The sequence below is a fragment of the Hylobates moloch genome, unplaced genomic scaffold, assembly GCF_009828535.3.
Source record: "Hylobates moloch isolate HMO894 unplaced genomic scaffold, HMol_V3 SCAFFOLD_6, whole genome shotgun sequence".
Taxonomy (NCBI): Eukaryota; Metazoa; Chordata; class Mammalia; order Primates; family Hylobatidae; genus Hylobates; species Hylobates moloch.
In genome coordinates this window covers 51,070,370-51,142,458 of record NW_026652281.1, presented here as the reverse complement: position 1 = coordinate 51,142,458, position 72,089 = coordinate 51,070,370, and the positions used below count along the sequence as shown (strand labels likewise).

General features: G+C 40.1%; 1 protein-coding gene across 1 annotated transcript; it reads right to left on the bottom strand.

Annotated features, from left to right (window-relative positions):
* Nucleotides 1–18,857: 18,857 nt before the first annotated feature.
* LIX1 (limb and CNS expressed 1) lies at nucleotides 18,858–69,623 on the bottom strand. Its single transcript, XM_032156762.2, has 6 exons — nucleotides 69,509–69,623; nucleotides 51,379–51,542; nucleotides 34,257–34,397; nucleotides 32,080–32,175; nucleotides 22,242–22,319; nucleotides 18,858–20,483 (listed from the first exon to the last, which is right to left on the bottom strand). Exons 1-6 carry the CDS (start codon nucleotides 69,588–69,590, stop codon nucleotides 20,196–20,198), a joined length of 849 nt encoding a protein of 282 aa, XP_032012653.1. The 5' UTR covers nucleotides 69,591–69,623; the 3' UTR covers nucleotides 18,858–20,195.
* Nucleotides 69,624–72,089: the final 2,466 nt, after the last annotated feature.

Below are 72,089 nucleotides of genomic sequence, written 5' to 3'. Positions count from 1 at the left end.
GACTCCCATTTTGTAGAGCAGAGATTCATGAGCCAGCACCCCTGAAATATTTGTTATTTCCTGAAGCTCCATGCTCTCTTCCAACTCCATGTCTTTGCACAGTTGTTCCCATTGGTACACTTTTCTTAACCTGCCCCACCCAACAGTCTATCTTGAAAGTTCCTGTTTATCTTTCAAGACTGGGCTCAGATATTACTTCCTTCCCTAATCCTTCCTAGACACGCCTTTTCTGCGTTTATATTGAAAAACTAAGCCTTAGAAAATTTAAACAACTTGCCCAAGGTTATATAACCATTAAGTTTAAGAGCAGGAATGCAATCCCAGGTAAGTATGGCTTTACCTTGGCTCCTGTGTAGACTAACATAACATCGGAGTTATACAATGGAGAGAACACACTGGGCTGGGAGGAAAATGCCAGATCTATTTAATGTCATTTATGTGACATTGGGTAAGTCATGTAAAATTCTCAAGCCTCAGTTTTTTTTAATCTATAAAACAGGAATGAGAAAGTTATCTCACAGGATAGTTGTGAGAATTAAAATATGACATTTAATTAGAAATCATATAGCACAGTGCTTAAATCAATGAATATTTATTAGGAAAAGATATTTTAGTCTCCTTAGGCCTGATCATATAGGCCCATGAAGCTCTTGTGTTTGTGTAAAACGCTTTCTTTCTCTTGTGTGCGTGCTTCAAATGCTCACTTGTTAGTCAACAGCAGCTCCTGGGTAATTGTCTTGAGGATCTGAGGTTAGATCAGTAGCTTTCTAGCTAAAAATGTCTCCCAGAGGAGCAGAAGCGTATTTCCATATCGGCTTCTAAGTCTCCTATGTTTTTGATTATAGCTGAGTGAAATGAATGGAAAAAGACTGAAATGATTAAGTAGCTCTGCTGCTCTCCAATGGTGATGGGGAGTGAATTTGACAGGAGAGGAGCAGACGAAGTCCTAGGATTCCAAAGAATTTTAATGGGCAACTGAATGTTAATAACTGTCAGAGCAAGCCTCAGATGATCACATCGAATCCTCACAGTCATCTTATGTTATTTCCTCTACATCTTACACATGTGTGAGACAACTAATAACATGGCCCGTGTACCACGATGCAGCCCAGAACTATGAATTTGACGAGGACATTGTTGACGATATTCCTTCTCTAAATACGATCCTCAGACCAGAAGCATCAGTGTCGCTTGGGAAGTTGTTAGAAATACATTTTCGGGGCCCCACTCCAGACCTACTGCATCACAGGCTGTGTTTCTAAAAGATCCCCAGGTGATTCTCAGCTTCATTAAAGTCCAAAAAGTACTGAATTAACCATTGATGACAAAGCATTTGTGCTCAGATCTACACAATGGCAACAGATAGTTTAACTTCCTTGCTGTGTGTCTCTGGGCAAGCTACTTAACCTCTCTGACTCTATTTTCTCAGTTATAAACTAGAGATAATAATAGTTCCTACCTTACAGGGTTTTTCAAAGTAAGTGTGCCATAAATATATGTAAAGCCCTTAGGACAGTACTTGCTGCATAGGAAGACAGCAAAGTATTCTTGTTTTACAAGTGATAATAATAGTAATAATAGATCTTAATAGACTCATCCAAGTCACACAGTTAAAGTAGAAACAGAAAATTATAAGCCTCAAAATAATTGAAGACAGAGGCCACCAATTTTGGTTCCTGTCAATGAAGAACTTCAAAGGAGGGGAAATATTGATACAGTGGCTTTGAGTAGATCATCTCTGGGGCAGCCATGACTGACATCTTATCAGGTAGATCAGAAAAGGTCAACAAATATCTGACATACCTATTGCATACCAAAACTTAAGTTAAATTATTATTTCTTCTATCTCTTATCATCATAAACCTGAGTTTTTTCCAAGTCTGTTTGCTAGGAAAGGCTGGCAGACTCCCAGTAAAATGGAAAGGTCTGTATTAATAATTCTAGTGACTGTTACCTTACAACTTTGGGAGTAGAATAAGTTTATGATAACAACGTTTACAAGAATATTTGCCATAGATAACTCTATTTGTTCACCTATGTTTATTATTGGAGTTTGATTTTATTCTCAAAAACTGTTGATGGCAATCTACTATTACATCTCTGATTTGGCTGTATACAATTGGACAAGTGCAAAATGACTCTGCATATATCTTTAAAATTAGGAATCCAGATAAAAGCATATGCGGGTGAGGTTTTTTTGGTAAAATGTATTTTACAAGTAAAAGAAATTAAACAATTTAAAGTGTACATTGTGGAATATAAATTTGTCACAATTAAGTGATAGAGTGATTACGTCACAATTTAGTTGGGCAGAAGGAGAGGGGCATACCAAGGTTATGTAAAATGATTCACATTAGAACTTCTAATTGTGTGGAATTAAGAAAATTTGGCTAGGTGGAGTGGCTCATGCCTGTAATCCCAGCACTTTAGAAGGCCAAGGTGGGTGGATCGCTTGAGCCCAGGAATTTGAAAACAGCCTGGGCAACATGGTGAAACCTCATCTCTACAAAAATTTGCCAGGTGTTGTGGTGCATGCCTGTAGTTCCAGCTACTCAGGAGGCTGAGGTGGGAGGATTAACTAAGCCTGGGAGGCAGAGTTTGTAGTAAGCCGAAATTGCATCACTGCACTCCAGCCTGGGCCACAGAGTAAGACCCTGTCTCACACACACACACACACACACACACACACACACACACACACACACACACACACGATAAAATAAAATAACGAAGTAAAAGAAAAAGAAAAAATGTAAGTAGACTACGATGAAAGATAGCAAGCATTTATATTATATCATTCAATTAGAGCACCGTCTGAGTTAATGTTTTATGAGATTGCAGTTTTCAACTGGAGAGGATTACTTGATCATATTTGCTGTGTAACTTTCCTCCCTCATTAATCTATGGTTAACTGAAGTAGATTATTTGTTTTCAATTTGATCTAAATATGTCTTTTATAATCTTCTCCATCTTTATAAACATAATTAATTCCTTCAAGTGTCCAGGTGGTAAATTCTTTCCTACATCTACTTGTATATATATAGAGAGAGGGAGAGAGCCGGCGAGGAAAGAAAAGAGACAGTAATGTATTGCTTAATGAAGGGGAGAATTCTGAGATTTTGTCATTTTGCAAACATCGTAGAGTGGACTTACACAAACCTAGATGGTATAGCCTATTGTTCCTAGGCTACAAACCTGTACAGCATGCTGTACTGAATACGATTGGCAATTGTAACACAATGGTTGGTATTTGTGTATGTAAACATAGAAACGGTACAGTAAAAATATGGCATAAAAGATAAAAACTGGTGCACCTGTGTAGAGCATGTAACATGCATGGAGGACTAGAAGATGCTCTGGGGGAGTCAGTGAGTGAGCGGTGAGTGAATGTGAAGGCCTAGGACATTACCCTACTGAATACTTTATGAACACTGTACACTTAGCCTACACTATAAACACAAATTTTTCTTTCTTCAATCATAAATTAACTTCAGCTTACTGTAACTTTATTTACTTTATAAAGTTTATAAGGTAGGTTCGTTTATACCAGCATCACCACAAACATGGGAGTAATGTATTGTGCTATGGTGGTATTATGGCTATGACTTCCGCAGGTGATGGAAGTTTTTCAACTCCATTATATTCTTATGATGCCACTGGCATATATACAGTTTGACAATGACTGGAAGGTCATTGTGCAGTACACGACTGAATATACACATACACATACTAACAATTTGGATATTAAACAGGGGAGATGATATAGATTATTGGGCAGAGAGCATAGTGGCATTGGATCCTTTGCTGATGATATTTGCATAAAGTAATGAAATCTGCCCCTGAGAAATAAACTTCCTCTGCCGATAGGAGGAAAATCTTTCTCATCAGACAGGTTTTCCTGTATCAGGGTTTACTCAGTTTGAACTGCTCAGGTATTATAATGCTGAAGCTTTCTCTTTTAATTACTTGGGCAAACTAGAATAACTTCCTGCGTACAGAAATGTATTTTGTTTTAAATGCTCAAAGTCTAATTAATCAGAATGTCAGTGCTCATTTGTATCAGGGGAAACCAGGGGAGAAAAGGGGGAAGGAAATTATCACAGTTGTCGTTGTTCCTTGGTGCTAACAGATTTAAAATGTCACCTTTGCTGCAAACTCTGTACCTCTGTAATGACAGAGAGGAGGCACAGCTGTGTGCTTTGGTTCTCTTGTGGGACCAAGTGAATTTCGTCAAGCCATCTGTAGCATCTATTGTGAGGGTGAAGGAGCTGATTAATTTAATGACACATTGGTTCGAGACATCATTTGCCAACCCCACTGAGAAAAATAAGAACTTAACCAGCACATGGGCACCATGTGAGCTTTTCTCTTTTTGTGTCCCTTTTCTTTATTGTTCAGTGCCCACCCCTTTCTTGGTAGGCAGAGGGGATATATATAGAGAGAAGGGGTGTGGGACACAAGGGCTGGTGTAGAATGTGGAACATCTGTAGTATATTATTTCAAAGCACAGCATAATGGTTTGGTAGGAATCAAAGAATAGAAACGAAAATATTCAGTGGCATAACCAAATATTATGGTGCAAGGGAAGAAGGCACATAAAAGGAAAAGAGAAACTCTCAGCACTATTTGAATGGGCCGTTTAATGTTTGTGCTTAAGTTCTCCTTCTGCTATAGCTGTTCTACCAGAGGCAGGGTGGCCTTCCACGGGATGACCAGCATGTGCCTATTGTTAAAGCGAACTAAATGTGGCCTGAGAAGGACTCCATACTTGTATATTTGAGTCCTTGTGGACCAATGGCAACCTAACTTAATAGCTAGACAAGATTGAAAATCTAATTTAGGAATATGTGTCTGTAACAATTGCTGAGTCCTGTCCAATCACAGCAGCCATACTTCAACCATTCATACACTGCTGGAGTGTTCAAACTGGTTTAAATGAGGCAAACGCCAACCTGTAACTAATCCAGCTGTTTCTGTGCCTCACTTCCAATTTCTGTACATCACTTGCCTTTTTCTTCTACAAATTTCTTCTGACCACAAGGCATCCCTGGAGTCTCCCTGAATCTGCTGTGATTCTGGAGGCTGTCCGACTTGCAAATCGTTCATTGTTTAAACACCTTTAAATTTAATTCAGCTAAAGTTTTTCTTGTAACACTATTCTAGTGTCTTTCCTCCCCTTTGGTTACAACAAAATCTAGCAATGACGAAGGGATATGAGGGAGACACAGGGACTAGTTTGAATATTTTGAGATAAAGTTGATAAACAGAAAATTTGAATATATTTGTATGAATTCTTCATTTGCAGAAATAGAGATGGGGATTTATTATAACACATTTATATAGAGCCATTTTCTACAAGGACTATGTCTTCTTTGTCTTTGTATAAAGTTGCTAATAATCTTTATTTGTTAATCTGAATGACACACTCTGTTTACTCTTTGTATATTTTTGTGCTTAACATTGATATTAACATTAGTCACTTTGTAAAAACATACACTACTTCTATATAATTGGCTCCTATCTCTAAGCATCTCTAAATATTCTGTGTATCTTTGAGTAACAATTTACTAGTGAAAATAGAAAAACAGAAGGACAAAGAAACAAAGCTTCTTGCTTGCGTAGATCTTTGGTCAGATGACAGGTGTGGTTTTGAAACACTTCTTAAAATTTTTTTTGTGTGTGTGTGTGGTGGAGAGCATTTGTAGATCTTCAAGAAGAAACTTACCTCTTAAAATAACGATAACAATAATTCTAAAACTTAAGAAAGGTGACGTTGTGGGGAAACTGGGCCACATATGTTACAGTCCTCTAATTGGTTTTCTATTTTTGAAGAATTATCTAGTAATATGTATTAAGTATTTATTGTATGTTAAGAATTTTTAAATATTCAAACAACTTGTCAACTTAATTCCACTCCAGAAAATGTTTGCTTATTTGGTATCAAACAAGAAATTGAGGTCATTTATATTAAAAGTATGTCATAGAGCAGGGTGCAGTGATGCCCACCTGTAGTCCCAGCTACTTGGGAGGCTGAGATGGGAGGATTGCTTGAGGTCGGGAGTTCAAGGCTGCCACGCCTGTGCCACTTTACTCTAGCCTGGGCAGCATTTTATTTCATGACATATATATATCATAAACAAAAGAACTCAAAGATTTAAAAAGAGAGTTTGGAACTACCCAGAAGAGCTATCATTGGAGAAAACAAATCAGACAAAAAAAAAAAAAATGGTAAAAAAGTAGTTTCAGCCTTGAGCTCATGGATGCCCCATTTACCCTGATGTGATTATTATACATTGTATGCCTGTATCAAAATATCCCATATACCCCATATATATATATACACCTACTATGTACCCATGAAAATTAAAAATAATTGTTTTGAAAAGCAGGTTCAGAAAAATGCATAAAAATAGTGGCCAAAACTGCAATTACTTTTGCACCAACCTAATATTAAAGATAATGAAAACTGGGAAAAACAAAAATTTCCCTGAAGAGCAAAGAAACTCACTGATGAAATACTATTCAAGACAAGTTTTGGAAACATGGTAACACATAGAAAGAGGTGTGCAAGAAATAATGTTAAATGATTAAAATAGAATACAAAGTAATATGGGCACAAGTCAGAGCTATGTCGATATATATGTAAACATGCTATTAAATGTGAGGTAAAATAGGTTAACGTTTATTAAGCCTACTATAAAAAAACAGCTTCAACATTGTCTTTGGATCTTCCTTTCCTTATAAAGGCTCTTGTGTCAAATTACTCTTTATTCACATTTCAGAATTAGAGCTTTGGAGAAGTAATCAAAGGAAATTGACTTCATAGTAATTAAGGTAAATAAATAAATTTGTGTGTTTTTCTCCTATTGATCTATCTTTATTAGTTTGACTTTTTTTTTTTTCAGAACCAGCTAGGGACCCTAAGATGGTTGAGGAAAACCTTTTCTACCCTTACAATATCATCAGAAGTGATTTCTGTGGCCAGTGAATGCCAAGTCAGTAAAACGCATATTTGGAAATCAACCAACAGGAAATCCTGGAACTATATGTTGGTTTTCACTTTTTTTTTCCTCCCTTGAGTTTGTTTTTAATCATCAGCTTTAATTTAATTTTTTCCTGGTGTACAAAATGGCACAAATATTTGGTATCAATCCAATTTTTATGTGAAAACTGCAAACCCATGTAGGGTACCCCCATCTCAAAAGAGAAGCACAAGACTGCATTTGACTGGTACAACCTTTCTGTGGATCCTCTGGTAGGAAATCTCTTTCCTTTTCACACTTTCCTATTGCCTATGTTGTCCAGCTGGTTATACTACCTCTCCTCTTCACCTGATTATACCTGATTACTGCTGACTCGATGGGCAGGGAGAGTCGCTGACTCCTGACAGAATGACTCTGTCACCCCTTGTAAGTTACTGGGGATACCTCTATGAAGACTGCCTGCTTGTTCTCTGGGGACTAGTCCTTATTTCCCTTCTGTGATACAGAGGGGAAGGTTATTTGTATTAAGCAAACATCTCTGAGAAACAACACTCTCTGCAACATAGAGACCACAAGGAAAAGTGCAACATTGAAAGAATAGGGACTATGAATTGTTTTGAGTAGACAGAAATTTCTGCAAATGTATCTCTATCTTTTGCTCTTAAAAAAAAAATCTACTTAGCGTAGAAAAAGCTTCCTTCTTGACTCCCAATTCCCACCTTCTCAATAATGTTTTGAGTATATTCCTACAAATTTATTTTTTATATGCCTAATTTTTTAAAAAACAAAAAAAACCTGGATTTGTACTTCATGTATTTCTTTTAAAATTCTTTTTCACTTAATCTATAGTGGATATTTTATTTTGGTATCTCTATATAGAGATCTAGTTTCTTTTAGTGACTGCATAGTACAGATCAGTGCTGTCTGAGAGAAATATAGTGCAAGGTTCAAATGCAAGTCACATACGTAATTTTATATATTCTAGTAGCTACATTAAAAAGGTTAAAAAGGTGAAATTAATTCCAGTAATATATTTAGGCCAGTATACCCAGAATATTATTACTGATACATTCAATCAATATAAAAATTAATGACATTTTTTACCTTTTGTTTCATATCTTCAAAATCCAATGTGTACTCAATTCAGACTAGCCTCATTTCAAATGGTTAGTAGCTACTGTACTGGACAGCACAGGAAGAAATGTATCCTGAAACTAGTTTCCTAATGAGGAACATTCCAATGCTTATTAATATGAACAATGAAATAAAAACATTCTTTTGACATATCTTGAGCACTTACGGCAGTGGTTTTCCAGGATGAATTCACAGAGGTGAAAAGTGCTGGGCCAAAGGGACAGAACATATCCAATTTTAATAGAGTTGGCTCCAAAAAAGACTCAAAAAAGATACTCTCAACAACAGTGTTGGAGGATCCATTTCCTCACAGACTCACCAATGATGGATATTCTTTTTTTTTTTTTTTTTTTTTTTGAGATGGAGTCTCACTCCGTCACCCAGGCTGGAGTGCAGTGGTGTGATCTTGGCTCACTGCAAGTTCTGCCTCCTTGGTTCATGCCATTCTCCTGCCTCAGCCTCCTGACTAACTGAGACTACAGGCGCCCACCACCTCACCCGGCTAATTTTCTGTATTTTTAGTAAAGACAGGGTTTCACCCTGTTCGCTAGGATGGCCTCAATCTCCTGACCCCGTGATCTGCCCTCCTGGGCCTCCCAGAGTGCTGGGATTACAGGTGTGCAGTGATGGATATTCTAATTATAGTTTTCCAATCTGATTGGTAAAAATCTTACCATGGTTCGGTAAGTACTGGGATTGAAAACTGGAATTTTCTTCTGTAGAATTCCTGTTGAGCTTGAATTTTTCCCTGGGTTAATTGAACCAGGTACTAACCATTTATTCTGTGCCTAGGTTCTGGAGAATCCCCTCCTGTTACATGAGGGAGCTCCTCACAGTTACATCTGGGGACTGGAATCACAGCCCCTGTTCTTCAGCCCGGGGCAGGGAATGAGAGCAGTCCTCAAACTTTCGGTTCAATATGCAGAACTCGACACTGGCACAGACACTATCATTCCAAATTCCTCATTTTTGTAAAGATTAGCCAGAAACACAAAGTAATCATCTATTTTTTTGTGTGTTCTTTGGATATAAGATACATCTCTGCTACCAAGAAAGAGACTGCAACAAAGCACAGCTTTATTGGGAGTACATGTAAATGAGGAGAACTTAATTACCATAAAATCAATTTCCTTAGATTACTTCCCCAAAGCTCTAATTCTCAAATGTGAATTAAGAGTAACTTGAATAGAATGAATAGAATGTGTAAATAGACAACAACATGAGAAGGAAATTGAAGGTTGAATCTAGGGAAGAAATGGCTCAGGTTAAAAGGAAAAATGAGGAGAGTTAGAGGGGCAGAAACAGGAGCTTCTGTTTCATGATAGGTATTATTAGCCCTCCATGAACTTCCTCTCTTCTTCACAGAGACTCCTTTCCTTAACTAAGTTCCTTCTCTGAACCCTGGTGTGCTCTTCTAACCATGTAACTGTGTCCGGAATTGGTGGATTCTTGGTCTCACTGACTTCAAGAATGAAGCCGTGGACCCTTGTGGTGAGTGTTACAGTTGTTAAAGATGGTGTGTCTGGAGTTTGTTCCTTCTGATGTTTGGACGTGTTCAGAGTTTCTTCTTTCCAGTGGGTTTGTGGTCTCACTGGCTTCAGGAGTGAAGCTGCAGACAGACCTTCGTGGTGTTACAGCTCATAAAGGCAGCGCGGACCCAAAGAGTGAGCAGCAGCAAGATTTATTGCAAAGAGCGAAAGAACAAAGCTTCCACAGTGTGAAAGGGGACCTGAGGGGGTTGCCTGGGCAGCCTGCTTTTATTCCCTCATCTGGCCCTGCCCACATCCTGCTGATTGGTCCATTTTGACAGGGTGCTGATTGGTGCGTTTACAATCCCTGCACTAGACACAGAGTGCTGATTGGTGCATTTATAATCCCTGAGCTAGACACAGAGTGCTGATTGGTGCATTTACAATCCTCTAGCTAGACATAAAAGTTCTCCAAGTCCCCACCAGATTAACTAGACACAGAGCACTGATTGGTGTGTTTACAAACCTTGAGCTAGACACAGAGTGCTGATTGGTGTGTTTACAAACCTTGAGCTAGACACAGAGTGCTGATTGGTGCATATACAATCCTCTGGCTAGACATAAAAGTTCTCCAAGTCCCCACCCAACTCAGGAGCCCAGCTGGCTTCACCTAGTGGGTCCTGCACCAGGGCCAAGGGTGGAGCTGCCCGCCAGTGCCGTCCTGTGGCAGTCCCGTGCCAGGCGCCTGTACTCCTCAGCCCTTGGGCAATCGATGGGATATATAACATATATTATACAAATATATAATATATTATATATATTATATAATAAATAATATAATATATATATATTCAGCCCATCGCTGCACTGTGGGAGACCCTGTCTGGGCTGGCCGAGACTGGAGACGGCTCCCTCTGCTTGCTGGGAGGTATGAAGGGAGAGGCACGGGCAGGAACCAGGGCTGCAGGGTGGCAGTGCTCATGGGACACTGTGAGTTCCTGGTGGGCACGGGCTCCGCGGCCCCGCACTCGGATTGGCTGGCTGGCACCACCGGCCCCAGGCAGTGAGGGGCTTAGCACCCGGGCCATATATATAACATATATATAGATACAATATATATGTTATATATATGTAATATATAATATATAATATTATAATATATATAATTATATATTATATAGATACACAGATATATAGACAGAGAGAGAAATAGATTTTAGAAATTGACAGTTTTGGTTTTTAATTTTCTTGCTTTTTAGGCCATTTATTTTAGATCCTGTGAATCCTACTGTCAATGTGTGTGACACCTGCAATGCCTGGGACGAAGCTGCCCATGTGGTGAGATGCAGCCTGTCGAAGCCTCTTTTCAGTGGAGTGAGAGCCAAGCCCCCTTGGTTTTTCATAGACAATTGGTGAACGGGACAAGGAGACACTCTCCTTGGATGTCTGTGAAAAAAAAGAAAAAGGTTGCAAAACATGTTGCCAATAAGAATGCTCTAGATGAAAGGCAGGATGAAGGAAAGTTGTCTTAATGTAAATTATCTGTTTTACTAAACCTACTCTTTAACAAATATGTTTATGTGAGGCATCAGAAGCAAATGTGTTTTGGCTTTTAAGAGAATTAAAATTGCTTCCCCTATTTTTTTATTTGTTTGCTTTGGTGGCTTTGTGACCAAAAAAAATTGTTTTAATCCAAATAGCCACAATAAATAAATAAGCAAATGAATAAAATTCCCATTTCATTGGAGAGAAAAGATTAACTGACAAGGTAAAGCATCTCCCCCTTTTTAGTTTCAGTTAATTATAGTGTCAGGATGACTTTTTAACTTACCTGGCAATCTGGAACCTCACAGAGTCACTTGCGTTTTCAAAATTTCCATGTGAAAACATGATTGTGCCAAGTACTCCCTATTAACTTTTAGACATCATCTATAAAATCACTACAGGAAAATATGGAAATATCTGAGAGATACACAGTGGATTGCCTCAGAATAAGTCGTTCCCCAAATCATTTTATGACTGCCTGAGTCGCGATTCATGGGTCAGAGTAGAGTCATAGTTAAGGTTTGCAACTGGCTTAGTAGCAAGAGCGGATAAACAAACTATCCAGGCTGTTGAACTGTCCAGTTTCGCTACAACTGTATTTACTTGCTGGGATCAACTGTTTTCTTTCCTATTAAGGTATTAGCAGCCACTGTTAATGGAAGCCAGGGTCCGCTAGAAATAGACCAGAGGAAATTTCCTGACTCACTTGCATAACAACAGTTCATCAGCACTGAAGATATATGAAGTGTGACTGCAGAGTAATGCGAGTGATTAGGTTTCTCTGCACAACAAAACTCTCACATACAAACGAGCACTGTCTCCTTCGGGAGAGTCCTCAGGGAACCCGTATGCTTATTCCAGTGTGTGATTGGTCTGGAAGCATTTTTGGATGCCCTCTGGACAGAAAGTGCTTTTGAACACTGTTAGTGGTGACAAAGTGTGTCCTTTGAGGATCGATTAGATTGTTGGAAATGGTACAATGTATTCATAGTATACATCTGTTGTTTTTGTCTATCCAGAAGCCTCTGTCCCAACTTGTGTTTGGAGAGGCTGTAGTTCTTTTTTTTTTTTTTTTTTTTTTTTTTTGAGACAGAGTCTGGCTCTGTCACCCAGGCTGGAGTGCAGTGGCACGATCTCGGCTCACTGCAAGCTCCGCCTCCCGGGTTCACGCCATTCTCCTGCCTCAGCCTCTCCGAGTAGCTGGGACTACAGGCGCCCGCCACCACGCCCGGCTAATTTTTTTTGTATTTTTAGTAGAGACGGGGTTTCACCGTGGTCTTGATCTCCTGACCTCGTGATCCGCCCGCCTCGGCCTCCCAAAGTGCTGGGATTACAAGCGTGAGCCACCGCGCCCGGCCGAGAGGCTGTATTTCTTCTGTCGTTCATTCTGTCTTTGAAGTCTCTCGAGGAGAAAATAGCTTTTAATATCTCTTGGGAAATGGCCACATTTTCCCCTGGCAATTGAACCCATTTCTTTCTTGAATGACTGCTCCTCAACCAAGTCTAAGTTGTTCAGGTAGGCTGACTTGACCACTAGTTCCAGAGCACAGACATGTGACGAGCCTGGCCATAGTCATTGATTCAGGGATGGACACATGACTGAAACGGCATGCTGGCATTCAGTTCTGGTACATGGATTTTAACTGTTGGGAGGAGAATTTCTCACTCTGCTATGATATAAGCATGCAGCTACTGGCTTCCACTTGCTACTACAAAGAGCCTGCTTAAAAATGGAGCCAACATAAAAGGAAGCAGATTTAAGACCTGAGCGATGAGACCCATGGATGTGCACATGTGTGTATATCCACATAATGAGACTAAGTCTTGATTTCTGCGCCTTGATCCAGATATACTTGGAGCAGAAACAATGCTGGGACTCTTTTGTATCATGAGCCAGTAACCTATTTGCCTAGCAGGTTGATTTGGGCTTCAATCTTGCAACCAAGTGAGTCCTGACTAAACCAGCAGAATAGAGCCAGGTAAGGTTCTTCCTCAAGAAGAGAAGAAGGAAGGTATCAAGACATTTATGACAGATTTCTACTCAACACTGAGCACCTGCTAAATGCTGGGCCTAATAGTCGAGATGCTGAGATGAACTAGTCCATTCAGGATGCTGAGATCGTTCAGCCTAGAAGAGACTGCTTTTCTTCCTTTGCTCACGCAGACTCAAGGGGCCATTCTCAAGGAGGAGTTAGTGACAGGAATGTCTTTGGCAAAGATAGCACTCTTTAGTGTGGCGAGAACATGTTATTTATTTCCCAAGGTGATTAATTTTTGAAGAAGACAACAAATAGTTGAGGCTATGAATTCTATCTCTGTAAAAATAGAGTTATGTTTTCCCCCTGTAGTCAGATCTCCTGTGGAACGTGAGAAAACAGGAATTTCTACGTATGGAGCAAGGACAGTATGGTTAGCATATAATACATGTGTTTATTTCAGAGTTGGGGAGAACGCCTGACCAGCGTGACACCTAACATTGGAGTGAAGGGGCAGTGGGTGAGGAGAAAGTTAACCCTGCACCAGTCCTAACTCTAATTTTCTCAGCAGCATTTCTGTCGCTTGAAGATGGTCCTCCTCGTGTCAGCTTTTTTCTCTTAGGTTGAAAAGACTGGAATAAAAAAATGGGGCTTTGCTCTGAAATGAGTAAGGTGGATGATATGGTTTGGCTCTGTGTCCCCACCCAATGCTCATCTTGTAGCTCCCATAATTCCCAGGTGTTGTGGGAGGGACCCTGTGGGAGATAATTGAATCATGGGAGCGGGTCTTTCCCCTGCTGTTCTTGTGATAGTGAATAAGTCTCCCAAGAGCTGATGGTTTTAAAAATGGAAGTTTCTCTGCGCAAGCTCTTTCTCTTTTCCTGCTGCCATCAGTGTAAGATGTGACTTGTTCCTCCTTGCCTTCCACCATGATTGTGAGGCCTCCCCAGCCACGTGGAACGGTAAGTCCATTAAACCTCTTTCTTTTGTAAATTGCCCAGTTTCAGGTATGTCTTTATCAGCAGTGTGAAAATGGGCTAATACAGTGAGATTTCTTTGGTTGCGAGGTATGTGATCCTTGCAACGGAGGAAAGGTTATTGCAGGGCACATAGGCCAGCGATTCCTCATCATCATCATGCCCTCCTGGGCCTCATCATCTCCTGTCTCTGCCTCTCTCTGCATCTGCTCTCTACACCAAGCAACTTCTCCCCCTTCTACTGATCAGCTTCACTTGCTGACTCATGCTTCCTGCTTCTTCATCCCTTCCACCTGCAGAGACCACAGCTCTCATGGACAGGCTGTTCCCACTTCAGCTGCCAACTCCAACTGGCCAATTCCTTCTGTGTCTTTTAGTTCACATCCCTGAGAGGACAGACTGATCGGTCCAGTTTGTGGTTTTGAGCCAGATTACCCAGAATCACTGGCTGGCCTATGGGGTAGCTAGCTGTAATCAGGACGGGGCAACATCACGTGAAGCCAACAACAGAGAAGCAGGAACCTTAGAGGTCTGGGGGACTGGATCAGGCTCCTTGGCTGGCCAGTTCCACACAGTTTTGCCTTGTATGCTCCTGTCTTTTCCCGCAGGCCCTGGTGAAAATAGGCTCTGAGAAAAGGCTCAGTGGCTGCCATTTTCAGGTCACCTGAATGTTTCTGTTTCTAGTGGTACTAACTCAGACACTTTCAAAGTTTTGTAGGAAACGCAGGAAAAAAAACATCTCTTCCTTAGCAAGTCAAAAGTAGAAGAAGCCATGATCAGAAAAGGCAATAGGTCATGGGAGTGGGTAGGGCGTTGGCAAGCAAATCTATGAGGGGACAAAGAGAAAATAAAGGGAGTGTCTGGAGAACCAGTCTGAAACTGAGAATTACGCTCCAGGGAGGTGTTTCCATATGATGCCCTATACTCACAGCTGCTCCTTATGCTACCTTCCTCTGCCCACTCACAACCCAGAGCTGCATTATGTCCCATAGTCAATGTTTTAGGCACCTTATGGCCTGTATAGGCTGGTCTGGGAAACTTGCCACCATTTATGACCTTGATCCTATAGAAAAATGTATTATCCTCACAGTTGAACTAACTGACTTACAAATGGACTTGTGGAGCCCAGTTGGGGCTAGAATTGGGAAGTGCCTATAAATAGGTGGAAATCTGGGACTTTTGCTTGGGAACCAACAACACTAGAGAATCAATAGCTCTCAAAAGAAGCTTCTGCTTGCCTTTTTCACCACCTACCTTACTCCAAGGAGGAAAGTGTTACTGGGACTTAGTTAGATTTTAAAAAGTGACTTTAACCACGAGCTGATAGATATTTTTATGGTTTCTAGGAAAGGGATTAAAAGTAATACCAGGCCGGGCGCGGTGGCTCACGCTTGTAATCCCAGCACTTTGGGAGGCCGAGGCGGGCGGATCACGAGGTCAGGAGATCGAGACCACGGTGAAACCCCGTCTCTATTAAAAAAATACAAAAAAATTGGCCGGGCGTGGTGGCGGGCGCCTGTAGTCCCAGCTACTCAGAGGCTGAGGCAGGAGAATGGCGTGAACCCGGGAGGCGGAGCTTGCAGTGAGCCGAGATTGCGCCACTGCACTCCAGCCTGGGCGACAGAGCCAGACTCCGTCTCAAAAAAAAAAAAAAAAAAAAAAGTAATACCAAATGCTGGGGCCAAAGTGATCAAAGAGCGCGTGCTGCTCATTTGGGAGGTAAATGCAACACATCCTTTTGCCCCTTCTTTTCTCTAGCTTCCAGGAGGGGTGGAGAGGCAACCTTTCACACACTCCTTTATTCCTTTCTGTGCTCTCTCTGTAGAAGCCAGGGCTCTGCTGCCCAGTAAAGGATGTGTTAGGTAGCTTTATCCCAGAAGATCTCAAGCTGAAGTGTGATCAGAAACACCTGGTGAAGTGGTACATAATCCAGACCCTCTCCTGGAATTTGGTTGCAAGGTCTAAGGTGCAGCCTGGGAAGTTGTATTTTTAAACAAGTAACCTATATGATTCTGGTGCAGATAGATATTTGAGAAAGAGAGCTTGGACCCTGGGGCAGAATCTGGCTCTCCTGCTCAGATGAGGGGTGTTCGTACATGTATGCACATGTGTGTGTACTTGCCCTGGTTTAGTCCTGGGTTCCAGGAGAGACCTCTTATCCAAGCAAAAAAATGTGCTCCTATGCAGCTCAGAAGAGCTCCACATTTAAGTTTGAGGCCAAGGTCAAGTGGAGTAATAGTTCCCACTTGTTAGGCATAGACCTCTGAGCCAGTACCTCTGGAGACAGCGGTGGTTATCAACCTTCTGTGTGCTAGAACTGCCTGGGAAGCTTTAGAAAATACTGATGGCTGCGCTCCATTCCCAGAGTCTGATTTCACTGGTTTGAGTACAGTCTGGACATTTAGGGTTTTTAAAAGTTCCTTGGGTATTTCTAATGTGCAGCCAAAATTGAGAACCACTGTTATAGGGAGAAGGATTTTCATTTTCCTAGTGCCTTGGCTAAAAACAATGTTAGCCTTTAAGGATGGACACTATAGAATAAATCTTGATATTTGCATTTCTGTAAGGCAAAACAAACAAAAAAATCAACAATATATGAGATAACATCTTAACTAATGTTTACCTTTGAATATATTATAAAAATATTCTTAGTCCAGCTTCTTTTGTCCTTTGGATAAAAAGAAAGGCGTGGCATGATAAAACTCAGAATTCTCTAAAGCATCTTGGCTAGAGATAAAATCAACTGCAACAATACCTCTGGCTTTGAAAACCTTCTCTAAAGAAAGAGAAAAGTGTTAAACCTTTATGCTTTTGATTCTCTTTTTCCTGAGACTTAACTGATCAGATTCATAGTTGATATAGGTATAGCATTTCAGGAATATCTATGGTTTAATTCTTTTCCTTTTCTAGAAATAGGTAAATAAATTTAACAGCAAAAATAGGAGTGAACTATAGCTTTTGAACAAATAGACAACCAAATTCTGAACATTAGAGGTACGACTTTATTAAATCTGTACTTTCTGACCCATTCACCCAAGTTTAGTGACAGTTTGCTCTAAACTGCTTTTTTAAAAACAATAATATGGTAAATTTGGATTTTGTGGAAATTAAACTATCTCATGTCAAATACAGTGCAATTTTGGATTTCAGGATTATGACAGTTGTGTTAGAAACAGGCTACCTGGGCTATGTCTGAGTTATGTTGGATCCCTGATGTAAAGTTTGACCGTATATGTTGTGTTCAAAATCAACAGTTCTAAACAAGAATCTAAGGATCCCCTAGGGCAATCCCCGGATTTTGGGGGGTCCATGTACTCTGGAACTGTGTAATGTGAATATATATGTTTTGTTCTATTTTCCTAGGACCCAGAGCTTCATGTGTTTAAATAGGGAATCTTCCACTCTAGACCCCTTTATCACTGTGTGTTGTTCAGAACAAGATATAGAAAAGGAAAAAAAAAAATCTGCTTTGTCTTTTAACCCTCTTTTCTCTAGGCTATAGTTAAAGATATCTATATGATATACTGACAGCCCTTATGTCTTAGCTGAAATTGATTTACTATCAAATGAGCATTAAAGGGACCGGGACCAGCAAAGATTCTGACTTTTATTTATTTTGAAGTTTTCATACCATTCCAGGAAGAATGGGCAGTTTTGGCCAGTCAGGAAAAACTGACAGTGGCCAAGGGAGAAACTCTATATTCCATTTACAGAATGGGTGCAGTTTTTAACTTGTAGGGCACAAAGTAAATTTGATATTGTCCCATCTGATCCCTGTCCCTGCATCTAATTAAGATGGTGTCAGTTTGAGGAAGTCATTGTCAAAGGCTTATGCTAATGCAGTAAAGGTGTGCCTAACTTTAATCGCATCCAATGTGGGAAATTGTGGCTCTTTGGAAATGACAATGTAAACAGTAATGGCTTAGGAAAGAAATTAAATAGAACATTTCCTAAATTTTAAAATTTATTCAACATAAAAATGTTAATTCTGATTTCTTTTCAGGAATATAAGGGAATAAAGTTCTTTCTTAGGTGACATTTAGCCTCATTGTGGAGAGGAATGTAACTTTTGTTAAAATAATATTTTAAAATAAAATGTGTTGAAAATTACTATTACCTTTAAAAGATATTAAAGTATGACAATTACGTAGCTAATTGTTCCCCTGGTGTGAGATATGTGATACATGATAATCTTTTATTATCAAGTCTAATTCCAAAATACATGATCAGTTACAGTAGTTTTCATGTGGATTTAAGGAGTGATGGTTACCTTTGTACATACTTATTAGATATGAGGTTAAAATATCGTATTTTATAAACTTTAATGTAATTATAATGGTTTTGCTTTCAGTGAGGCATGTATGCACTTGCATAAACAAAAGAAAAAGAAGTTATTTTAAATTGAGAAAAATATTTTCTTTAATTTGGACTACTGAATAAAATGCAGAATAATCATTTTCATGTTATAGATATGGAAATACCTATGAGCATTTAAAATTGACATTGCTGACATTCTTAAATTTGAGTGACCAGGAACTATCTAAAAATTAGTTTAGGCCAGGCATGGTGGCTCACATCTGTAATCTCAGCACTTTGGGAAGCAGAGGCAGGCAGATGGCTTGAGCCCAGGAGTTCAAGACCAGCCTGGGCAACATGATGAAATCCCATCTCTACTAAAAAAAAAAAAAAAGTTTGTATTGTTTTTCGATTTTGTTTTTTTTTTTTTTTTTTTTGAGACGGAGTCTCGCTCTGTCGCCCAGGCTGGAGTGCAGTGGCGCAATTTCGGCTCACTGCAAGCTCCGCCTCCCGGGTTCACGCCATTCTCCTGCCTCAGCCTCTCCGAGTAGCTGGGACTACAGGCGCCCGCCACCACGCCCAGCTAATTTTTCGTATTTTTTAGTAGAGACGGGGTTTCATGCGGTGGTCTCGATCTCCTGACCTCCTGATCCGCCCGCCTCGGCCTCCCAAAGTGCTGGGATTACAAGCGTGAGCCACCACGCCCGGCCTGTTTTTTGATTTTCTAATCAGTTGATTGACCCATATAGGTGAGTCAAATAGAGATGGCAATGTCTTATCCCTCCTTTAAAGAAGATTCCAGTGACTTAAACTTAATAATGATACTACATTTGAGCTACCGGTTGCTTATGTTCTTGAACAACAAACAGAGCTAAAGAGTCCTTCTCTCAGATGCTGGTGAAACTAATCATATACAAGCATTCTTTGTTACATGCTAATAATTTTTCAAAATGTTTTAAACTTTAAAATGCCATTAATTTTTCTCTCTGTAGATATATGTTTGCAGTGGCAAAAAACAAGAACAAATTAGTTCAGGTTCTCTATTTGCAAATTAAAAATGAACAAAATTGATTGCAAGACTCGTAAAAATTGGATATTAATTCTTGAGGAATAAGAGTGAGGCTACTTTTCTAGGTGATATTTATCCCCGTATATGGAAGAGAGTGGGTTTTAAAAAATTATTGTTACAAAAACATTTTAAACATTAATTTTATCTAGTATTTTCATACTATTACTATTTCAAGATCTTTGATGGTGGGATGTCCAGATAAAATCCTCACTGTAGCTTTGCAGTGTATCTAGTAGGACATAAACTATTGCTTAGCTTACAAAGCTTAGAAAGGGACTCTGATCCTTGGATATTTTTTAAAACAATCCATATTATTTATTTAATCCTAAGTATTTTTAAAAACTGCTATCATACTACTTCACCTAGTTCTGGCTGCTGTTCTTTTGGGGAATGCTATATTGGACTATTCTTTGAAACAACATATATAATCTAGCAAGGCACATGTCAGTCAGGCTTTAGGTTGGAGCCAGGCCTGGAAAATGTTTTTCAAACAATTTTGTGTCTATCCTTTCATCCTGAGCTGGAACTATTGAGAATGTGATGGAAAAAATGCATCGAGTGGCTTGCTGGGTCTTGTAAGGGTCCTACAACTCTCATACTCTGTAAATGGAATGTGTGGAGAGGGTTAGGAGAGCCTTCAGGTAGTAGCTAGAGATGCTAGAGCCTCTGAGGACCTCTGCACTGAGATTCCTAATGTTAGAGTCTGGCCTCTGCCGTCACTGAGGGCTCCCCGGGGCTTGGCCTTGCTAGTGATAGCCACATAGGGCCGCAAGGCTTAGCTGATCATCACTGGGTGAGGAAGTGTCAGGGTCACTGCAGATCTGAGTCAGGGCTAAGCTCAAGATTTCTTTCTTTTCTTTGTAAAACCGTAGTTCTTGTCCTGCTTTCCTGGCTTCCTCCAACTGCCTCAGGGCCATTCGTAGCTCTTGAGAGACAATTCCTGGTGACTCCCGCTCCTTCATGATCCAGTCCAGGGCCATGTGGCTGCGCATCTTTTCATCTAGAGAATACTGAGAATAGTAGGAGATGACTTCCTGGGGGCCAAGAAACAAAGTCCAGGGTGTCAATAAAGAGCAACAAAGGCACCCATCCACACGCCTCCTCCCGCTTCCCATATCATTAGGGTTTTATCAACAACCCCATCTCTCTCATGTTCAAAAACTGAAACCAAAACTCACTGGTTTACTTCTATAAAGGAAATGAAGGGCTAAGTTGGCCTAGCAAAGCACACAACTCAAAACACACCACCAGGAATGACTCAATAATGTTCACCAAACATAGCTCTGCCATCTCTAGAAATACAAGCCATTCACTGAAAATGCATTCCTACAATTGGTATGAATATGACCTCATTTATTCATTGAACCCTGTTGCCCAGCATTATTTCCTTTGGAAAGATAAAGAGAGGGAAGTAGCTCTACAGAGGGTCTTGGGCAGAATGGGGTTTGGTCAAATCCACTGAAGAAAGCAGGAAGCTCTTAGTTAAGGGCATCTCAGAGTATCATTTAGAAACCAGGAGAATCAGCTGTGGTATTAGCACAAGGGAGACGGGCCAACTCTCTCACAGTAAATACAGAAGGGAGTTTAGATGTATGATGGAAGGTAGACATCTCCATTATTGATATCATAATGATACCTTCATGGTCCATTGTCTTTTACTTTTACAAACAATTAAAAATTAGTTACTGCCTGTCAATTCTTGTGTGAAAAATTTGTCAATACATAATAACATCATATATAGAGTTGATCATGTGGAGTGAATGCATTGCTTATTTTTGTTTTCAAGAACATATGGTATGCATTTATGACCTTAACAAATTAAAAACAATCATGGAAAAGTGTTTATAACCCAACCAGCATATTTCAAAGGCCTTTTGTAAAATCAAAGGAAAAGGAAAAAAAACAAAACCAAAGACATTATCAGCTACTCATTTCTTTTCCATCTTTGACAACTGAAACCTAGACTCTCTAAGCAAAGAACAACTAAAAACTAGGGGGTGCAGTGCATGGAAAGCTCCTTTCATCCACCCTTACCTTGCTGACTCCTAGAGGCTTTCTTCCTCACACAAATTCCTATTAGGAAATTCTCAGAAATAAACTACCGTCTTTCACATTCTAACGGTGGGTAGAGGAAGGATAAATCTTGGAGAACAACAGGTGAAAACCATTAAATACACAGGAGGGGGTTTACATTAGTTATTAAAAAAGGGGGAAGGGTGCTTCTCATAAGTAACAAAGAAATAGTGAGACCTTGTCTCTGAAAAATAAAGAAGAAACTTCTAAACCAAAAAAATGAGTAATTAAATGCCAGCTTGTCAGACTTTATAATCATTTCTGTTGTTTATTGGGGACTTTTGGCAGGAGTGGGAAATACTCTTCTTCTACCACCAACTTGGCCACTCTCCAGTGACGAGGTTTCAGAAGCAGTGCATTTTCAAGTTTCTGCATCAGAAGGTACAAGAGGGCACACATTCCAAGGAGGCAGGGGAGGTGTATGGAGCAGATCCAGGATTTTCTTTAGAAGCTGTCTGCCTTTATGATCCTTTCGGTTTGCATTCAGTACAGGTATCCAAATGAGTCCTGTGCCCACGTTCTTTTTAGTGTGTATATTTGGTTAGTCCCTGACTCAGTGGGGCTGTTCTATATATTTCTTCATATGTCTTCTGCTCTTAATAAATAAGGTACCAAATTTATATTCGGAAAAATTCAAATAAAGGAAATCTCCTAGGAAGATGATGAGCCACCTGCTGAGTTCATATAACACGAACTTAGACTTGATTAGAAAATCTTACCTGTCGGGAACACTTTGTTTCACGAAGGGCTTTTAGGCTTCCATTCCAGTGCAATAGTTGGAAAATGGTCATCAGCTCCTACAAAACCCAAACACCTATCATTGGTCCCAAAGCAGAAATGTGCATTGGTGAGAGCTGAGCAGGGCATAACTCTAATTCCCAAATATATCAGGAAACAGAATACACAATATTGTCACAACACTTTGGGACTTTCCCAAGCCCAGGGTCCCAGGGCTTCTGGAACATTCTTCTCTCCCTCCTTTGCTATATCCATAGCATTACATTACATTACTTGTGTAATGAAATGACTAAATACTTGACAAATGTCTTTCAGCATTAAAAATAATACACTGAAGAGTTCTACACACAAGAAGTTATTTAAATATACCAGGACATCTGAGAAATAGTGTATAGGCAAGGTTTGACATTGTATCATTTTTTTAAAATTGCTCGAGACTGAGAGCATCTTAAATAGTCACTTTTAGAGGAATGGCTAAAGTATGATATATCCATACTACTGAACACTTTGCAGTCATAAAGAAAGGATGAGAACGTTCCATAAGTTTAAATAGAAAGAATTCTATGACGTGTTAAAATAAAAGCAAGGTACACAACAGTGTGTAACATGTGCTACTATTTGATTAAGAAGATTGCTATATACGTGTTTGCTTGTAAATGCCTAGAGGAGTTCTAGTAAGATACAAAAGGATCTGGTAACATTAGCTGTCTCTGGAATGCCAGAGGAATGCCTGGGGGACAGGAGTAAAAGAGGGAGACCTTCTTGTGACATTATTTTGCAAAACTTACTGAGTTTTGAATCATGTGGCCATGTTATATCTTAAAGAAAACCATTTAACTCTAAAAATTTTAAGCCAAAAAATAAATATACAAATATAGTTAAATAGCATTTATAGGAGGCCATTAGTTTGGACGGAGCTACTGCATTAGGCCTAATAGATCAAATCAAAATGGAGTCACTCATGCTGAAGTTCTAGATCTCCATGCTGAAACTAAGCTGTTTATCTGAGCTTCCTAGAAATCAGGACAAAGAGAGAGATAATAGCCAAATCCCCAAACAAGCCAGTTTTAGCCGGCATAATAAAGAAGTCCCCTCTGCTTTAATCTTTACAAGAGAAGTAACTATGAAATGACAAATCCATTTTTGTCCTCTGTTTCTACCTTCTTCAGCCCTTTTCTGCCTAAAGCCAACTTCCTCTGCTCAGCTCATCAGAACATTCATTCTGTTTTACAGAAGGAGGTGTTACCCAATTCTAAAATTGCAAGTAAAAGTCAGCTAGATCGTTAAACTAAATTTATTATAATTTTGTCTTTTGACAATATAAAACATACAATGAACAAACTACAGAAACTGTTCAATACTCCTAAATTTATAAATTCAGTCAAGAAAAATGCCTTGAAATATAGACAATAAGGTTATATTGACATTAAAACTCACCCATGGTTTCCAAATCCAAGGGCCAGGGCTGAGCACAGCATTCAGACTATCAGCACCATAATTTCCTTGCCTTTTGTGATATATCAAGGGCAAGCTAAAGTGTATAAGTATACTGAAGATTTTCATTTTCCTAATGTGGTTACAATTAGAAGTTTCCACTGAAATTATTTGCATTTCATTTACAGGTTTTTTTTGTCAGAGATACATCTATTGTGGATTAATAGCCTGTGGTTATTGAAATTATTGAAAAATAACTCTAGATGATCAAGGAACTTTCATGTCTTAAAAAATAGTTATGAAAACTTAACATAGACAGATGTCCTACTGCCTATTCAAAAAAGCTTTTAGCTGGGCACGGTGGTGTGTGCCTATAGTCCTAGCAACTTGGGAGGCTGAGGCAGGAGAATTGATTGAGCCCAAGAGTTTGAGACCAGCCTGGGCAACATAATATTTTGTCTCTTAAAACAAAAAAGCTGACTTTAATTAACTGTCTTTACATCTGCTTGCTCGGGAAGAGGTTCTCATGAAAATCAGGAGACTCACAGTTAGGTTTTCGGCATCTTAAAATTATTTGGTAAATTTTAAAGCTATCAGATTATTAGAAGAGCAAATAGCACTTCTCTCATGTCTAAAATTGCCGTTAGAATGAAATGTTTTTCTTCTTTTCTGTCAGAGATCCAGTTTGGCATTCTGTCTAAGTTCACTGCACAGTAAGCACTCTGAGAGCCCACAGACACCTCAGTAAAAGCAAAACCACTTGTGTCTGCTAATTAAAACACACATGAATACCAGCTGAGCTGCTCCTTCTGCCCCAGATGGAGACCTCCCTGTCTGCACAGGGTCCTGGGTCCAGTGCCCAGGGATGCTGCCCCCTCCTGGCCCCTCTCCTCCATATCTTCCTGCCCTTGTTCAGATTTTCACTTCATCATGTCACTATGCTAATTTGAAAAAGTGGGAGTGCTTTGTTCTAGAAACCAAATCTCGTCCAATTTGGCTGTCACTGCTGTTCTTCTCAGGCCTTCCATCAAAGTAGCCCCAGTGGCTGAGGAGGGCAAATTTGTGTTGCCCTCCCTACCATACTAACAAACCAGCTCACTGAATACTCTGAAGCCATAAAAATGAATAGGAAGGTTTTTTCAGTATGTGGGAACCAGTCTCTATGACGTAACAGGAGAGCCAATATTTGTAAATAAGAAAAATTTTTTGGTTTTATGTCTTATAAAAATCCACTCAAATTTTGTATTCTATTGTATATGCCCATTTTTAGAAAAGAGAAAATAAATATTGGCCAGGTGTGGTGGCTTGTGCCTATAATCCCAGCACTTGGGAGGCTGGGGCAGGCAGATCACTTGAGGTCAGGAGATGGAGACCAGCCTGGGCAAAATGGTGAAAACCTGTTTCTACTAAAAATACAAAAATTAGCCAGGTGTGGTGATGGGTACCTGTAATCCCAGCTACTCGGGAGGCTGAGGCAGGAGAATTGTTTGAACCTGGGAGGCGGAGATTGAGGTGAGCTGCGATCGCAACACCACACTCCAGCCTGGGCAAGTGAGTGAGACGCCATCTCAAAAAAGAAAATAAATATCACTCCACTCCTCCATTTGACCCCCACAACCCTAAATCTTTATGTAAAGTTGAGAACTCAGACACATATACTGGATTTGTTTTGTGGCTTCCTATAGCTATCTATCTTGACGTTGTTCTTGCATCCTTGTGGCCCAGTTTGAGAAACAGCCTATTGCTAACAAGGCTCTTAATTCCATCCTGTGATAATTGTTGACTTAGAAACATACTCTTCTTCCTCTGGGGTCTTCTGGGCTCTCTTTCTTATCTATACACTAACTGCTCTCCCCGCCCCATAAGCGACTATCATTCCACCCTGAAAATCTCCTAAGACTTTAGAATTCACAACTCTTCTGGGAACAGAACCAAAACCCTTTCTCATGCCCCTTGACAACCTTCATCTTTCAAAAATGTCCCCAAAGAGACTTGAACTGTTTTTGTCTGCAGGATGAAGGTCAACCTCCTCATCACCTCTGGTTTGTCTAAATTTCTATCCCATCACGAAGCAGCTTTTTTTCTCTCCGGTAACACAAATGCCACTTCCTCAGTGTTGCTCTTGTTCTTAAAATTCCCTAGGGAAGCTGACCTCCTTTCCAACTTCTTACGTTATATCCCCATCTAGTTTTTGTCCTCTGTAGAGATGTTCAGCTTGCCATCATTATATAAAGTATATTTAAATATTTTCACATGTTTTCTGTCTCACTTCTTTATTTCCCCTCATAAGACCAAATTCATTCTCTTCAAATTTTCCCAAAACTATTAGCTCTTGGCTCAACTCCAAGAAATCTTTGCATGCCTGTGACTAATTCCATTGGAAATCCTTGCATGATTGCAGAGTGGGAAGGAGAGGGCTGCTGTGGAGTTCTGCTTGCTAGTTTCCCCATGATTCTTTGCTGCCTGGTGTTCGCTGGCTCATATTCTACCTGGAGAAGCTCTGTTATTCTAAAGGAAGTTAGTGTAGCCAGGTGCCGTGGAATGTGCCTGTAGTCCCAGCTACTTGGGAGGCTGAGGCAGGAAGATCATGAGTTTGTGCCCAGCCTGGGCAAAATAGCAAGACCCCTGTCTCAGAAAAAAAAAAAAGAATGTATATAAAAATTTTTTTAAATAACAGAAATTAGTGTTGTCTTTTCCTGTGAGGGTCTGTCATAATCCTCACTGAAGTCTTTTGGGGTGTGGTGTTTTATTTGTGGGGTAATCTGGAAGCCTGAGGGGCCCAGCTAGACCAACAGAAAAACAAGTTAGCCTCATAAGGTGAGGCAGGTGAGGCAAGTTTTAAAGTGAGTGGGGCCAATTATACATGTTCATGGTCTTTTATTTATAATTCTGATATTTTGTTTATCGTGAATTTTTTGCATGAATTTTGAGTTTAAAAAATAATGCATTATACTATTATTTATCTTGATTATGAAGTTTTTAAGCATCCCTTTCAATTTTGTACCTAAGACAAATGCCTCACTTGCCTAGCCCTTGTCTGTCCCCTTCTTGTGGCTCTGTCTCAGGGGCAAGCCCGGCTTCACGGGCATGAGGTCTGTGCAGCTGTACAGGGCCCCTGCTTTGTTTAGTGCTCTGCTGTCTTGAAATTCTTGGTAATTTTTGAACGAGGGCCCCTAGATTTTCATTTTGCACTGGGCCTGGCAAATTATCTAGCTGGTCCTGACCAGCAGAGTAAATTTAATATAGAACAAAGAATCAAGCTGTGTGTTTTCTTTCCTCTTTAGGGAAAATTTCAGTTGCAGCTCTCACTCTACAGCTTTCCTGGTTTATTTTGTCATTCATTTCATTTAAACAGACAACAACGGGGCTCTGTCCTCACAGCCTTTCCTGGGGTTGCCTCTGTTAGAAACAATGTTGGGCTTTTCAGCTACTTGTGGAGAGAAAATGCTCACTGCTTCTCTTTGGAACTCTTTCTAGGAGACGGGTTTGGCTCTGTGATTCATCAGAAATAAGAAAAACAAACACTGTAAATGGAGAACTTGAAAAACAGGTGGGCACCATCTCCCCACCCAAGAGAATGGATTTAAGAGGAAATTTGTTTATGGGATGAAGTTTTAAAAGGCGACCTGGAAAATTTAGCAAAGATGTAAATAAACAAGTCTTCCTTGAATTGCATTAGGCTTCAGAATAAATATATTAACCAGCTTCAGTCAAAGTCTGCCTAGAATCTGACCCTGACAAGACCCAGTGACTAGTGCTGCTCCCAACCTTCCCCACAAACAGCAGGCAATTTTCTTTGTGGCAAAGCTACCTCGAAACAAGCATCCAGGCTTCCCTCCCACGAAGTGAAGGTAAGCAGAGGCCTATCATGTTTCCTCTGAGTGCTGGCTGCAGGATGTCCCCCTCACCCCCCCTACCCCCAAAGCCCAAGGGCAGTCTGGAGACACCAGCCTGTTTTTATATGGTAGAGTCATCCATAGCTAGATACAAACACACATCTATTACCCACCAGGGGTACTGAATTGCTGTGTTGGCTGCAGAAACAGCCCGGGTCTGTGGGCAATTCCCATTATGTGTAGACAGAAGCGGAAGCATTTAAGCCAGGCCACTAAGGAATGTGCCAGGTCCCAGCAGGCAAGCTAGGGCTGGTGGAAGGAAAAGGGATGCGCTCCATAGGCCCTCCTCCTGGGTTGCCAGTATCCCTACTGGGGAAGGGAGTTTGGATTTTCCCTGCCCTCACATCTTCCTCTTCCTTTGTCTCCATCCTGTATTCAGACTCCTTTAGGAGAATTTATGAAGCATGTCCACAGTAGGATTCAAATTATTATTTCACAAATTTAAATACTTTACTACAGACCACACAGAAAACACATAGCCTATAGCAAAGCAATTAAACTATTACTAAAAGAGGGTTGAGTAGAGCCTTTCATAGTACTTGGAAGGAATTTTAAGAATTTTTTTTTTTTAAATCTCACCTTCCCCCGTCTTTGGCAGACTAAACCAATCACATTCAAAATCATTCTTAATTTTTTCCAAAAATAGCACTAAATTACATACAAGCTACTGTGTACTGGGGCAGGCAATATTCATTCCATAATACAAGAACTACAGTATTATTTGGAGGGGGAACAGGAATTAAATGAAATTCCTGCTTGGGGGAAGCATTATGCCAGATGCTTTATAAATGTTACACTACTTAAATCCCACAAAAATTCTACAAAATGGGCATTATTATTCCTATTTTATAGATGAGAAAACTGAGTCTCAGAATGGACAAGCTCACAGATGGCAAGCGGTAGAGCAGACTTCATACATAGGTCTGTATGATTTTTTAAAGTTTATTTTCTTTCTCTTGAAAAAAATACCTCTTTTTAAAAGTATTATTCCTCTGTTTAATTTTAGATTGTTATGAAAAAAAGGACCTTTTACAGGTCGACTCTTTTATCCTACAATAGGGGCCCTGAACCATTTTGTGTAGGTTCAAATAGACCTAGGTTAGACAGAGTTGTCAACGGAATCCATCCAGTAGCCTCTGGCATTTCAAGCAAAGATTCCTTCAGAAATACATGTAATAATGGTTGTTCATCTTCACTGAGCATTCATTATACCCCATGCACTCTTCTGGACTCTACGCATATCATCCCATTTAATCCTCACAATAGCACTGTGAGGAAGGTACTGTTATTCTCTCTGATTTACATACAAACGAGGAAGTAGATTTTGAGGTAAGGAAAAGAGCCAGGCTCAAACTGGCCAGCCCACTGCAGAGTCTGGGTCAGAGCCACTGAGCTGACATGTGCCCCATCCACTAGGCTTAAAGGGTGCTTTGTTGCTTCCTAACCAAGACAGGCTACGTCAAAGGTCAGTAAGACCATGGCCACTTAAGTATAAAACTGGGTGACTAAGGCCGGGCGCAGTGGCTCACGCCTGTAATCCCAGCACTTTGGGAGGCCAAGGCGGGCGGATCATGAGGTCAGGAGATCGAGGCCATCCTGGCTAACACGGTGAAACCCTGTCTCTACTAAAAATGCAAAAAATTAGCCGGGCGTGGTGGCGGGTGCCTGTAATCCCAGCTACTCGGGAGGCTGAGGCAGGAGAATGGCGTGAACCTGGGAGGTGGAGCTTACAGTGAGCCGAGATGGCACCACTGCACTCCAGCCTGGGTAACAGAGCGAGACTCTGTCTCAAAAAAAAAAAAAGAAAGAAAAGAAAGACAAACTAAGATTTAGGATGGGTGAAGAAAGAGCATTTTTGCCACAATCATACAGAAGGCTAATAAAATAATATTTATTTTTAAAAAATGTGCAGGGGGATGTATCCATCTGAGAAGTGGCTATGCCACTGGGGTCAGGAAAGGAGTCTGAAAGGTACCAAAGAAGGTATTTGAAAATTGTGGCTTCAGAAGGGCTCAGCTCACCATTGTAAATTATACCGTGAGGAACATTTTGCCCATGAAACCTTATACCTTTCATTGCTTCTTGGAATACAACCTAAGAAAACAATTTCTAAGGGTGAAGTCTCTTTATTATTTTGCATTCTGATTCCTACTGTGTCCGGATTTGGTGGGTTCTTGGTCTCACTGACTTCAAGAATGAAGCCGTGGACCCTCGCGGTGAGTGTTACAGCTCTTAAGGTGGCGCGTCTGGAGTTTGTTCCTTCTGATGTTCGGATGTGTTCGGAGTTTCTTCCTTCCAGTGGGCTTGTGGTCTCGCTGGCTTCAGGAGTGAAGCTGCAGACCCTCGCGGTGAGAGTTACAGCTCATAAAGGCAGTGTGGACCCAAAGAGTGAGCAGTAGCAAGATTCATTGCAAAGAGCGAAAGAACAAAGCTACCACAGCGTGGAAGGGGACCGGAGCGGGTTGCCACCGCTGGCTCGGGCAGCCTGCTTTTATTCTCTTATCTGGCCCCACCCACGTCCTGCTGATTGGTAGAGCCCAGTGGTCTGTTTTGACAGGGCGCTGATTGGTGCATTTACCATCCCTGAGCTAGACATAAAAGTCCTCCACATCCCCATCAGATCAGTTAGATACAGAGTATCTACACAAAGGTTCTCCAAGGCCCCACCAGAGCAGCCAGACACAGTGTCGATTGGTGCATCCACAAACCTCGAGCTAGACACAGGGTGCTGACTGGTGTGTTTATAAACCTTGAGCTAGATACAGAGTGCAGACTGGTGCATTTACAATCCTTGAGCTAGACATAAAGGTTCTCCAAGGCCCCACCAGAGCAGCTAGATACAGAGTGTCGATTGATGCATTCACAGACCCTGAGCTAGACACAGGGTGCTGATTGGTGTATTTACAATCCCTGAGCTAGACATAAAGTTTCTCCACATCTCCACCAGACTCAGGAGCCCAGCTGGCTTCACCCAGTGGATCCTGCACTGGGGCTGCAGGTGGAGCTGCCTGCTAGTCCCACGCAGTGCGCTCGCACTCCTCAGCCCTTGGGTGGTCAATGGGAGTGGGCGCCGTGGAGCAGGGGATGGCACTCGCCGGGGAGGCTCAGGCTGCACAGGAGCCCATGGAGGGGGTGGGAGGCTCAGGCATGGTGGGCTGCAGGTCCCAAGCCCTGCCCCGCGGGAAGGCAGCTAAGGCCCGGTGAGAAATCGAGCTCAGCGCCAGTGGGCTGGCACTGCTGGGGGACCCAGTACACCCTCTGCAGCCGCTGGCCTGGGTGCTAAGCCCCTCATTGCCTGGGGCCGGCAGGGCCGGCTGCTCCGAGTTGGGATGGCCCGCCAAGCCCATGCCCACCAGGAACTCCAGCCGGCCCGCAAGCCCCGTGCACAGCCCCGGTTCCCGCTCGCGCCTCTCCCTCCACACCTCCCTGCAAGCTGAGGGAGCCGGCTCCTGCCTTGGCCAGCCCAGAAAGGGGCTCCCACAGTGCAGCGGTGGGCTGAAGGGCTCCTCAAGTGCCGCCAAAGTGGGAGCCCAGGCAGAGGAGTCGCCGAGAGCAAGCGAGGGCTGTGAGGACTGCCAGCACACTGTCACCTCTCACTAACAGCATTGCATGTGTATGGATGTTCAACTGCATTGGAGTTAAGTTTTTTAAAGGGAAGCACATTTCATGCCCAATCATTACTAAAATTCTGTCTGTCCAGCCTGATATAGGATAATAGATGTGTGAGCTCAGAGATCAGACTGCCTGATCCTGAATTCAATGATAACATGAGGATAACAATATTATCTACCTCATACAGTTATTGTGAGTGTTCCATTATGACACTATTTGTTAAATGCTAAGCACAGGCCAAAGTAAGCATCCATAAGTGTCAACTGTTATTACTGTTGTTGTTGTTACTAATATAACAATATATTTTAGAAATAATAGGTAATATAGTTCCTCAGCTCTTGTTATCATTTGTTGGAAGTGGGTGAAAAAGAGATACAGATTGTTAATTTTTTTTATTTCATTGATGATAGGAGGTGGCAGAACTTGTGTAATAGAAAACCAGACCAAGTAGGGTATTGTTTAACGTGCACTGCAGGAACTTTCAGAAGTCATAGGACTTCTGAAAATTAAGAAGCAAATGATAACAACCAACATGTCAAACTGTTTTCATTGGTTTAGCGGGGAGCTTTGTACTGAAAAGCTGGTGAAACATTACAGGATCATAAGAATGTGGTGTACCTCACCTATTTCTTAGATTTGCCTTTTACTTTCTTTTATAAAAGCAAAGATTGTTTCCTGATTGCGTGTTTGTTTAGGCCTATGAGATGTGGCTGAGATGGGGCTACCATGCTGGATTCCAGGAGGGTTAGATTAAAATGACCAAAAACACTTAAGACCAAAAGATTATTGGGTCAGGAGATGTTAGTGATAAATGTTGCATTTCTCTTAGGCTTCTGGATTGGATAATCAAATAAATATGTGGTAGGTCGGCAGGTACCTGAAATTCCAGCATGGTCTTCCCCATGTTTGACTCCAGCATGTAGTGATAGGCTCCAACACTGGTGCTGGGGTCATCTGCATCATCTAAGGTGCCCTTGGGAAAGAAAGCAGAAAAAGAAAAATTACTCATATTTCCTCCTCTTCTTTGAATGGTCACAAATTAATTCTGTGACCACACAGCAAGCCTATTTTTGGTCTAACCTGAACAGATGTTCACTTTACAACCAAGTCTCCAGTAGATTTGAGGGTTTTCTAATCAATTTGAATTCAGCGTTTGATTAGAATACTGTTATATACTCGCTGATATAATAATTTTCCAAAAGAAGACATTTCTGTATGATTGCACAGGGTTTTTGGTGGTGGTGGTGTTAACATTTGCATGGCTGAACTCTGAGGCTGCCTTCGTTGGTTATTGAAATTTGAAATGCTGACTTTGCTCTGATTCCAGTGATAACCGGGCAAGATTACATAATTGACATGGAAAGAATTCGTCAGTTGTATGGACCATTCAGATTTTACTGCCATGATTCTTAATAGGAGCTTTTCGTAATATGCTGGTGTTTAGCCTGGAGACATGGATCATGGTTTATATTTTTTCAGTCCTGTACCAGTTAATCTCTAGGAAACGAGGTGGGTGGGTGATGGGTAGAAATGAAATTCCCTTCCAATTTGGGTGTGGGGAGTGGTACTAAGAAGCTAACACAACTCTGGTATGGCTTTTGGGCCAGCCCTTCTGTATCCTATGGACGCGGATTCCTGGGAAGGTGGGCAATGGTGACTTTGTGAGACGGAACAAACAAGTGCCAGCACAGATAGCAGCAAATTTATAGCTTTTGAATGCAATAACATTAACACACTGCTGTTGAAATATTTATGTTGGCTTTTTAAATATCCCAAAGGAAATCCATCTAGAAGCATGCAACCATATATATTGTTTCCTTAGAAATTTCCATTTAAAAAATGATAAATTACTTTTACACTGAGGGCCCTTCCCTGCTCCTGAGTAAATTTCACACTTATATAAATCAGGCATAATTTTCCTAACCTCTCTTCCTCAAAAGCACTTGAAATTTACAGGGCTGGAAAATAAAGGCTTCCTTTCATCCTCAGACCAGATATAGAACAGAACTCCCTGGCATCTCCCAGCCAAGTCAATCGCTCTTCTTCCCCTGCTCCTTCCTTATCTCTCTTTTATGTGATAAGAAGATTTATGAGGGGAAAAGGGTCACATCTAGTCTGATAGTGTTTCCTTCATCATCAGCAGCTTCACCAGAACGACGGAGCCTTCCTAGTTAAGGGAAACAGAGAAGGAAATCTCAGGTGGGATTTATCCGTGCTAAAGGCAAGCCAGAGGTGGCTAATCCCTTTGGTAATGCCAGGTTCCTGCCCTTGAGCACACACAGGGCGATACTTGCCACAGGTGGGGACCCAAGGCTTCTTTCTTGGCTTATAGTTTGGAAGCAATGGGAGTTGGGAGCTCCAAATCATTCATGGGACAAATATCCTGTCCTATATTGCTTAAAAAAAAATCCTATCTAATTTTTAAGACAGGGTGTTTTGCTCTTAAAGCACTTTGCATTTAATTGTGTTAATTACAGAAATTTTCAATGCTCTCTGAAGAGGTAATTGATATTAACCATAGTAATTCTAATAGCTAACACATATTGGGCATATGGTTTTTCTCATATCTAAACAGTCCATGTTTCCTTAAAAATGCAGATTGCAGGGCCCCACACTGGCTGGGGAATTTGCACTTCCAGTAAACACTTCAGATGATTTTCATGATCTTTCAAGTTTGGGGAAAATGGAGCTAGTTTTCCACTAGATTAAAGCAGTATTCCACTGTTTGCATTCTCAGGCCCTAAAAGAATCAACACTCCTCAATAAGCAAACATTCACTTAAACATATCCAGGTGGATCCAATGATCTACCTTGATTTAAAGCATGATTAATTGTGATCCAGGGAGATTAAAAATTAATTGTGATCCAGGGAGATGTGTGATATTATGACTTCTAATTTAAGTACTTTTTTCTGAAAATTAACAATTTAATGGGTAAAAATTGAATCTACAGAATTCTTAAAATAAGAATTTGCTCATGTTAGCATCTCTCAAGATTCAAATGCTTCAGAATTCTCAGTGCAGCCATCTCCTGCCCTCCATGGTGGGTACTCACGCTGGTGGAGGCTACTGCTTCCTGAACACTTTCCATAATGAATTCCTTGGTGATCCTGCGAGAGGGCAGCTCATTGAAGAGGGAGTTGATCAGGGCCACTTTAGCTGCATCCCGCCTGGCCTCGGCTCTACTTAAGCAGCACTTGAGAAGGGAAGGAGAAAAGGAGTCATTTGAGAATTTAGCATTTCACCATTCCACTCCTGCATCAATTGGTCTCTGGACATTTCTATTTATACATTTACTGTCCGCATCTCTTCTGTTCACATACGTTGCTAATTTCCCTGAAGGTCACCCAGATTTTCCTTCAGCTCTAGAGTCCATGCAAATGTCTTGGTTGATCTTCAATTACTTATTGTCTTATTTTATAGCATTGAATGTCTACTACATGTCAGAAGCTTTGCATACTCTATTAATGAGTAATGATAAATTAATAATGGCTATTATTGTGTGCTAGATAATTTAAATTCATTATCAGGGCCTTCCTTGAATCCCTATTTCAGAGAAAAAAATGTAAGGAGAGGAGAAAAGCAAGGAATCTGGAAATACTTGTAACACAATAATTAAGAACACAAATTCTAGAGTCAGACTGCTTTCAGCTCTGGCATTTACTAACTATAAGACCTTGAGTAGGTTCATTAGTCTCTCTGCACTTCAATTTCCTCCTCTATAAAATGGGAATAATAGTAGGGTTGAGGTTAGGATCAATTGGTTAATATAGATGAAGCACTGGAAATACTTGGCACACAGTAGCACTTATGAGAACAGGCCAGCCAGACATTTTTATCTCCAGGTTAGTACAAGGGTGCTGCTGTCAATATCTATTGCTTTTGCATTTCCAACATTTGTCCCCCATCTTCCTTCTAGTAACAGTTCCCTGATTTTCTTGAGGACTAGGCTTTCTCCCTTGGTCTCAATCCATGAGGTTTTGCTGGGACATACTCCATCCAAATCTTCTTGATGTTAGGGCTCTAGGCAGCCTATGATTAGTGACTCATAAAAAAAATTCACTCCTCTCAAATATAATATTGTGCTCCATCCTGCTAGACTGGCTTTCTGTGGCTCATATGGATCTGGTCGATGCATCCATATTCTTTTCTGTCCTCCCTGTCTCTGAACAACTAACAACTCCCATTTTTCAAGTTCTGGTTTGGCATGCTTCCTGGGGTTGCAGATAGAGGGACAAGCCCCATAAGTACTGGACTGTCCCTGGAGCCCACACCTTTTGGAGAGCCCAGGAGTTGATGGCCTCTCTCCTACAGGCTCCTGTGGACCCGGGGATAAGTGTCTAGGATCTTGGACTCCTAGGGGGAAACAAGAGAAGTCCAGGCCTAGGTCCTGGTCAGTGGGGTGGCCAGGCACCCCTGGCTCTGCTTCTCAGAAACCTGGACCACCTGAACTTTGGGAACTAATCTTCTCATTGGACAAATAGGGAGGCTAGGCTCTCTGATCTCCAAGGCTCCTACTACCCAAAATGCATGATTCTCAGAATCAGTAGTTCTTGGTGATTTATGGGAAAGAAAAGGAAAAATAGCAAATACCACGCTTCATTTTACAGTTTCACAGAGCAAGGGTTCTGTGCCACCAAACGAAGAAAGCCAAATCCCTCTCATTTGCTTTCACAACATCCCCGCCTCCATCCTATCTGCCCTATGTTTACTGTCTCTGCTCTGTCTCGGGAATGCTCCAGACTTATGCTCTTGTGTCCTCTAGAGACCTGTCTCTCCTCCCCGTCTCCACAAACCTAGTTGGAGTGCCCTGAAGCCAGGTTCCAAGTCCTCTGTGATTTTCCCTCAAACCTTCTAGAACAGTAGTGCCTATATATTGTAAAGATCTTGTCCTCAACTATGGGTAACTTCTTGCCCACCCCTTCTCCCAGCCTCTGGGCCTGGGAGGAGCCCTCATATACTTTTGTTTTTAAAGACTGATTCTCCTTCTGTCGCCCAGGCTGGAGTGCAGTGGTGCAATCTTAGCTCACTGCAACCTCCACTTCCTGGGCCCAAGCGATCCGCCCACCTCAGCCTCCTGAGTAGCTGGGTCTACAGGCACTTGGCACCGTACCTGGCTAATCTTTGTATTTTTTGTAGAGACAGGGTCTCACTATATTGCCCAGGCTGGTCTCAAACTCCTGGGCTCAAGCGATCCACCTGCCTTGGCCTCCCAAAGTGCTGGGATTACAGGCGTGAGCCACTGGCCCCCTCATATATTTCTTATTTTATTTTATTTTTTATTTCAATAGTTTTTGGGATACAGGTGCTTTTAGGTTATGTGGATAAGTTCTTTTGCGGTGATTTCTGGGAATTTGGTGCACTTGTCACCCGAACAGTATACTCTGTATCCAATATGTAGTCTTTTATCCCTCACCCCCCTCCCAACCTTCTCCCCCAAGTGCCCAAAGTCCATTATGTTATTCTTATGCCTTTGCATCCTCATAGCTTAGCTCCCACTTATATGTGAAAACACAATATTTGGTTTTCCGTTCCTGAGTTACTCCACTTAGAATAATGGCCTCCAGCTCCACCCAAGTTGCTGCAAAAGACATTATTTTGTTCATTTATATGGCTAAGCAGTATTCCATGGTGTACCCCATCTTCGTTATTCGCTCATTGGTTGATAGGCACTTAGGTTGGTTCCATATTTTTGCAATTGCAAATTGTGCTGCTATAAACATGAGTGTGCACGTGTCTTTTTCATATAGTGACATTTTTTTCTTTGGGTAAATTCCCAGTAGTGGAATTGCTGGATCAAATGGTAGTTCTACTATTAGTTCTTTAAGGAATCTCCATACCATTTTTGTATATTACTTGAGCATCCTCCACAGGCTGAGCCAGGCTCAGCGCTTGGAGATGCTTGTACATGGTGAGTGTGTTGATGAAATAATTACAAGACTTTTGAAATGGCAAGAACATGACACTGAGGAGAATTAAAACAAACACAAATTAAAAAATAACAAAAACCAACCAAACAAACAACATTTGCCAGGAGACTAACAAAGCAGAACAATTAAGGGCAGGCAGAAGAAGATACTATAATTTACAATAAAGAGTGATTTATTTATTTTTTATTTTTTTATTTTTTTTGTGAGACGGAGTTTCACTCTTGTTGCCCAGGCTGGAGTGCAATGGCGTGATCTTGGCTCGCCGCAACCTACGCCTCCTGGGTTCAAGCAAGTCTCCTGCCTCAGCCTCCTGAGTAGTTGGGATTACAGGCATGTGCCACTACGCCCAGCTGATTTTGTATGTTTAGTAGAGATGGGGTTTCTCCATGTTGGTCAGGCTGGTCTTGAACTCCTGACCTCAGGTGATCCGCCCGCCTCAGCCTCCCAAAGTGCTGAAATTGCAGGCATGAGCCACAGTGCTGGGCCCAAAGAGTGATTTTCTATATAGCCGTTGAATGAACAATGGAGCTAAAGTTCCAAAATGAGTGTGGAAAGTAGTTTTTTTTTTTTTTTCCTTGGTGTTGACACACAAGAAGGGTTTGGGGGAAGCTTTAGACAGCAATGCCGTTCAAGGTTTAGACCTCTTCCAAGTTTTAGGCAACTTGTATGAAACCACAATGGGTTTGACAAGGTAGATTGGCTTTGTGTTATGGGCTTGGCTGAAAATTTATAGGACACTGAGTCACCAATCTTTCACTGAAGCTTGAGTGCCATCTCTTTTAGGAAGCTTTCCTTGATCACTCTCAAGTCTAGGCTTGGAGGACCACTGTCCAAGGGAGGCACTGACCACACTGCGGTGTAACTGTTTGCTAATGCTCTGCCCCCACCATCTCCTGGCTGTGAGCTCCCTAAAGGCAGAGCCTATGACTTAGTTGTCTCCTGCCTCTTGTGACCTAGTTTGCTGAATAAGCAACAATACAGCCTAGGAAACTAAAAAAAGCAAGTCACTGAAGCACTAGACATAATGTTCAAGAGATCCTCGTAAAGAAAAAAATGACGGATATATACTTTTTATTTTTTTTAAATGAGTGCAATTTCAATAAACCCTCTATGGTATGTATAACTTAGTAATATAAAAGCATATTAACGAATTTCAGATGGATAATTGGTCATTGCAGTCAGACACTTTGAGATGACCATTTTTGCCTGAGCGTAGGGTATGTTTATTATTCTTTGGAAAATCAGTTCCCCATTAAAAAGCAAACAACGTTTTTGCAAGTATTACCTGACATCTGTAGGAACAGCTCCTTTTAATAGGAATTTAGCTTTACAAAATCTATCATAGAGCTGTTGGAGTTTTAGAATTTGGAGAATTCGATTCATATCCAGGCACTCTTCAGAAACAACTTCTATCTGAATAATAGCAATTTAAACCATCTTTTATGGAGAGAGAGACCTAGTAAACACTAGTTAGATAAAAGAAGCTATCTATTTTAAATAAGACCAGTTAAGTACTAGATCAAAAGCATCACATACGTTTACAACCAAATGGCACTGCTCGGGAGATCAAAGTGCAGTCCGGCTGAGAGAACAGAAAGAGCCTTTACCCAGAAAGCATGAAAAAGGACTACAGAGACCTAACCAATACCAAGATTTTAAAGCAGACACATGTCTATGCTTATTTTATTATTTCAATGTACAGAATCTTTGCTTAAAACGGGGGAGAAAGTGTTCCAATTAATAAGTACATAAAATAAAATAAATTCTGAGCCATCAAAGGGCTTTTCTTGCTATTGTTCTTGGCATTTCTGAAAGACAAGTACTTCAAAATGTCTATAATGTTAACCAGCCGCTTTCTTCTAAATTCTAGAACTACAAATCCCAGCCAGTAAGGGCTGCATATTTTTCTCTAGGGATCTTTTAATGGGACCTCTCAGCCCATAAGAATCTTTACTTGGGGAAGAAATTTAGCCAAACGGCAATCTACTTGGTTGCAATCTAAATCAGAATGTGAATGTTGCTGTAAGAACAGGCACTGTTAAAGTTACTATCAAACAGTGGGAAACACTGTAAGAAAATAAAATATGGTAAGTGACAGGACATTTTATGGATGTGTCCAAACCAGTCGTCAAAGACATCGGTTGGGGAGCGAGTGAAGTATGATGTTATTTCAAAGTAACTTCCTGCTAGAGTTAGACTTCCCAGGTTATACAGTTTATTCTTGCTATTTTTTAGCCAGGCCCTAATCATAAATATAGATTTGTAAACCGTGTCTTTTCTGTTAACCATTTTTACTTGTTAATATAGAAGGACAACTTCTGTTCTTTGCACTTTGCGAAAGTGCAGAGCTGGGATATTTAAGTAAAGATTTTACTAAAGTCTGTGAATTTCTCAGGCATGTGGAGCCACATGCTTTCCGAGTGGCCAGCAGACCTCATTTCAGACATTTATTTTGGTGTTCAGATGCCTTTCATTTGCTGGTAGATTATAAACCACTATAATAATTTCAAAGCCTCCTGGCTCTGATCTAAAATTAAAGTAAAAAAAAAAAAAGAGTGACTGTGGCATTGCTCAGGAAAGCTACTCAAAGGCAGTGGTAGCCAGTTTGTAAGATTCCCCAGTGACCCCTGCCCCGTGGCATTCACACCCTCGCGTAGTCCTCCCCTACACTGCACCAGAGTTCATTTGTGTAACCAATAGAATATGGTAGAAGTGATGGCAAATCCCTTCCCATATTAGATTATAAAAGACACTATGGCTTCCATCTTGGTCTCACTTGCCATCTCTTTATAAAAGAAGATAAGTGGAACCAAGGGGAAAAGTCACTGGCTTGGGGAAAGTCACTGACATGTTAAGCAGTCCCATGGAAAGGCATACATGGCAGATAACTAAAGCCTTCTGCCAGCAGCCATCTGAGGGAGACTGGAAGCTGATCCTCCAGCCCTGATCAAGCCTTCAAATGACTGCACCTCCAGCTGAGAGCTTACCAAAAGCAACCTTCTTCCAGAAGACCTTGAGCCAAAACCACTCAGCTAAGCTGCTTCCAGATCCCTGATCTTTGGAAACTGTGCAAGACAATAAATGTTTGTAAGTTTTCAGGCAATTTCTTATGCAGCAATAGGTAACTAATACAAAGGCTTTGCTCACCACAGCTAATTAAGAAGTCTCAATGAAATAATCCACATTGCTGGCACTATGTGCTTGGCACTATGCTGAGCACTTTATGTTTATTATCACATTTTGTCACCACAACAATCCTATAAAGTTGGTTTTGTTATTATCCTTATTTTGCAGGTGAGGAAATACAGGCTTAAAGAGGTTATACATCCCAAGGTCATGCACCTTAAGATGGGAACAAAACAAGATTTGCCCTCCAGTCTGTCTGACTTGGGAGTCCACATTTTTAACCACTTTGCTATTTTGCTCTTCGTAGAAATGGCCACCCACTTTGGAATAAAGAGGATATATAATTTGCCTAAGGTCACATAGCACTCCCTAAATCAGTACAGTATTTTAGACAAAGCTTCAACTTTGCGCTTTTATGGGTCATTTTGATATAAGACTAAAAGGATATCTCCTCCCATGACAAATTTGACTTCATTTACAACAAAAGGCCAAGCAAGATGCAGTACACTGTGGGGATAAATGGTACTCACTGAGGATGGGAATATGCGGACATTATCTCAATATCCTCCTCCCTCCTATTGTTCTCCTTTTGGATGCTTTCCTGGACTATAGGGAGAAGGAAAATGGAGATAGGCCAACTGCGACTAGACCAGAGATCAGATGTTACCTTGTAGGAAGCATCTCATTCTAACCTTAAGTACTCTCTTAAGTACAGGGCCAAGAGATTTTGGAATTCTACCATACAAGGTTGCTCAACATTTCCAGAAGTACTGATAACTCTTCAAGAGTAAAAGTCATTTAAATTAAACTTCCCTGGCCAGGCACGGTAGCTCATTATCTGTAAACCCAGCACTTTGGGAGGCTGAGGCTGGAGGATCACTTGAGCTTAGGAGTTCGGGACCAACCTGGGCAATGTAGCGAGACCTTGTCTGTACTAAAATTCAAAAACTAAATAAATAAAACAAAAAATAAACTTTCCTAGCTCTGATGAATAAAAAATTCCCCCCAAGACTAACTCATTTTGGCCCTGTATTTTATCATAGATTAAGATGACCAACAAGCCACCAGGACCCTATAGGGTTCACTATGAAGATTGCTGCCAAGCCTAGGCTGGGAGTTTGGACCAATAGTTCAAAAACTTTAGTGTTCATAGTACAATTACCCGGGAACTTGTTAAACATGTGTATTCCTGCGCCCAAAGCTGACCTACTGAATCAGAATCTCTTCAGCTGTACGATGGTGGGGCGGGGGGTCTGCATATAATAAGATTTGCAGGTGATTCTGACATGTGGACCCAGGACAACTCTTAGAGGAATGTTGCTGAAACCTCTGCCCCTGCCATGTCTCATTTCTAACAGGCAGGAGCAGAACCAAGTTTTGTGGGGCCTGAGGCTTACACAATTTGGGGGCCCTTGTTTAAGAAAAACAATATGAAATTACAAATAAAAAAGTTGGCATTGTGATTTACAAAGAGCTTCTGCAGAAGCTTCATTGTCTTCATTGTAGAGCCACTTCTGCTAACGTCAGAAATGCTAATTTCTCATTAGAGAAACTGCTTCTACCCAAGAGTCAAGGAAAGTAGCATTCAGGTTTTTAAAAAGTCCGTTATGATAGTTCTTCTAAAAATAGGTCCTTAGGAAGTACATAAGCACTACTGACTTAACTAACTGAGGTCTCAATTTCACTTCTCTGCTTAACAGTTTTTATTTCTTCTATGATTATTTTCCAGGGTGTCACACTATGTAATGTCGAGATTCAACCAAGATTAATTTGTTGACCAGTAGGCTCTCCTGAAATAAAATAATGACTAGTTAACTATTTAGCATTAACTGAAGTTCTTACATTAATTGAAATAAAGTTCTGATAGTCATGTATGTGTTATAAATAGAAATCCCTAATAAGAAATTAGTTTTTTTCATTACTTACTTGTGAAATACTTTAAAACTATTTGTAGGTGTCTTACTGGTTATAGAACCATCTTCTGGCCAAGCTGAAGCAATTTAGACGTGAAACAGGAACTTTCCTGGTAGCCCTCATTTGATTAATGATTGTTTTCCACGCTTTGTGTTAGAAAATAGGCAGGATTCATGTGCTGAGTAGTTGTTTCTACATCCCAAGGTTTTACTGTACTTACATCCCAACTACAGTGCTTTCTTTAGGAGTGCATATGGAAGGACATTGATACAAGTAACTTTCTCTCTATCTTAAACAACAGACTTTCTACAATTATTCATACATGTGTTTTAAAGACATCAGGAGAAAAATGGTCTCCAGATCTAAAATGTATAAAACACATTTTAGGCACATTTTCACTGGTGCCTCCCAATGGTAGCCAAGGAGTTGAAACAGTCTGTAAGAAGCAGGATTAAAAAAAAAAAAAAAGAAGAAGAACAGTAATGTAATAGCTAATGTAACAGATTGTATCTATTTGCAGATTCAAAGCTGAAGATGCCATCCTCTCTGGGGTCAAGGGCAGGTCAGTGTTATTTAGGTGGCATTCATTCAATAGCACATGGTACCCAAGGTGTTTTCCAAAGCTGGGACTTTGCAGGTGGCAAAGCCAAATAAATTGACTCTGTGAGAAGTGAGAATTCCTGCCCAAATCCTATCGGCTGTTAGGTCTGTCATTCAGGTGGTTGGGAACGTTTTGCTTTTGTGACTTGGAGTCCGACTTTTAGCAAGTGACTTGTGGAGTTTGTGCGTACTGCCTGACAGCTCTGGTCAGTGTCACCAACACCTCGGTTTCATCCTGACAGCAAGCCTTCACGAAGAATGCCACAAGCCAGACCCTGTTGCTAACGGACCCCCTTTCAGTGCTTTAAAACCTTGACTACCCTGACCGAAGCATGAACATTTGCATGTGTTCCAATTTGTCTAATTGTGGATATATTAGCATTTTTTCTCCTTCCAGATGGTGATGTGAAAAAGGGCAACCGTTGGAACTCAGTCACCCAAGTTAATATCGTGTCTATCCATAGGTCAGAGTGGCTGCAAATATGTTGGGAACAATTTAGAGCTCTGTGTGTGCTGGGGATGGGGGTCTTAGCTAGGTGTGGGGGAGGGGACTGCTCTGGGAGTCCAATTTTCAGAGAAAACTCACCAGTTCCTGTCAACTGAAAGAAATGTTTCATGCACATGGTGGGTCAGAATGTTATTTTTATAATATAAACCACCTGGCCTTCTCCTCGTTTACCTCTGCCGCAACGGTATTCTACACACATACCTAGACCAAGGTCCCTGGTAACTATTACAATCCTATGTTGTGCTTTGCTCCTTGAGATTTTATTCCTTTTGTTTTCTTTTTTCTTTTATTCTTTTTCTTTTTTTTAAGTTAAGGTGTAGACAAGATGAATTGATCAGGGCTCAAGATTTGGGTTTATTTTTATAGTTGCTTTGATGTGAAAGGACTTGGCTCTGATTGCATAAGAGGGATGGGGGGAGTTAGGGAGAGATGGAGTCAGGCTTTCTTCCCCACTCAGCAACTCACCGAGCTGGTGAGCATCTTTCTAAAGTTTATGAACTAGGGGCTGGGAGACTCCTGTGGAGATAGTCTGAAGTCCTTATTTGCCATGGGGACTTTCCTAATCATTTCTTTCACTACATTCTATATTTGGAGGTCAAGAATTTCTATTCACTTTGTTTAATAAAAAAAGAAACAGATTAAAGTTAGGGAAGGAGGCTGGGGAATAAATAAAGGGTCTCATTAAAGCAATATGCACTCCCAATTTCATGGGCAAGTCATTAAGGTCTGATAATTAGCTGACATATGACTTTCGAATGGTTATAACTAACCTTCCCGTCTTTGAGTCTCATTAGTTATAAAACAGGATGCTTTCCTGTGGAGATTTCCACCAGGAAATACCTCCTTTAGAAGTTAAGTTACATTGCATAGCATGTCGTCCATCTGAGTCAAGGTATACCACCCTAGAGGCAGAGAAGAGGTCATGGATAATTTCAAATAGAAATACTAGGCATTAAAACAGCATTAGTGCTGGGCAATAGTCTCAAGTTTATAGCAGGAACTAAATCCCTATTTGGGATATGGAATGTCAAGGCCAGGCCTTATTTAACACTCAGCAAAAAGAGCGTTACAATTCCATTGAGTCAAGTGTATGAATTAATCAAATTTTCTTAGTCATTCTCTACTGGGAGAAACTTAATTTTATAAACTTAGTTTATTGTGATTTAAATGTACTTTTAATTCCATGGACTTTGAGAAGACTCATTTAATGCATAAAAGTATAAAATGCGTTTTTATGTCTGATAATGCAGGTTAAGTGTGCTTACTGCCTTAACTAAAATAAAACACAATTAAAATACTCCTCACCTTGTTTAAGGCTGTATGCTCCTTGGAAAAATAGTTTTTCTAGATATCAGCATAGGCGATGGCTTTGGTTTGAAAACCAGATTGGCATAAAAATCAAAACCCATCAAATGAATTCATTGCCTTTTAGAGACAGAGCTTTGCAAGGAGCTCATCTGCACTGTGTGCCACCCCTCATCTCACTACTCTGCAGCCCTGTTTTGCAACACCAAACATTGGTTACAAATGGAAAAAAAAAAAAAAAGGTCAATCAACAGTTTGCCTATGGAAGAATTGAATGTCTCAACTTCATAGAGTGCTTGGCACTATTCAACTAGCCTGAGTACCAGAACCCAGTGTTTAACACCTGTACTTATTTTCTGTGAAGCCATTTTAACAACAAAATACTTAGGTGAAAAAGATATAATGCCCTGATGAGTAAGTGTCTCACGCTCCAAATAGATCGAGCTATCACATCAATATTTTTGTCAGGAGGCAATTTTTATTCAATCGTAATTCATGCACATAAATAATCACATGCTCTGGTACTATATTCAAGGAAATTTTTGCTTTTTAGTCAAAATAAGAATGAAATTCACTAATTCAAGTCACTCCAGCAGACTATATGTGGAAGACCATGTCACTGACTTGAAAGCAAAACTTGAATCGCAAACCCTTTAAATCAAAATATAAAATAAGATAAAATACTCAAGTTCCCTTTTGGATTTGGAAGCAAAAACAGCTGCTGCAACAATGAGTGGCTTTCCTTCTGAGTTCATCAAGAGGGGAGCCAGACGTGGATCTGATGGCCTTTGCATTGCTCTATTGTAAAAAAATGGAAATTACTGCAAGTTTTCATGGTCATGATATGTGGCTAGGGAAGGATTAACTGCCTAGACAAAAGTGGCATGAAGAAAATATATCTAAAATACATGAAATACTTAATGCTGGTAATATTAGAAAATGATTTCTTTTATAAAAGATCCAATAAGTACTAATGTGTTTCAATACAACTTTCTGAAAAAAAATTTTTAATCAGTAGGTTATTTTATTTATTGTTTAGAAATGCAGAAATAAAATTATATTTTCACTTCTCTTTTTCTATTCTATAGTAATTTATGAAGGCCTGGTCTAAAGGCAGGGCTATGGCTGCTTTTTCTCTCTCTCTCTTCCGTTCTCTCTCTGTTTCTGTTTTTTGTAGATTGTGGTGTCAAGGCTAACTGAAAATTCTTTAATTAGCTTTCATGGACACAAGCTTCCCATTTACTTCAGTGAGAGGCTTCTTTGCATAAAAAACCAGTGGTTTGTATCCATCAGAGTCTTTGACTGGACTGCTTTCCTTTGATTAATCAGAAAACTAAAGTTCAGTCTGAATACTACTTTCCTAAAGAATGAATGAGCATAATCTCTTACAGCTTTCATGAAACTGCCTGAAACCAGAGGGATTAGTCCCACAATCCGGTCCCATACTCCACTTCAAGTATTTTCAATTACTTGGCACCATTGGTGGTGACGTCCATGGCTCACTAAGAAGGCTACTGCTGGCATAATGGTTTCTCCATGTTTCAGCACATGGTCTTGGCATTAATAATCCATCGTGAAATGATTTGTAATGCACAGGGGTGACATTTGATTATGTGAAAGGCATTGCAGGAATGAGCATGTAGGCTCTTATAGTCCAACTGCTGGCAAAAACATGATGAAATGTTATATGGTGAAAATAGCATTTAAGATGGTTTCTGAACTGACAAAGAAAAGTGTAAGCACATTGCTTTAGGAGAAATGTTCTTTCATTTTTCACCCCTGGTTTTCCTTCTCAAGTCATATTTTGGAGGGCCAAATGGGTGAAGGAGCCAGATTTGGCAGCCAACCACCCAAACACATTTTCAAAACATACTTGATTCAGGAAATTCTGGATCCTTTTAAGCAAAGATGTTAACAGTCCTCCTGAGAGCCTTAAAATATGATGATTTAAACATAAGGAAAAGGGGACCCTAAAATGATCAGAGAAATCACCAAGAGGCCTCCCTCCTGAAGTTTTCAGTTTTTCATTTTGTTTTCTATTTCTTTCTTTCTTTATTTTTTTTGTTAAGACCACAGGAGGATGTTGAATTTATTACCTAAGGGAAGTGCTATCATTTTGGGTCAAAATTTATGAGATGATAGGAAAATTTGTACTTCTCTGGGTAGCAAAAACAAAAACAATAACACTAGAATTTCTTACACTCATATCTTCTAGATCCATTCACCAATCTGTCAAATGCATTATATTCTAGATAGAGTATAATGAATGTATGAACAAATATAATGCATGCCTGGGTGTGAGTACTGCCAAATCTTGGTTATTTATGGTCCTAAGAGTCGGGTAGGGAAAAAGTTGCTATGCATAAATTAAATCCAAGAGAATCATAAGGTATTTTTAATCAATACTTTTAAATTCATCCATTTTCAAAACTTTAACCACAGATATGAACAAAATAATATCAGCTGATTTTACTGTTACTGACTTTTCCTTCCTAGCCCACTATCTTGCAGACTTAGATGAATGATCTTAGCTGACTATTGGTTAAATACAAGAATGGACAAACATTAACTTCATTTATTCTTCGGATTTGTTATTCATTCATTTGGCTATTCACTTAACACAATTTATTAGGCACTTTATGCACTGTATGCGAAACACAGTGCTTGAGGTCATGGGGAACATAAGGATACACACCCCATCCCTGGAACTTACATTTCAGTAAAGGGAAAGAACATGCACATAGGTAACTGGAGCATACGGTAGAAAACATTAAGTCTAGTAGAGAAACAGAGAACACTGCTTTGGGAAATCACATGAGGTAGGGAGTTCCATCAGGGAGAATCAGAGAAAACTTTTTGTTTTCTCTGAAAAATTTTTGTGGAGTCCTGGAAGATGGTCAGGGTTTAGACATAAAGAGAAGGTGGCAATAGCATTTCCTAAGTAGATCTCAATGTGAGTATGGGAATGGTTAGGAGAGGTCAAGACATGCATGAGGAACAGTTAGGTAGAAGCATCAAGTGTCAGAAGAGGAAATCGGGGAGATAAAACTGGAAGGGAAAGTTGGACTAGCTATAGAATCTTTATTGCCAGAGTAAGGAACGTATGCTTTAATAAGAAAATAATAGGGAGCCATTGAAGCCCCCCTTTTTACTTTTTATTTTGAAATGCTATGCTTATATAAGAGTTGCAAAGATTGTAAAGAGTTCCCAGAAAGTAGTCCATATCATCTAAGTTTTCATGTTTCAATGAATAATGATTTATATAGTGTTCTTATATTACACTCCTATGATTATATTCTCTCTTTAATGCTTAGTGTGGTGTGTCTGTTTTCCTTAATCAGAAATGCCAAAGATCTGTCTTTCTTATTTGTCTTTTCAAAGAAACAGTTTTTGATTTTGTTAACCAAGTTTGCCAGTTTTTGTCCCATTTCAGGGAGCTAATGCCCCCTGAAGTTTCCCTAAAGCTACGTATATGTTCAATCTAATTTTAAAAACAGATAGTGCACATATGCAGTATCAAAGAAGTCCCTTGATCTACCTTTAAGCAGAATACTGTTTCTAAGTCCCACATAACCACAGAGCTGTGCTTTTCTTTTGTTATGATTCTGCATGGAATATGGTGGGCCATTTCAATTTGACAACCTATGCTTTTCTTTAACTCAAAGAAAATTGCCTCTGTTATTTATTTCCTCCCCTCTATTTCCTTTGTCTCTTTCTAGAGCTCCTACTAAATTGATGTTTACCTGCAAAATTTATCTGCATGTCTCCTGTACTGTCTTCCATCTCTGTCTTTTTGCTCTAAGTTCTAGAAGACTTTACTTAGTTATTCCTTACTAATTTGGCTATGTCTGCTCCTCTATTTGCTCCTCTTAATTCTTTATCCTTATTGTTCTAATTTGGCAAACATATTTCATTTTCTTGCTCCCTGCTTGCTCCCTTTTAATAGCTGTTTTAGAGAGAAATATCCTTTCAAAATTTTGTGAGGATATTAACTGTAATACTCTTTTACATTCTGTGCTGCTTGAATTGTTTTGTTCTTTTGTTTGCTTGCCTTTGGTCTTTTATGCATTTGGTTTTCCTCAAATGTTTGGTGATCTTAAGTTCATTGACATAGATGGACAAACAAGTACATTAGTTTAGATGGCTGACAAAACCTTCCTCTATGCTTGAGAATGTCTGTTTCCCTAGAGGGGCTCCCCTGAATGAGAGGACAGCTGGGTGCTTCGTATTGAATGGGGTGTGTTGACAGGCAGACTTCACCTTAGGATGCTCAATAATGGACCTGCAGGCACATGTGGGTTGGAGAGCCTCTTCCTCAGTGGCTGCCTTTCTTTCCCCTTTGCTGCCTCTCATCCGTGTCTTTGGTGTCTAGGGTTACATCAAGCTCTGTTCTGAGGCTTCTATACCCACATTCAAATCATCCTCGTCAGTCAATTCACTTTCATTCACCAGAGGTAAAAACACACTGCTGACTACTGTTCGGAGTGGGGAAGGCAACACCTCACTGGCTGGATGGGTCGGAAGTTTTGAAAGCAGTTTTTGATTAGCCTTAAAATTACCCCAGGACTGCCTCCTCCTCTTTGCATTCGTTCATGTGAACCTGGAGTTTCTCTAGCTCTTCTTTACTTTCACAGTACATTTCTCCTATATATATTTAGATTGTGGCATCTTTGCCCCTAATAATTTGATTCTACTCTCATCTCCCAGAGTTGCTTCAAAGTTCATCTCTTCCAATGGCACCCTTTCTTCTTGCTTAGCACTATTGTGAATTTACTTATTTTAAAACATGTCTTTGACATTTTAGGGAATTTCAGACTAGAAAAGAGTTTGAAGAATGTGCTAAATCCACTCCATCTTGATTCAATCTTGAGACTTTTTTAATTTTTATTTTATATTCTAAGAGTTCATCTTGTTGATTCTGGCCCATCTTTGCAGGCTATTTGAGAACTGTCTGAATATGCAGTGGCTCAGTTTTAGTTGTCCTTCCCAGCTTTAATTATGGCTTAGATGTCTGGAAGCCACTGATGCCAGTTTGACCAGAATGTGTTTTGTCTCCAACTCCCCACTGGACAATAGGCAACGTGCTCCTATTTTCACAAGCAGTGCTGACCACAAGAGTAGGAAGGAGCCCTCTAAATCCTTACGGAAGGACACTGTCTCTACTTCTAAACCCCTATTTTACTCTAGCAACTGTAATCTAATTTATATCCCATTTTCTCCATTGACATTACTTTTCAGAAGGTTAATAAGGATTTCACATTCATCACAATCAGTGGAAACATCTCACTGGACATCTGTCCTGTGGCTGACCGCTGCTCACTTCATCCTCAGTCTCAAAATGTCACATCTCTCGGTTTCCATAAATCCCCTCTTCTGGTTCTTTGTCTCTTTCTGGGCAATCTCTGGGCTTTTTAGAGAAATCTTTCTCCTTTTATTTCCCCCGCTGAAACTGTTCCTAAGAGCATTCCTTGATCATCTTCTCACACCACACATTCTCACTTGGCAGTGGTACCTGTAGCTGTGGCTTCAGCTTAGAAATGTAGAAGTTCAACACATATCTCTTTCTTGAGCTTCAGGTCTTACTTTTTTTTTTTTTTTTTTTTGGATAGGGGAGGGCGATTGCTCTTCTCTGGCTTCCAGGCACTTCACAGTTTCTTCGTCCTCACCTTTCACATACCCGCTCCACTTCCTCCTGTGTTTCCCACCCAGTGGCCAAAGCCAGGGCTGACCACTGGTAAAGGTGAAGGTGAAGGGACTTCATTAGGTATGAAAGTATCGTCCCAACTTTCACTCCTAATGAAGTCCCTTCACCTTTAGCTCCTGAACATACTGCGTTTGTAGCTCGTCTCCATGGGCACTCATCACTTTCAGCCTCTCAGCCATTTAAATCGTTTAAATCCAAAGCATCTTCACGCTGTGACCCGAGTAATCTTTCTGAAGTACATTTGAATACATCACTCTTCTGCTCAGAATCCTTCAAAGGTTCTGATTTTATATAGAATAAAACCTGTACTGCTTTGCAAAGTATGAAGATCCCTTATGGTTTGATGTGAGTGCCTACCTGTCCTCTCCCAACCGTTCCTTGCCACACACATTAACCCTTATGCTTTCCTAATTCTGAAAATGCTGTGGTTCCCTATGCTAAGAATGTCATTTTCCCTTTTCCCATTGGCCAAGACATCATCAACTGAATGCCTCAGTTCACATTTATATTTCCTGTGAATCCTTCTTTGACTTCCCTGGGGCAGCATAGGTTTGTAGGTCTGTTTGTTAAATTATACCCTTCCCTCACTCAATGAAGGATTTGAAACCATGTAAAACAGATACACCTGGTAACAGGATACAATAAATGAGTGACCTAATAAGTTCAAAGGGAGAGTAAAGGTAAAAATATAAATAGTATCAGGTATGACGTTAGTCTTAAAAATTATATGATATGAAGTTCTCTAGACTTACACTACAAAAAAATTACCTGAAAATTTGCCTTTGGGCTTTTTAGTTGACAAACTAAGAGAGAAACTTGACTACTTATGAGTTTCGTGGTATCCATAAGCAAGAAATAAAACATCTTTGCCAGTTATTGAAAATTGAGGGATAATTTACTCAATTAAAAGGGTATTTATAAAGGATATTGGCAAATTTAGAAATTGCTTTCCTGTTGTTTTCATTCATAGGATATGGTACAACTTTGTTCACTATTTCCAAGAAAATTTGTAATGTTACCAGTTTACAAAAAGGTTTACTTTATTTTAACCCAATGAACTTTCATTGACAAATTAATGTCTACTTCTTACCTGAAAGTTGCCAAAACAGCTTCCCCCTGGGAGGGTCACATAACTCACAAAGGGAGGCCCAGGAGCTGGCAGTGACTCATAGACCACCACACCTTCACTTGGGAATGCAGCCCTCTGCTGCTGCTTGCTTTCCCAAAATTCCTGTAACATTGACACAACGTTCACTGAAAAAGACAACACACCATCAGTTATTAAGGATGGACATAATCTGGTGCAAAACCAAAATTTTATTTGCAAGCTGGATTCTGTAGCATGACAGTTCCAGTTTAAGTAGAGCTGGGTATGTGGATAGTGGGGTGGGGGGGCTTTTAGCTGTGAAAGAATATACTTTATTTAAATATATTTAAAGTATGCTAAAATATACAAATTAAACCTGTTATTTACAAATGCAAATGTGTATATTTCTTAATGAGTAAGGCTCAAGAAGTGGTTTTGGTGCCCTAATTAAAACAATATAGCAGTATTTCAAATTTACTCTATAAATTAATTTTTAATATAAAAATTAAAAATCTCATTCTGCTTTGAACATTTGTCTTAATAGACTTTATCCAGAGCTGTGATTATCTGTGGTCCTCTTTATCATTTCTCATAGATTCTTAAGCCTGCAAAGATTTAAGAAGAGAAAATCAGAAAGAAGGGAACTCTTTCATGCTCCTTCCACCCCAGTCTAAACGAGAATGAAAGGCAGTTGTGGAATAAGCAGGAGGCTGGAAAAATCCATGAGTGAAACTAATAACATGAAGACCTTGTTAAGGACAAGGTCTGTTCGAGTATTTCAGAAAACATAGTAATGGCTAGAGCCATATGTTTTAGATTAAATGACCTGTGATAGCCTGCAGAAGTTCCAGATCAAATTAGGTTGGTTTGTTTATCCTGTACTGCAAATTAAATTGTAGAAATTAACAAGGATAATAGAATCGTAGAGTCAAAAGTGACCTTATAGGTCATGTAGGCAAAGCCCTGCCTAATGCAGGAAGTCCTTGCCAGCATTCCTGACAGCTGCCCAGCTGGCCTGTACCTGAACATGTGGAAGGAACTAGTACTTGCCACAACCTGAGGCAGCCTATTTCAACTGCTAATGGTTCTGTGAAAAGGTCCTTGTAGGAGTGAACTGAAATCTGCTTTCTTGTAAGGTTCATGCAGAGGGTCTACTTCTCATTTCTGAGGCCTCAAAAAGTTTATTTCCTTATCCACATGGGAGCCCACTACTTGTTTGAAAGCAGTATAGGACATCTGTTGTTTTGCTTGCCTGGCATTCACTTCCCTGTTTGTGGAAATAGCACCGATATTTTCCCTGAAGAATCATGTAGTCTCTAGGGGTGCAGGTGGGAATTTGGCCATAACCAAGCCATTTAGGGACAATGAATGTGTTGAAAATGTTGAAACTTTCCTTTTTTCAGTGGGGTTTCTGGAGCGGTAGGAGGTAAGCATGGTGCTGCCCGAGCAAGAGGAAAATCTGGCTGAGAAGAAAGCCCAGAGAATGGTTCAGTAAAGAGATGGAGGAAGGCTAAGTTTTGACGACATAGTTTGAGCTCCTGGTTCCAGCTATGCCCATAATCCAGGATCCTTGATTGGACTTGAAATTATCTAACCAACCCATCTGCTTTTTCCTTAAGCCATTTTCAAGTGGCATCTCTCACTTGCATATGAAAAGTACACTAAACAGACAACACTCATGTTTTTTCAAGTTCTAGATTAAATTTTGCTCTTTCAAACATGTTTTGTGTAACATGGCACCTATGCCCTTTGCCATTATCCTGAATATATTCTTGGATCTGCTTTAAAATTCTGGACAGTGACATTTTTCAGAGAGTCTGGAGTATCTCAGAGTGTGATCTGGAGGCAAAATCATTGTATAGCCGCTTTCTAAGCTGTTTACTAGAGCACTGGGTGTCTGCACCTCCTATACAGGTCACTGATCAACTTCATGGTGTATAGTTCAGGCAAATTCTGGCAACTCCTAAGGAACTGGTTGCCTGTGTATATTTAAAAACTGCAGTGTTTAGTAATTTAAGAAATGATTTGGGAAAGAAATTGGGAAAATGTTAAGAGTAGTGAGGGGATACTTGAATTAATCAATAAAATACATATTGAATGGTCAAGTTGAGAATTGGTCATTACAGAGCCTTTTAATTTTTTTGAAAATGTTTGAAATAATATTCTTTCTTTTCTTTTTTTTTTTTTTTTTTGAGATGGAGTCTTGCTCAGTTGCCCAGGCTGGAGTGCAGTGGCATGATCTCAGCTCACTGCAAGCTCTGCCTCCCTGGTTCACGCCATTCTCCTGCCTCAGCCTCCCAAGTAGCTGGGACTACAGGTGCCCGCCACTACGCCTGGCTAATTTTTTTGTATTTTCAGTAGAGACAAGGTTTCATTGTTAGCCAGGATGGTCTCTATCTCCTGACCTTGTGATCCTCCCGTCTCAGCCTCCCAAAGTGCTGGGATTACAGGCGTGAGCCACCGCACCCAGCCTGAAATAATATTTTCTACTAGTTGATGTAACTGAAAATAGAATTAGAACTTTTATTTTCTAAACTATTTTTCTGTCCCCTACTCTCCTCCTTTCCCTCCCACCCCTGAGGAAACAAATATCTATGAGCTAGCTGACTTGAGTCTCTGCTTGCAGCTGACCTCCAGAAGTCAGCAGAGATGTCCTAAAGATTGAAGACTGTAACTAATGCCAGTAGCCTGTTGCTCTTCTTGTCAACAAGGACTATTAGCCTCCTACTTTGTCAGTCAGTTGTTGACTGGTGTTTAGCTGAGAAGTAGAGTAGGAAGTTGAGGACCCATGATAATCTAGGTAAAATGCATGATAATCTAGGGAAAATGAACACAAGAATTTTGGCATGTAAAGCTCTTGGGATTAAAGAGTTTGAAGGTATGCACTAAGTCAGATTTCTATGTGAATAAAAGTTGAAGTTTTCAAATTTTTCATTCTGCAATTTTGTAAGATTTCTCTGATGATCTCATAGATGTCATCACCCGCCAAGAGTGCAATATGTATACATACAGACACATGATCCATCTTTCTATCTATATCTGTTCTTGTCAACTCGAAAACCAGACAAATGAAGTGCAGAGGGAAGAAGGCCAGCTTGCCGTTTGGAATTCCAAAGATTGGTAGATCAGAAAATGCTCTATTTATGAAACACATCCTTCTTTATTTTGGGGGTAGCATCAACAAGGTTAGTGGACAATTTCAAAGAAAATACGAGCAGAGGGTCAAGAGCTGCTGAAGAAAATCACCCAAGTTTGAGAATAGGCGTCAATCAATACGTAGTTAATCTCTAGGTGCAGTTGCACCTTCAGTGCCCAGCCAATGATCCTGCCTTTCATGTTACAGAATAAACTTGAGCTACCAAGTGTGCAATATCCATCCCTATGTCTAGGGACCCATCTGCACAAATGCTCAGCTCCACCTTATTTCTTGCAGTCTCAAATGAATTTGTGCTGCTTTTCCTGGAAATTGGTCTCTTAGTCACTCCCATGGCCTATTTTTAAAAGTTCCCTCCTTGTTCACTCTTTCCCAGCAGCCAAAAGTATGCTCAAAACAACTGTTAAATGAATAAATGAATGAATGAATCAATCAATTAAATGAAACACTCAATCTTGGAACTATGTCTGGCTCCTAGTTATTAAAATGCTCCCAATATAGCCAAACTGCTAGAAAGAATATTCCACATTGACTATCTCTGCTTCCTTATGTTCCATTTATTTTTAACCCACTGCAAGTAATGTAGGCTTTCCTCTACATTATTCCACTGAAATTCCTACAAATAGTACCAATTCCTGGTTTTCAGTCCTTATTTACTTGACTTCTTAGCTGTGTTTGACAAAGCTGATAACTTTCTTCTAGAAACCTTGTTTTCCTAGGCTTTTCCTCCTCAGTCTGCATCTCTTCCTAATCATTTCTCTTTGGTGTCTTTTGTGGATTTCTCTTCCTCTGCTCACTACTCACGTTGGCTAACATGGAAATCTTGTCTTGTCTCTTCTTGGGTCTCTTCCAGCTATTCTCCTTGAATGACAGAACCCACCATAATATACACAGACAGCTCCCAAACTATTCTCCTGCATCTCCAATTTTGTTATCAGACACTGCCATTTGGATGTTGCAAAAACTCAACATATTTTCAAACTCAACTCATTTTCTTTTTCATAAACTCTTCTCTTCCTCCTGAATTACTTTTCTTTCTCCTGAGTTACAAAAAAAGTGCTGTTATCATCTACCTAGTTACCTAAATCAGAAACTGGGCATAAACCTTAAACTTAATTTCCTCTTTCAATATCTAATAAATGCCCAAGTTTTGTCAGTTTCATATCCTGATGTCTCCAATCAGCATCAGTTTCTTTCAGTCTATACTGCCATTACTGCATTGGTTCATGCTCACTGTATCTCATCAAGCATACCACAATACCCTCCTGACTCCAACCAGCTTCCCATCCAACCTATACTCCCACTGTTTTCAGGGTAATATCACTGAATCTCATAGCCGATCAAATCACTCACATCTTCAAGTCCTTCTGTGGGTCCCTTATTAACTATGGAATGAATAACTCCTTGGCAAGGCATAGAAGACCCTATGTCTCACTATTCTCTCTTGTCCTAACCTCCTCTCCCCAAGTTCACCCTTCAGGTTGCTCACTCCTATGCTTCTTATGCTTCTCAAAAGCCAGTACTTCCATTCATCCTCCTGGAATGCCCTTCTTTCCACTGTCTATTGTCTTCTCGAATGGTACCTACTATTTTTCAAGACGTGCTTCCAGATCAGTTTCTCAAAAACAAAAACAAAATAATCTCAAAGCCCTTGCTAATGAAAGTGCACGCCCCACCCCCAAGAAACATCATGGATATCACTTGGGAACTTGTTAAAAATGCAGGATCTCAGGCTCCACCCTAGGACTTCTGAAATATAATCTGCTTCTTAACAAGATTAAAAAAAAAACTGGTGCATGTTAAAATTTGAGAGGCCTTGCTGTAGGAAGAAGTGACCACTCCTATCCTCCTAATGTACCTATTATTTGCATTTTCCCATTTCATCCTTACAGCACCCCCTTGAAATAGGTATTATCATCCACATCCTACAAAGGAAAAAAAAAAGAAGTTGAAGGTGTAATCACACAGCTACTAAGTCTTAGACCTAGGATTTTTCACCTAGTTTTGCCTCTATAGTCCATGTTCTTGGTTTATCCTGAGATACTCCGTAGTATAATAGAACTTAAGTCATTTTCATGCTGTCTATCTGTAATATAGACAATGCTCATTAGAGAAAGAATCATATCATTTCCCCACAACCCCTGGAACATAGTAGAAACATAATAAATGTTAGTCAAGTATTTGAATGTTATCAAAAGTATAGAAGATAGGCTGCATTTGTGAGGCTGTTGGTAGTGTAGGCATGAGAGCCTTCCCAAGAATTACTTCATTTACCTTTTTCCGTGAGCCATTTTTCTGACATTTGTTCTTGACAAAGTCAAGTGAAAGAAAATACTTTATTTGCACATTTTCAAACAAGTCATATGACATGTTTCCAGCTTGGAATTGTCATACAGAATGAGCAGTCCATGTGCATGTAAACAGACATCCTTATCATCAGTCTTCAGCCAACTGCTCTGGTTTAAGCGATGGTGTAAATACCCACAGACTGGCTCAGGAGGGGCTGTGACTGAGCCTCTCATTCCAGCCCTTTCTTTCAAAGAACAAAGGAGGGACCTCAAGAGAAATAAGACTCAATGACAGAGATTGCTGAGGGGCTTGGTTTCCCTGGTAGAGGGACATGAGCCTTCTGGCAAGGCCAGGTCTCTGCCTGGTTCTGCCTTCCACCTCAGGGTCAGGAAGCTACAGAAGAAAATGCATTATCTATGGCTTTGCATTGTTTCTCCAAAAGTTTGGTAAAGTTCTTTTTGAAAAGTTTCTACTCTCTCCCAGTGGACACTAAAGGGAAGGGACTTTATCCACAGCCAGGACAAGATAAATCAGTCATACAGTGAATCTAGACACTGGACACATGAAGCAGTGACTCCTAAGCTGGAGCTCTGGAGAAAGCAGAGGGGTAGCAGTTGGGCTGACCCTGAATTAAGGATGAGCTGAGCAACACTTCTGGTTCTGCCTTTAACTTTTGCAAATCATCTTTTGGGTTTGCTTTTGTCAAGGTAACTGATGTTTAACTGATAAAGTTACAATAAAGAAGCAGAATATCAAATCCCTTGCTGAGGCAAGGGACGTAAGAAGTAGAAGGAGAGAGAAGTGTTAGGAGGGATATTAATAATAGCATGAAATCCAGTTCCCTTTTATGATTTCTATCAGCTTAGAACTGCGGACAGTAAAGAAAGTAGTGTACCTCTGAACTGACTTTGCAGATCGAGCTTCTTAATTTCATTCTACTACCCCTAATTGCTTTCTCTAACACGGTGATAGGCCCCTACAGGAGTTTTAAATATTTTGTGTTTCAATAACAAGAAAATGTGCCATGTAGTTTATAGACATGAGTGTGGCTACTTTCTTCTTCACTGTATTTTGAAATTTGAACACAACAGGGTTTTCAGAGTAGTATTAGATCCCCAAGCAAGTCTCTTGTAAGTGAGGTTTTCATTTTCCCCTTCCTGAAGCTTCCTTTTTTTTTATTATAAAGTTCAGCATTGAGGCTTTCCCAGTTAACTGATGAAGACATCCAGCAACATGGAACACCTTGGTTATTTAACCCTTGACCCTCTCCAGCAGAAATTCCTGATTGGCTTCATTCAGCCTGGACAGTCTCATTACACCTCCCTGAACACATGTTGCTTATTTGTTATCTGTACCTTCGTTCAAGTTCTCCCTCCTATTTTGAGTGTTGTGTCCCTCCCCTCCCTTCCTTCTATCCAGTTTACTCCCACACTTCAGGGGAAATGACACCTCCTCCATTGTGTCTTACTCACTGGCTCCTACCCACGTGTGCCTCTTTTTCTGAACTCTTATTCCATGAGCGGCCCTATGTCTTAGCACTTAATCTCCTTTAAACCATGCTAATAAAATGGATGTGGTGCTCCTGGCTAAATGTATCCAGTCAAACTTGGCTGTACTTCCTTCTGGCCAGAGGAACGAAATGCCTTGTAGTAACAATTCATCTTACAGAATACAGTTTTCTGTTATTTAACTCACAGCACACTGGGATTCTAGAGGGCAGCAACTCTGGCTCATTCTTCTCTGTAGCCTCCTTGGTATCCAGCACAGGCTGGATACTCACCTAGAAGCAGTCATTGAATTCATTTGGAATCTAAGAAACCTCGACATAGTCTAAACAGCTCTAGTGCAATTGAGCGAACATGTAGAAAGTAAGTGAAGTCACTGTGATCCACAGCGTGGTCAGGACTTAATTCTGGAATAGGAGGTTTCATGGATAGACCACCATGGTGTTCACACAACATGGGTGTGTTGGTGGCAACCATGTCTCAGCTGGAGATGGCAAAGTGGGTAGAGAGAGATGAAGTGTGGTCAGGGTAGAAACGTGGTTGCTGGCTGCCTACTCACTTGGGTTGTATCTTCACAAGAACTAGTGCTTAGCAAAGTCCTGAACAGGGATAATAAGTCTGTTTGTCTTGGACGCCAACACTAATTGATTGATGTTGACTGCCTGAAGCACTCTGTTGGAAGGAATTGAAAAATACCATATGGGATCAGTGGAACAGAACACCATAATTAACCTGCAGTGTGGCACTGGCATGTCTATGTGCTGACCCTGACTTTGATGCTATGAAGTAATAGAAAAATCCAAGACGGGTCTCTGCCCATAGAGATTTACAATCTGACTGGAGAAATAATATATTCATCATGTAATTAGTGAACAAAATATTAGAGTGCTAAATTGTGGAACAGAGATGATGTTAAAATGACATGTAAAATGTAAAATTTATGGCAGAATAATTAAATAAATGCAAGGGGAAGAGTAGATGAATGTGGGCTGGAAAGGTCAGGAAAAATTTGTGTAGGAAAAAGGCCTAAGCTGAACCCTTCTCAGAGGAATGAGGTTGAGGGAGGGATGGGTGAAGGGAGAGAAATAATGATACTCCCACTGAGAAACTGTGTAGGGAGCAATAGGAAAGAGTGCCAGTAGGAAGGGATATGATTTGACAAGAGACAGGGTGAGAGGACTTAGCTTCTTTTAATAACTGGACGTGAACCCCATTGCCTTGGTGTCCCAGCTTTACCCAAGCAGGAGAGAAGGGTAGGAACAGAGTCCCTTGTCCTTTGCCCTTGCCAAAGGTGCTGTGCTGCCTGTGGTGGCTCCATCCATGAAGAGGTGGAGCCACAAGGAAGGGCCCGGATCCCCAGAGAGAATGTGTGATTGCTCTTGTGTATCTGGGTGAGCCCAAGGTAGAACATTTCTCTGAGAGGAGCCTGGGCAGAAAAACCCACTAGAAGTGGGTAGGAGATGAGTAAGCAAAAGAGTCTTCTTTCTGCAGCCTGGAAGGAGATGAAACCCCTTCAGAGAAGGACATCAATAATTGGACACCCAGAGGGCATTATACTCAACACTCAGGGCTTATCATGTGTGTGTGTGTGTGTGTGTGTGTGTGTGTATGTATATATTATATATATATATATATATAATATATATAAAATTGTATTTTTATTTTCACAGATTGGACAATGAGGATGCCAATAAGGATATGTGATCTATGTTTTCATAGGGAAAGTTTGAGATGTAGAGAGTTTAAATGCTCTGTGGATTACAGGGTTTGTTATAGAAGTGTCCTCAGATACAGGCATGAGTTCATTACACAATAAAATATGCACTGAATCTTGTCTCTCCACTTTTTATCAACAGACAGGAAGTTTCCTTAGTAGTTAAAAGCCTGTTCTCTGAAGCCAGACTGTCTGGGTTTGAATCCTGTTTCTATCACTGCAAGATATCTAACCACCCCATGCCTCAGTTCCTCATCCGTGGAACGTAGTGTCTACATCACAGGGGTGCTGTAAGGCTTAAAATGGGAAATGCTCAGAAAAGAACTTCACACATAGTAAGTAACTAGAGTGTTGGCTGTTATTTGTGACTGGAGGAGGTAGAGGAAGAAAAGAAAAGCCATGAATATATGTTTTCATATTGTATCTTTGAAACAAACTGTTCCTGTATTGGAAACTAAGGCATTAAATAGTCCAGAAATCGTCTACAACCTGAAGATTCTCTAATTGAACACATTGTGCTATTTATTTCCAAGATAGGGGCAGACTTCAGGAATAGAAAAGAGAGAGATCTTTTGATAACATTCACTGGTAAAGTCAGAACTCCCTAATAGCCAGAAAATAAATGGATAAAATGCTACGTGTCTCAAAATTTGAAAACGTGGATTTTTTTGGTCCCAATTGTTCTCTTTCCAATGGATGCTAAAGGCAATAGACCTGCTCCTAGCAAAAACTATCATGAGGAGCTAATTTTATTTTAAATTAATTTTCATAACAGTGTATGCTTCAGGAAAGTAGAAACAATATAGTTCATTGCTCAGTTCAATTACCTAATATGACACAAGTCCTGCATAGAAGACAGTCATTTGTCCACAAAAAGGGATCTTAAAAATCCATTATAAATTTGACAGAAAAAAAGAACAAGTTTCTTTAAGACTTACGTAGGAAATATTCTAGCTGGGTAGAATTTCCCTTGTAAAAAACAAAGACAAATTGGAAAGGCTGCCATTTAAGGATAAATCATTAAGAGGCTTTCAAGATAATTACCATATTTCTTTTTTCTTTTTCTTATTTTTTTTGAGATGGAGCTTCACTTTTGTCGCCCAGCTGGTGTGTAATGGCGCTTTCTCAGCTCACTGCACCCTCCACCTCCCGGGTTGAAGCGATTCTCCTGCCTCAGCTTCCCCAGTAGCTGGGAGTACAGGCGTCTGCCATCACGCCCAGCTAATTTTTGTATTTTAGTAGAGACAGTGTTTCACCATGTTAGTCAGGCTGGTCTTGAACTCCTGACCGCAGGTGATCCACCCGCCTCGGCCTCCCAAAGTGCTGGGATTATAGGCGTGAGCCACTGTGCCCAGACGCCATATTTCTAAATTGATTATCTGCCTCTCAACAGATGGATTTATGTTATGTAATATTTTAATATAACCTTTAATTAAATTATCCCTAGCAGGTGATATTTTTAAATAAAGTTAATTAGCATTTTGTATTTTAGCAATTCAATCATGTACAACTTGTTTTTTACCAATGTTATTTCCTAGTTTTCTTGAGGAACAACAGGAAAAGGATCCCTAAACAATTTAAAGGGCAAGCTCAAGGTGTGACGCTGATTTACCATTCATCAAAATGAGTTTAAAAATGCAGTACCTTTGGGTTTTGTGCTGGGCTTAGCTGAACCCCAGGACACTGACAAACAGAGTTGCTGTCTAGTCGTTTATAACTATACTCAGCCTTTCCCAAGTTTTGGCCAGGCTAATGGAATCTTGTGGACACACAGGGTACAACATGTAGGAATCTCGGGCCCCTTTTTCTTTTGTGTAGACACTTTCAAAGGTAGCCACAGCACACAGCAGGACTGAGACAGCTTGGAGTCTTGCTTTGTTCCCAGCAGAGGGACTTTCCTTTGGTAACGCTCCCAGGTCAGAGCTTAACTCTTCAGCAACTGGAAAGCTGGTTGTGTTTCTTCTTTTGTTTGCTTTTTTTTCTTCTTCTTCTTTCATTCCCACCCCTTACCCCAAACATTTTCCTAAGGAAATTATGATCCTTCAGGTTGTTTTACAAAGTTAACCTCTCAGGAGACTCTGCAAAACATGCAAAAGGGATATCATACTTTTTTGTTTAATTTTCACCTTTAGAATTTAAAACCGATGAACTGTAAATCCTTTTAGGGGAAAATTTAAATAACACTTATTTTATGTATATTTGGAAGCACAGGATAATTTTTTAAGGAAGGAGGGGAAAAATTAATGAAGGTATAAGAGGGAATCACAAATACAAAAAGTTATGAAGTATACCATACTTAAGCAGCATGCCTGATTTCACATACGTGGTTTATACGTGCACATTGGGTCAGATGATGTCATTCAATCTCAAAAGCTGCATAAAATAGAAGCCTGATGTACCCTATTTATTCAATCAGAAAGTACATATCTTTCTCACATTCTATTGGGTAATGACATTGCACTGTCTTTAAAAGAGATTTTAGGCCAGGCGCAGTGGCTCACACCTGTAATCCCAGCACTCTGGGAGGCCGAGGTGGGCGGATCACTTGAGGTCAGGAGTTTGAGACCAGACTGGCCAACATGGTGAAACCTCATCTCTACTAAAATTACAAAAATTGGCTGGGTGCGGTAGTGGGCCCCTGTAATCCCAGCTACTTGGGAGGCTGAGAGAGGAGAATCCCTTGAACCTAGGAGGCAGAGTTTGCAGTGAGCTGACATCATGCCACTACACTCCAGCCTGGGTGACAGAGCCAGACTCTGTCTCAAAATTAATAAAAAATAAAAATAAAAATAAAAAAAAGAGACTTTTGAGGACCAATGATTTTAGACAATCAATAAAGGATTAGTCATGCTGGTTGCTTTGCTGATCAGTTCTTCTTAGTCAAAATGGTCAAATAAGTGTAAAAAGTGGCTTTGTATAATGCATCTTCCTTCCCTGGAAACAGTCATTATAAGAATGCTCAAGATCCTGCCACAGCTATCTAACCAGGGTTTATGTACAAGGCACAGAGTTTGGCTCTAAAGAGCATGGTGCATGCATGACTTTCGTGACTCACAGTCGGGGGTAGATCCAATGGATGAATGTAAGGATGGGCAATTTAAGCCATTGTACCAACATGGCATATGGAATGATTCTGAGAGAGCGTGATAGGGCCAACCCAAGGCAGAGTTCTAGGCGAGTGGGTGTGTTTCTTTAGAGCCCTGACTTTCTTGATGCTGTCTTCTGTATCATCTGGCTATCAACTTAACCCTGCATGTAATTAGCCTGTGATAATGGAGTCAGAAGATAAACGGCTTAAAAGGGTCTTGGCACAGTTTATTTCATCGTAAAGGAGAACACCTGACAATGGGGAGAATCTTACCCCCTTTATGTGAGGAAGAAAAATCAACCATTGGCAATCCAAAAATGTCTGATTGTGCACCTGCTAGGTGTGTGTCCCTGTGGGAGTTACCTGGGGGTTACAGAAAAGTACAAGGTACAGCTCTGCCCTCCTAGAACTTACAACTTAGGTGTGGACAAAAACACCACAGTGAAGCCATAACACTTAGTACAGAGCCACATGAGGGAAATGTAAACTAAATAGCACAGGCCATAAGTGCCAAAGGAGTGGTGACGAAATGATGGTTTCTCACAGCTGCTTAACGGGATGAGATCAAAATAGGGATCAACTGATTATCATCGCAGGAGGAAAAAAAAACCAAAACCATAATTCAAACATTTCATGGACACCAGAGAAAAAAATATAAAGAACTATGGGGAGTGTAATAATTGTCTATTTTGTCAATATTTATCTTTCAATAGGATTTTTTTTTCTTTTAAAATAGAAATGTTTTAACTACCTTGACAGACTAAACTTACATGGGCATTTGAACATGGAGGAAAAGAAGTAAGAGCGTTTGGGGTTAAAACGTCAATATGAAATCTATTACAAAAAGAAGATTCTTTTATGAAAGGCTTCTAAAGTCGTCTTACATTTCTTAAATCAATCTGTAGCACATAATCAGTAAAACCGTGTCATTTAAACAGAAGATCATAACTTAGAAACTCACCCTTATGCATCTGTATCCTATTATGGGCTGTAACTTAACACATGAGTTTCAGAAGTTGTTAAAATTGAGTTCAGACTAACAAATCTTAACTGTTAAAAACAACAGCAACCACCACCAAAAACCTCTGGTGAGATGGGAGAGCAGTCAATGAAGAGGTCCCAGCTTTGATCTCACAGGATAGGTGTCTATCATATTTATTTTGATCTGTTAAATCTTACTTATCTATGAGAAATAAATGTACTAGGACAGATGTAGCCATAAAGTGATCAAGAAGCTACCTATTTTTTCCATTTTAAGAACCCGTCTTCTGGGGTTGAGACTTTTATACATTTGACTTTAAACTCTGTCAAAAGTATATTTACTGCAAAAAAAAAAAAAAAAAAAGGAACCAGCTCTTATGCCATCGATAGCTGTACTAAAACTTACATTTCTTCCTTAGTATAAATTCAAATAAAAATAGGCCCTCTGATAAATAAAGTAAAATTAGCATTTGAATAGGCTTCAGTCAAACAGACATCCACAGTTTAGATACTAAAATTAGCAGAGTTCAAATTCCTGTAATGAAGATGCACTCATTATTTTAAAATAAGCTAGCAAGCACTATAGGGTTTATTTTTGTTTGGCTGTTTTTTTTGTGGTTTTAAACTGTATTTTTTCAGGGGTGGTGGAATGCAATGCAATATATATAGGGATTTTACTGCAGAAGAATCTTCAGCCTTTACATCCTACTCCATTCCTTTCTGTGAAATGTGAAAACTATAAATTTATCATCAAATTTATTGATTTCACATAACTGTACTAAAAAGCATGGTGGATAAAGTACTTGACTCCTGAGGATTCTTGCTCTCTCATGCTGCATATAGCTAGATTCATGATTACTAAGATGTTTTTAATAGCCCTGTAGTCTGGTCCAGTTTTTCCAAAGGGTAAAAAACGTACTCTTTGAAGTAAAGTATTCACCTATCTGATATAAATAAAACCTTTCATGCAGAAAAATGTTCTCCCAAATGGAAGAGTTAGTGCACCTCAAATATGTGAGAAATTTGCTTTCAATTTTTCAACGCTTAGTAAAGGATCCGTCTTACTTTTTCATTATAAAATTTGGGAAAAAATATCAGTGAAATCTTACATGTCACTTCATAAGTCAATGCTAGAAACCAACTCATTCTCGTGGCTACAGTGACAATTAAGATACTTTTTAAACCATCCTTTTGAGAAAGTTTCCCCTGATTTTGGCCTTCAGTCAGTGAAAGTGGTTTCTCTTCATAGGCATGTTTGACATTTACAAATCTTGCATCTTGTCTGAGTTGGCAAATGGTTTCTTGCTAAGAAAAAGCTGCAGTGTTCCCTAACTTAGGTATTCGGATGTGTGCCTCCAACCGATGTCAATATAAACTTTTCCCCAATGCAACATAAGGCCATAAACTTCCAGAACTAATTTAGGATCACTGTTAACTCCAATGGCTCCCTATTGCTGGCATGTCAGCATGACCCAACCTGCCTCCTCAGTCTGTCTCTGCCTCCCTCAGCACATGGTTCTTGTATTGCCCAATTTGTCTTTGGACAAGCTGTTCTATCTCATCAAAAATTATCTTCCCCTCACCACTTTCTTGTCACACTTCTGTTAAATGTGATTATTTAATGGGCTCCCACTGTGCTCCTGGTAGAGTTTCTTTTTCTCCCCTCTGTTTTCCTAAGAGATATAAGTTGAGCATCCCAAATCCAAAAACCTAAAATCCAGAATGTTCCAAAATCCAGAACATTTAATTGCTGACATGAGACTCCAAAAATGTTCATTGAAGCATTTCAGATTTCAGATTTTCAGATTTGGGGTGCTAAGGTATATATAATGCAAATATTCTGAAATCCAAAAATAATCTGAAATCTACAACACTTCTGGTCCCAAACATTTCAGATAAGGCATACTCAACCTGTACTGCTATCACAACATTAATGACATGGTAACTAGCACTTCTGAGAGGCAATGTCTCATAGTGTTTCAAGGTGAGGAGTTGGAAGACAGAATTTGATTCCTGGCTCTATCACATACTAGCTGGGTGACCTTGAGTGACCTTGGGCACGTCATTTTAACCTCTGTGTGCCTCAGTTTCCTCACCTCTAACAACAATAGTACCTACATTACTAACTTACTGTGAAGAATAAATGTTTCTAGTACAGTGCCTATCACATGATGAGGACTTGACGTCTTAGCCTTACTTTTAAATGGTTGAAGGAAGAGCCCAAAGATGGCAGATAAATGTATTGTGCTCTTGTAATATGAAGAGTTAATATTCAGATTAGGATCTGAAAGCATAGCTATCTTGAAGTCATGTGGTGATTTCTTTTGAGAAGTTGCACAAGGAATTGTCAAACAGTGGCAAACGAATAGTAAGTTCACACACTTCTTCAAAAGAGTGGACAGGGGCTGCTTTTAGGATAGCTCAGCTTTGGTTGTGATGCATGACACATGAAACGAAATTGGATATTGCACAAAGCCAAGAATGGAAGGCAATATGGAGACAAGCTATACTTTGCAGAGATTCTGCCTGGTAGTGTGGAGACTTCCAGTGCTACTTGTTTTAAAATAGAGACATTTATGCAGGGGAGAACAGTCCAGTGTCAGCTTACATGAACAAATTTCAAATCGGGAGTCCACCTTATTTAAAACCTCTTTCCATTATTTTTCATATGAAATGTGAAATAGGGAAAAGGAAAAAAATGTGTTATGGAATTTATTTCCTTCTAGAAGAGAAAATAAAAAAAGAAACAAATCACAAGTATTGCCAGATGAACGCCTTGTAAAAAACAAAATGACAGGTTTAATGTATTGCAAAATACCATTTGAAGAGCTTCCTTGTCTGAGAAAGCATTTGAATTTTATTTCTTTAAATGAACGTAACTATTCCCATGTGCATCTGTTTCAGACCAGAAAACTCTCTGGGTGCTTTTTCTAACCAACTTGAAGAGAAAATTCAGTTACTATTGCTTGTTTTTAAGCAAATCAAAAGCCAACTGAGGGCAATAAATGAATTGCATGATCATTTACACTCCCTGCATTATGTATAACCAAACAGTGAAGAGAGAAAAACTGTGTTTGCATTCATGGAAGAGAAATTTAGAAAAAATTTAAGTGTTTTGTGTGTGCATGTGTGTGTGTTTGTGTGTTTGTGTGTGTTTACTCTTTTGTTCAACTGGGCTGGGTTTTAAAAATTCTTGGATCAGAGTTCATCTTGTAGGAAAGTAAGGTAGCAATTTTTCTTAAGGAATTGGCAGTGATGTGCTCAAGTGCTCAGCTCTTTCCTCCTGGCAGAAAGAGCTTGGAGCAGGTTAGAGTGGAGGAGGAGCCAGGAGTGACTAGGAGGAGAGGGGACTGCTCAGAACCTGCCATTCAAGGCTGGTGGCAGCTTTTTACAGGCTGCCAATCGGAGTGTGGTGGCAGCAACTTATGGGTATGCCAAAGAAAATGGGTCCATATGCCAAACTCTGGCGTGTGCAGCACCTACAGCTTGCCAGGGCAATGGCACAGGCTCCAGACAGACTTTTAATGTCCTGTCGCAGAAAGTAAGCAAGCCCATTCCCACTTATTCCACGAGATTGGTAAGTGGTTGGATGTTTTAAAGTTAGGAAAACTCCTGGTACAGAAATGTGCCATTTGGCTTACTGTCATTTAGTCATTTTTCAGATTAGAAAAGAAGGGACAGAATCAGCAGTTTAATATTCACATCTATTAAGCCATGCAAGCAGTTGCCGAGAAGCAGTCCATTCTAGGGTAAACGGACAATGCTCTCTGGTCAAATATAGGTTCTATGTTAATGAATGAAATACATAAAACAGGACACTTATTTGTTCTCCCATATAAAAGAAGTCCTGCAAAGTCCTGGATGACAGAACTTAATATATGCTTTATTGTAATCCTTTTTCTAGTCTATCTTCTCTTCTAAACCGTAAACAATCGCAGCAATTTAGCTCGGCTAAAAAATGAGCTACACAGTTTCGCATTTGAACTTATTAAGTTTTCAATGAGCCAGTGAAAAATGTCCTCCCTATTTTTTTTAACTGCTTCCCCTATTTAAACCCTCAGCATAAGAACCCTGGTCCTATACAATTTATCCAAAGCTTGGGCAGCCCGGGAGCCCTTTTATCCCTCACTAGTGAATTCACTTCTATTGTAGGAGAGAGACATTCTTTCCTTCCCTTTTTACTTAAAAAACATAACAAACCTGAATAGACTCCAGGCTAGAGTAGTGGAGAAGTGATTTTTATTAGATCTACATAGTTATTGGCAAATGCTTAAAGACAATATTTAAAAAGAGAGAGAGGGAAAGAAAAGGCTTCCACTTTATGCCTTAAAGGACAGATTGGTTACAATTTAACATCTAAGAGGAAAAATTTATAGAATTAAATGGCCTAACATTCCTCTTTCCTCAACATGCATATGAGAAATCTAAGCTAAGAGGACATCTGGAAAGGAACATTATTCAGCAATCAGAAAGCAAAAATTCAAACCATTGATGTTTTGATGGAGACAAACATAACTAGATTCACAAAGAGGAAAGCTGTAACCTATTGAAGTTAAAAAAAATTCCATATGCATTTTACCTTTTGGGCAGTTCCATAGCAAAGTTCTATTTCAGAAGCCCTTTGTAATATGAAACCCACTGTAGATAAGATACAACATGAAGATAGTCTGTTTTGCAGCAGCAGGAAATCAAATTGGTTCCAGAAACGAAGTTATATGACAAATGGTTTAATAGTATTGCTAGAATTGGAAATCTTGATTGAATTATTTTTAAATCATTTAAAAAAAGATTTTGAAATAACTGCCATGCTGTATAAATTGGTGGTGGTGGTCAGGGGGTCCCCACAGGGAGTGTTGCTGAGGTTAGGAGGCATCTCATTTTATTGGCCTTTTAACTAAACCATTATGATCTGTTATCAAAATTTAAAAGCTCAGTGGTGATTTACTGTTAATTCTGGTTTGCAACAAAAATTTTCAGACAAACACGATACTTGAATTAACATAATTAATATGTGTTGTGGAGTATTAAAGAGGTTAACAAATATTGATGTATTTTAGTATCATTTCCAAATTATTTTTAGGTTTAATCTCAGCTCCAGTCAGCTTTGCTTTACTTAAAAAGCATCAGAAAAAGTTCATTAAGTCTTAGGCAGGTCTTGGATTGTAGAAGAGACTTCTAAATAGTTAAGAAGATGTATCACTGACAAAATAACCCAGCGCCTAATGCCTGTAGGTGAAATGAAATCGTTCTTCTGACTGAAGTCAGGAACAAGTTAAAATATCACTTAGAACACAGCATACGACTGCAGAGATTTAGGAGAAATCTTACTTAAATAGGATGTGACTTGACGTTTAGGACTATTTTCTAAAAAGTCAAAAAACTTTTCCCCTTTCAGTACTTACAGTCTTTGAAGACTAGAGCCGGATCTCTGTGAGGCAAGACTTGGGCAATGATGTGTCTCAGAGATTCCAAGGTTCTGTCCATCTTGGGTCTGCCTGTGTGAGCCTCCTGTACAGAGTGTCCTCATGCCTGAATTCTTGCAGTCCTGGGCTGAATTTCTGCAGCTCATTGATGCACTGGATTACCAAGGAATCCCTTTTAACATCTGCCAATCAGACATTTCCCAGAATCTAAAGACCCCTCAGGGGGCCCTCTTCCCAGGCTCACTTATCTTTGTTGTATGCTGAGCTAATTAGCTCGAAAGGCTGGCTGACAGGCGGGTTCCCATTGCTTTCTTCTGTTAAACACACCCACCTACAGGCTAGCTGGGGAAGCTCGCTAAATTATGAAAACGGCTTTCCTCTCCAACCAGATTTTGTCTGAATGCTGTGCAGCTTTCTGACTTGAGTATTTCTTCTGGCCCTCCATCTTCAATTGTGTTGCCCCCAAGAATATGGAATCAGGAAAGTTATTTCTCCAGGAAATTTCCTGAATGACAAGAGAGCTTCCAGCTCAGGACTGCCAGCTATATGTTAACAGTATAATCTCTATAAATCTAAATTTTCAGTATAATTCTTCTTTGGTAAAGGAGTGCTATAAAGATTATGGGGCTGGGTGCAGTTTCTCCTGCCTGTAATTCCAGCACTTTGGGAAGCTGTGGCGGGCAGTTCGCTTGAGCCCAAGAGTTCCAGACCAGCCTGGGCAACATGGTGAAACCCTAACTCTACAAAAAATACAAAAATTAGCTGGGTGTGGTGGCGTATGCCTGTGGTCCCAGCTACCTGGGGGGCTAAGGTGGGAGGATGGATTGAGCCTAGAAGGTCGAGGCTGCAGTGAGCCCAGACTGTGCCACTGCACTCCAGCCTGGGTGACAAAGTCAGACCCTGTCTCAATTTTTTAAAAAATCTTTTAATAACTACCTTAAGAAACATACATGTATTTTCTCGTCCTGTTTCTTTGTTTTATTTTTCTTTTTAATAGGGTCTCATACTGTCCTCCAGGCTGGAGTGCAGTGGCATGGTCATAACTCACTGCAGCTTTGACTTAAGTGAGGGGCTTGAGCCCTGGACTCAAGCAATCTTCCCATTTCAGCACCCCAAGTAGCTGGGAGGCACAAGCCACCACGCCTGGATAATTTTAAAATTTTCTGTAGAGATGGGGTCTCACTATGTTGCCCAGGCTGGTCTCAAACTCCTGGGCTCAAGCCATCATCCTGTCTTGGCCCCTAAAGTGCTGGGATTACAGGCGTGAGCCACTGCACCCTGCCCTGAAATTTTTAATAATTATTAAATGAAAGGAAGTGAATTACATCAGAATTAATTAAAGTCAACCTTGGGAATGATTCACTTTGAAGGGTAAATAGGGAAACAAATTTTCCCAGGCAAGCTGTAAGACAGTCCATCACGTTTTACTTGCCCCTGCCCAACAGAAGTGACTAAAATTTGGGAGGGTTGATGGGGGCAACAAGCCTTGGCTTCCAGAAGAGTGGCTCCTGAATTCAAATGCAAGGCTTAATTTAGTCCCTAGATTTATCCATTTTTTTTTTTTTTTTTTTTTTTTTTTTGAGACAGAGTCTCACTTTGTCATGCAGGCTGGAGTGCAATGGCATGATCCGGGCTCACTACAGCCTTGACTTCTCAGTCTCAAACGGTCTTCCCACCTTAACCTTTCTAGTAGCTGGGACCACAGGCCCATGCCATCGCACCTGGCTAATTTGTGTATTTTTAGTAGAGAGGGGGTTTCACCATGTTGCCCAGGGTGGTCTCAAACTCCTGGCCTCAAGTGATCCACCCATCTCGGCCTATGAAAGTGCTAGGATTACAGGCGTGAGCCACCATGCCTGGCCTTTAAAGATCTTAAGAAAACAGAAATTCTCTTTCTACCTATTCATGATCTATACTACCTATAACACTTTGTTAAATAATCTTTCCATAGAAGACACAAATATAAGTCACAGGATTCCTTTTCCATAATAAGGATTTATACCAGATATAAAATAACTAATTTTAGTTGTTGTAACCAATGTTACTTGTTGAAGGAGGTTGTTGAGGATTGTCAAACTTTTACTTAAAATATTTTTCCAGGGTAGCCACAGAGATTGTTTTCCAGTGTTTCTTCCAATTTTCAGATTCCATAACTAGGTTGTATTTTATGATGAACTGAAAGTAGACCTTTAAAGACTATATAAAAATGAAATACCTTCCATGTGATCAGCTTCTTCAGCTGGTTTGTAGAAGAGCAGGCTTCATAAAAGGAAATAGATGGAATGGAACTAGAATAATAATAATTCCTATTATACTCACTGTATTAGTTCATACTGCTAATAAAGACATACCCAAGACTGGGTAATTTATAAAGGAAAGAGGTTTAATTGACACACAGTTCAGCATGGCTGGGTAGGCCTCAGGAAACTTACAATTATGGTGGAAGAGGAGGCAAACACATCCTTCTTCACATGGCAGCAGGAAGGAGAAGTGCCAAGCAAAGAGGCAAAACTCCTTATAAAACCATCAGATCTCATGAGAACTTACTATCATGAGAACA

Excerpts from the sequence above, each read along its gene's own strand:
- LIX1 (XM_032156762.2), bottom strand. The coding sequence starts at position 69,590 with ATGGACAGAACCTTGGAATCTCTGAGACACATCATTGCCCAAGTCTTG. Across the intron at positions 32,176-34,256 it reads AAGCAGTAGCCTCCACCAGC|GGCACCTTAGATGATGCAGA; the intron begins GTGAGTACCCAC and ends TTCTTTCCCAAG. Across the intron at positions 20,484-22,241 it reads AAACAAAGTGTTCCCGACAG|GAAGTCATCTCCTACTATTC; the intron begins GTAAGATTTTCT and ends CTTGGCCCCCAG.